The 72,089-nt window shown below is 48.6% G+C and overlaps 2 protein-coding genes across 2 annotated transcripts in view; one reads left to right on the top strand and one right to left on the bottom strand.

Annotated features, from left to right (window-relative positions):
* The window catches only part of LOC115466594 (uroplakin-2-like), a 4,775-nt gene extending 4,721 nt beyond the window's left edge, over window positions 1-54 (top strand). Inside the window, exon 5 of the mRNA XM_030197939.1 lies at window positions 1-54. This exon is cut by the window's left edge and continues 249 nt beyond it. The gene's annotated coding sequence lies outside the window, so the exon portion shown is untranslated.
* Window positions 55-22,345: 22,291 nt separating this feature from the next.
* Window positions 22,346-46,286, bottom strand: SLC17A7 (solute carrier family 17 member 7). Its single transcript, XM_030197921.1, has 12 exons — window positions 46,225-46,286; window positions 37,718-37,970; window positions 33,545-33,663; window positions 31,290-31,404; window positions 30,205-30,292; window positions 28,822-28,908; window positions 28,444-28,586; window positions 27,272-27,421; window positions 26,288-26,420; window positions 25,370-25,480; window positions 23,825-23,952; window positions 22,346-22,708 (listed from the first exon to the last, which is right to left on the bottom strand). The coding sequence occupies exons 1-12, from the start codon at window positions 46,284-46,286 to the stop codon at window positions 22,346-22,348; spliced, it is 1,752 nt and encodes a 583-aa protein (XP_030053781.1).
* Between the last annotated feature and the right edge of the window lie 25,803 nt (window positions 46,287-72,089).

Genomic DNA, 72,089 nt, shown 5'->3' with positions numbered 1-72,089 from the left:
ACTATTTGACCTAGCTTCAAAGGGGGAATGGACACTGCAGTCAATGAATCTATAATCAGTGCTTTGGGGGGGGGGGGGGGGGGAGGGGAGGGGATGAGGGCTCTAACTAATGACTTTGGTACTATTGGATCACTAAATAAAAGACGTTTCCTTAAGATTGTGTTCAACATTCATTGTATTTCTTGAGTTAACAAACTTCAATCTGGGTTTAATGCAGGTTCAGTTGTGTTCCCATCAGTTAACCCTGTCCACAGGTCTATGCTAACACCTTCCCTTGCTGTGAGTAGATGTGTGGTTACAATCTCTCTGCAGCAAATGGAAGACAGCACTGAGGTTAGGCAGAGGGTGCTCTGAGGCTTCTCTGGGCTGCTGAGGTCTGGCACACAGGGTGCTTGAGTTTGAGCTGATTCCATACAGCTGTGTGGGAGCTGCACATTCAAATTAAATGTCAAACAAACATGCAAATATTCCCTATGAAGGAAGATGCTGTCTGGGATGTAGGGCAACCAATCCAGGCAGGACCCCAAAAGCTGAGTAGACAAAATCTTTAGTGCCAATGACAAGATAAACTCGACAGTTCTGTGTTTCAGTAAAATGATCTGCCTGTCTTACTGTGGAGCCGGGCCCCACTCGACCCCCATCCACCCTCCCCAAGCCCCCTGTAATAACTCTCTGGATAACCATTATGGTGTAACATAGGCCGCAGCTTACTTTATTAAACAATCAACTCCAATGTACTTAACCCAGCACTTTGTCCCGAGCTACACATGTCCAAGTTTAATGCCAACTGTGGGTCCCCCCCTTCTCCACCGTTCAGCAAAATGGCCATCATCCAGGCTCCACCTTGGCAGCAAGAACCCTTCACCGTGTGGACCTCCACACGTCTCCTGGGTCACCTGACCTGCTGTTCAAGCCTTGGCTGGGCCCCCCCCCCCCCCCCCCCCCCCCCCCCCCCCCGTGAGCCATGCCTCCTGTAGCTTGGGTTTGCTGTGTTCTTTTTGCCACAGGGGGGAGGCCATGTGCCTATGAGGCCCCCCCCCCTAGACAGGTGCACCCTGTCCTTTGCAAAAAGTCCCGCACATAGTGTATCCACCCATTCGTACTTGACTTGAATTCCCCGGCCAAAACCCATACGCCCACCTGCCTGTTTATCTTATGCAGTCTCCGCCACCACTTGCGGGCCGGGAGGCAGGCAGGCCTGGGAATAATATCCGACCATACCACCCTTGTAGCCGGATACTAGGCCATTATCAATCATAAGTCATCTTTCACATTATTGATCAGCCTCTTTCCTGTCCAATCGTCCACATCATTACCCCCCAAATGCAGCAACAACAACTGAGGGTGGTGATGTCCACTCCGCAGCCGATACAACAGGGGCGTCAGCTGGCTCTACCGCATGCCTCGCTGGCCCCACCAAGATATTCTGATCCCCGTTGGGCCAATCCCAGGTGTATCCCTCCAGCCCTCCGTGCTGCCCAGACACATGCCCAGTCTACAAAGGAATGCCCAATGATCCACACCGAACAGGCAGCACCATCTGCACCTGCAAAGGGAAGGCCAACTGACACTCGCAAACAAACAAGCCAATTGGCACCCAAACACCTCCCCTGACCATCCCCCCTCCCCCAAATGTCTCCCAACAGTGTCTCCCAACAGTATCTGTTCACCCCCTTGCCCCCCCCCCCCCACTGGGGCCTGATATACCCCCGATACACCACGGATGCCCATCATCCAATACCTCTAATGGCATCTGGTCCCAGCCTCACCTGACTAGCACTGGTCGCCGCCCCAATTCAGAAGGAATGTGTGCCGAATTGACCAGGCTGTTCCCCGGCCTCGCCAAGACACCTGCGTAACACTGCCGCGAATTGATATCTCGTCTAGGCCGTACTGTCCGAGTGCACCAGCAAGGGCAGGGGACACATGGGCCGGACCCCCAAGTAGGCCTCCAACAGGGTGACTGGACAATAGTCCATGCCCCGTACCCCGTTCAATACGATCGTGCTGCCCACCCCCGTTGGTCTGTTTTTGACCGCAGCAACTTGATACGGAGGACCCCCCCCCCCATATGTCCACGTTCGCGCGCAACAAACCTGAACACTCCACTGCCGCTCTGCGGTGCTCCACCAGCTCGCCTACCCGAAAAGCCCCATAGAATGCTAGTGCGAATGCCGCTTTAAATAGCTTCGCTTCGAAGTCCAACCGAGTCACCCGCTCGGTCGCCTGTAGCAATCGCACCAGCAAGTCATGAGTGATAGGACGACGCACATCTACCCCCGGTGGAGCCGTCCTACCCCATCCTTTCAATGCACACCCCACCAAAAAACGGGAATCCGGCTGCCCCCACCCAAATGCCTTGCAAAAGAACATGAAACCCGCTAGGTGCCACCGCACTGCGCGAGCTCCCCCGCGCCTTCACATCTGCTATATAAGCAGCTAAGAGCTCATCGGACACCTGTCCTTCGGACCAGCTCTCGGCCCTGAGGAAGCCCGCCACTCTATCATAAACTGCTACATAGGCTATCCACGTGGCAGGCGCCACCGAGGCCTTCAGCATCTGCCACACCCCTGGTCTCCGAGTCGCCAAAGCTGCTCCGCCGTCCGGGTCCGCCTCTGGCGCCAAGGCCCGGAAAGTCTGAAATTGAAGGCGAGAGAGCGCATCAACTACTACTACTTATTTCTATAGCGCTACCGGACATATGCAGCGCTTCACACTTGAACATGGGGAGACAGTCCCTGCTCGATAGAGCTTACAATCTAATTATGACAGACAGACAGGACAAGTAAGGGATAAAGGTTAGGACAGACAGGACATATCAGGGATAGGGGACAGTTGAAGGGTTAGGTTTAGGAGTTAAAAGCAGCATCGACGAGGTGGGTTTTTAGCTTAGATTTGAAGACGGCCAGAGATGAGGCTTGGCGTACCGGCTCAGGAAGTTTATTCCTGGCATACAGCTATCCAATTCTCCAGCCCCGGCACGTGTCGCGCCCGCAGATGCATATTCAGACGCAAACAATGCGCCACCAATTCACGCAGCAGAGATTTCACCAACAAACAATGCGCTGTCTGTTTATTCACCACCTCCACCACTCCTAGGTTATCGCACCATACTAGAATATTCTTATCCCGCAGCCAACTAGGCCATAACTCACAGGCCACCACAAAAGGGAACAACTCCAAGAAGGTGATATTTTTTGTGAGTCCCATCTGGCCATGGAGCTGCACAAAAAACAACAAAGAAAGCGAGAGAAAAACCAAAATAGACCAGATAGAGCACCAGGCGCCCGCAAAGTAGACACCAACACCGGAGCTCCCCGCCGCATCAGTAAAAAGTTCAAGGCCAATGTTAGGCACCACTTCACTCTGAAGCGCTAGCGTGCCATTAAATGTCGCTAAGAATTCCAGCCACATCCGTAAATCACTACGCACCCCCGCCGATAAACGGACATGGCGATGCGGCTGCGATACCCTGGACGTGGCCGCCACCAAGCGCCTGGAAAAAACCCGCCCCATCGGGATCACCCGGCATGCAAAATTCAAACTGCCAACTAATGCTTGAATTTCCACCAGCTTGGACTTGCGCGCCTGCAGCACCCCCACAATCTGCCCCTCCAGCTGCATCACCTTCTCCCACGGCAATCGGATCACCATCTGCTCTGCGTCAATCTCGATTCCTAAAATGTCAGGACCGACACAGAGCCCTCCGTTTTGTCCAATGCCAATGGTATGCCAAAGTCCTCTGCCACTTCCATAAACACATCCAGCAACCGGCCACAGACCCCTGTCTCCCATGCCCCAATAAACAAGAAATCATCCAAATAATGCACTACAGTGTCCATTCCCGCCCTCTGAATGGTCACCCAGTGCACGAAGGAGCTGAAGCTCTCAAAATAGGCATAGGAAACCGAACACCCCATCGGCATGCTTTGGTCGAAGTAAAAGGCCCCGTCGAAATGGAAGCCTAGCAGTGAAAAGGCAGACGGATGTACCGGAAGCGGCTGGAAGGTCGCCTCAATATCCACCTTCGCCAGCTGCGCCCCTACTCCACATTGACGCACCAGCTGCACCGCATAGTCAAAAGACGTATACTGCACTGAGCAGCAGCCTTTTGGTATGCCCGCATTCACCGAACTGCCCTCTGGGTATGATAAATTGTGTATCAGTCGAAACTTCTCCGGTGCTTTCTTAGGTATCACCGCCAACGGGGATAGCTTGAATGGGCAAAAGGGGGGATCTACAAAAGGACCGGCTATTCTACCCAACCGTAACTCTTCATTTAACTTACTCCGCACCACCTCTCTCTCCCTCTTGACTGACGCCGAGTTCCGAACCCAGGTCGTCACTACCTGCCCCTGGTAGGGAATGAGAAACCCCTCTCTAAAACCGCATTCGATCGTTTCCACTGCCCTCCTCTCCAGATATTGGTGGAGCCATGGCAGCATCGCTTCGACATTCACTGGCATGGGGGCGCAATCCCAACAACAACTACTACTTAGCGAGGGGTATGCCCCCTGTTCCCTTCTTGGGGCACTTAACCGCCATGTGCCGTTGCCTGCACGTGGAACAGGCGTGCCGGAATTTGCAGTCGGGGAACAGGCAGGCTGCCCAGTTGAATTGCCAACAGACCTACACCGACATCCCGGGTCCGCCCCCTGCAGCCCCCGCCTCCCCCTCCCCGCTCCTCGAAAGGGCCGGCTCCCCGGCGCCTGAATAACCCCCCCTTCTTCCTTGTCCCCCCACCCCCGCAGGTCGAGGGGCCATGTGGACCAACCACAAGTTGGTGTCCTGCATCCCCCACGTCAGATGCATGTTCTCTTCCATCTTATCCCTGAACGCCTCATCATAGTTCAGCCACGCCCAGCCCCCGAAGCGCTGAAATGCGTCTAAGACGGAGTCCGCATATGCCAACAGCGGGTCATACTGCCCCTGATCCCTCTGCCCCCAGATGCTAGCCAAACACAGGAAAGACCGCATCCAATTGACCACTGTTTTGGCCACCTTATGCTCCTTAGCTCCCTCCGCTTGCTTCTTGTCCTTCCGCTTACCCCTCCTATGCACCTTACCCTCCAGCAAATGGAAGATATCTATACATTTCCGTTGCCTGATCCGCCTCCACAACCCACGCGGTACCTGCTCCCACAGTTCCGACAAGGCCACTAACGCGGGTGGCCCTCTGGCCCCCTCCCCTATGGCCGCCGCTACGTCCCCTCCCCCCCATTGTCGCCCGCGGATGACGAAGCGGACGAGGAAGTATCAGATGACAAGGACCCTGACGAAGAGGAAGATGCCCTACCCCGCCGTCCCCTTTTCCTCCGCTTGCGCTTCCCCCCGCCCCTGCCCCTTTTGGGAATTCCCCTTATTACCAACTCCGGTGTCTCCAGCACCTTCGGCCGCCGTCCCCGCCACTGCCGCAGGGCCACCTCTCTCTGATCCATCCGGCTGCACCACGCTGTCAGCCTGCAGCAAGGCCCGCTCCGGACCCGCCATTCCTCTGCTCCCGGCGCCACCTGCCGCTGATGTCCCGGGCCGCTCATACTCCTCCGCCTACTGTCCAACTGCCCGTGCTCCTCCTCTACTCACTTCGCTGCTCACCTGCGAAGATAAAGGGAAAGGCGTGCCAGGACCAGCCCACCATGAGCCCCACCCCATGTCCTGAAGGCCCAAGCCCCCCCCCCACCCATGGGGCCGCCCACTGCCTCGCTGCCTGTGGTGCCCACGGGGGCATCCCAAACGGGGTCCAAGGGCTCCACTGGTATGGGCTCCATCCCCCCATGGCTCCCTCGCCCATGAGCAACCCGTCTCCTGCGCCTCCTGTCGCCGACACTGCTGGTCTCTCGGGGCCGACGCCCCCTCCACCCTCCCCTCTGTAAGTGCCCTCTGGCTGCCTCTGCTGCTTCCCTTTCTGAGGTGCCCCCCCCTTGGCTGACACTAACGTGATGTGTCTTTTTCCTTTTTTTTTTTTTTTGCTTGTTTCTGCCACTGCCTCGGCCGCAATGGTGGACCGGACTATCTCCTTTGACTTCCACGGAGCTGCTGCAGCTGCCCCCCAACCCCCGCACCCACCAGCTCCGGGCTCGCTCCCAGCGAATCGCTCGCACAAAACGAGACTTCCAGCCCCAAGGCCTCCTCTACCAGCTCCCTAGCTTCAGCCATGCTGGAAAAGACTTCCAAACACCACCGCGGTTCTCAGGAGTGCCTTCCCAGTGTCACCACGTCCTCCTCACACTCTCTCCTTGCTCCGCCCCCCTCTTCCCTTTCCACCAATCAGCATCCCCTGTCCTCTGCCTTTTACAAATCCCCTAATCCCGAGCCAGCATGTCTCTCCTCCATTCTCATGCACGTCTGCTCCGCCCCTCCTCCCCCCGACTTCCTGCTGCCTCGAGGCTCACGCTCGCCGGCCCGACCCACGCTTAAACGGCCCCCATCGAGACAAGCTCTCGGGCCGCCATTCAGTTGTGCAATCTTGTAGCTGGGAAGCTACCTTTCCTAAATAGTCCAGTGTTCAACCTTCTGCCCCCCCCCCCCCCACACACACATACTCACCCTTAGTGCTTTGAGGAGGTGATTTAGTCAGTGGCGTAGCCACAGGTGGGCCTGGGTGGGCCAGGGCCCAACCACTTGGGGCTCAGGCCCACCCAACAGTAGCACATATTTAATGGTAGCTGGTGGGGATCCCAAGCTCCGCCAGCTGAAGGCTTCCCCCTGATGGTAACGAAAACGCTACTCTCCACGATACCGGTACCTGCACATGGTGGAAAGAAGCATTTTCTCACCAGCTGAGATTTTTTTTTGGTGGTGGGGGTGGGGGAGAACACTTGGTGCCCACCTAGTTCTTGCCTAGGTCCACCCAAAATCTGTTTTCTGGCTACACCCCTGGATTTAGTTACAAAATTGCACAACTGAAAATATATCCACAATTGACAGATACATTGTCTCCTGAGGCAGGGCATGCAACTCACCAAAACAAGGAACCAGGTTGAGTCTGGTCATCGGCAATAAAGATTTTATCTACTTGGCTTTTGGTGTCCTGTCTAGATTAGTTGTCTCTCATCCCAACTCCTTGGACAGAGGTTAGAATTAAAGACAGAGAGGGTATCCTTCCCTTGTCATAGAATTAGCACCTGTGGTGAATAAAATGCCAGCTTCTGTGCCTGACCCTGGGTTGCAAGAGAGTCAACGTCACTGTTGAGTTGAAAGATGCTCAAAACTCTAGCCTGACCCAGGAGGCAGCTGCTTCCACCTCTGCGTGAACTTGTCCCTTTCTGCCCTGGATGCTGGGGCTGCTGTGTGATGGCCGATGCTGCAAAGAGGCTTCTGCAACATCTGTCTATGGGGTGATGCAAATGGACTGCTGTACTGCACAGTAGGGAAGTTGTACCTTCCTCTGATACTCTTGTGGTCCAGCAAAGTGTGCAAGCTGAGCCATGGCAGGATGTATAATGTCCCCCTCCATGTAAAATCTTAATATGTGACACTAGTAATGTCAAGGAGTCAACCCTTTCCAATGAGCTGCAACTAGGAGTCAACAGATGAGATTGCAGTAACGTTAAATAATAAACCAAGCAAAAAATGGAAGAAAGTCAATTGGTGTGAGGGGTAAATCTGGGATAAACACAGTTTATCGATTTTAAGTTACTACCTCTTTCAAAGCACAAATTGAGGTGGTTTTAAATATAACTCTTCAGGTACTTGCACTGACCCTGATGGGCTCAGAATCTAAATATATTGTACCTGGGCCAATGGAGGACTAAGTGACTTGCCCAGGGTCACATGGAGCTGCAGCAGGAATCCAACTCAATGCCACAGGTCTGCAATCGGCTGTGCTAGGCCACTCCTCCAACTCTTAAGAGCCTTAGGTGTGAGGGGTAAAAGTCAGGAGTGGAGGGGTCATCAGTGTCAGGCCATAGGCAGGAGGTGGAGCTGGCTCTGCTGCCAGGGAAGTGGTGTGGGCTTGATCCTAGTTTGTGGAATCTGCAGCTCAGGTATGAGGTGCTGATGCTGCTGGAAATGATTAAGTCAGCTTCGCAGCTGGCTAGCAACCTTGTTGGCTACCAAGGGACTAAGAGGGTGGGGAGCTTTCTTTCCACTGTGTGCAAACTCTGTGTAAATACTGTGGTGCCGCAGTAAGTCACACCTCCAGCAGGCCATGGGTTTCTCCCTATGGACACTGGCAGCACTTTCCCTGGGGTGTTACCTACCAACCTTGTTGTCACTGCACTTGCCCTAGGGCCCCCCCCTCTATGTGAGGAGCGGAGACCTCATTCTCACTGTAGCACAGCTGGGTGTGGCTGGCTTTAGGTTGGGGCTGCAGTTGCTTGGTTTCTCAAGGCTGACTTGGATCCATCTCCTTGATCTGGAAGATGTGGTTTGTACGCTTGGCCTGTTAAAGTGAAGTACTGGTGGGATCCAGAGTAAGGGGTGAAATCTCTGAGCTTCATCTGGGGCTGCAGGTGCTGTGAGATGCAATCGGGACAGCTCCTGCCCTGCCTCCTTCTCTACCTGCACATCTGCAATGGAGCATTGGCTTCTCCAGAGTTGTCTACCCTCCTTCCCTCGTCCCTTCCTGAAGCTTCCATCCTCCCAGAGGGCCTGGATGGTGCAGGAGCAGCAGCTGTCTCCACATCGGTCCTGCTAGAACCTCCTGCCTCCACCACCTCCAGAGAAGAGGGCTTGGAAGTTTTGGAGAACGACACCTCAATTCTGAGCCTCAATGAGACCTTGGTCAGTACCACCCCACTGGAGCTGCCAGCAGACAATGGTGCCTTCAACCATACAGGGAGCATCAACGCCAGCAGCGAGACTGGGGCAAATGGCACGGAGAGCTCACCCCCCACTTTCAGCAAATCTTTCCACAAGACAGCCCAAGGGAACCACCTGGCAGGTGCCATTGCAGGTTTCAGTGCACCGAAGACCACAACAAGAAGTGCCATGGAGGAGGTGAAAGTCTCGGGTGCCCGAGCTGAACAGAGAGGTATGGGGTCCAGTGGGGAGGATCTTAGCAAAGTGAATAGTCTAACATGGTCAGCCTCCAGTTCTACCCACAGAGGGGTAAATCTGGCCAGTGCACGCGAAGGGTTGTGTGCTCAATGATGAAAGAATTTAAGGATGTTCAGGAAATGAGTAATTTTGAATTTTGGATAAATAAAAAAGAAAATATAACTGATACGGAGGTTTTTTGAGCTGCTGATTGAATACAGCCGAGCAGAGAACGCTTTAATATGCAGTTAAGGTTTCAGCAACAACTGAGGCTCTATTAATTCCGTTAATGAAAAAGAATTAAGAATTGTTGATAAAGATTTACTGAACAGATAAGTGTGTTGGGAATGATAACCATTTATTGATTTTTGATTAGATGCGTGTACAAAACCATGAATGCCCAAATCCCCCACCCTTCCCACCCCTGTTCTGTAAGTACACGTGTACCTCAGCTAGTGTGGATTTTACAGTGAGGCATCCACACAGGTGAGATTCAGGCACCCAGGTGACACAGAAACATTGATAGTAGATGACGGCTGATAAAGACCTGTACGGCCCATCCAGTCTGCCCAACAAACTCATTTTACATGGCATGTGCTACTTTATACCCGAGTTTGACTTGTCCTTGCATGCAAACCCTTAAGCAGCTCCCTCCTAAATTACCAGGGTTTATTTCACCTGTAACCTTGGAACATAGAGGAGACACGGGTAAGGCTGCCATCTAGATTTGCAAGACAAGGTTGATCTAGTCCTGAGTTTACCCTGTTGCATGCAGGGACTTGTAGTATTGCTTGTCTTAGGGAATGCAATGGGGAAAAATCAGAACTACAGTGTCCCAACAAGCACTGGGATAAAACCAGGACTGGATTCGGTTGGCAGCCATACACACGGGCACCTTCTGAGCACATGTTTAGAGTTAACCCCCGAAAGCTCAGGCTTGTGCATCTGGTTTCCCTAAGCAAGGCAGGAACTAGATGTGAAAGCTGTTATCTCTCCCATATAGTAAACCTGAAAGTAGAGATCCCAGCTTGCAACGGGAAGGGATTGGATTTATAAACCAGGACCACATCAACCAGAGCCTGCTGGCACAGTCTGTGCTGGAACAATTCAACCCTGCTTACTCAGGGGTTGCAGCTCAGTGCATTCCGGGAACAGCAGCCCTGCTCAGGGCGTTTGTGGCCCTGGGCAGTCTAGCACTGATGTTTGAACCCAGAGCTCTGCAAGGCAGGGCATGCAAGGTATCCCTGGGTATAATAAACATAATTTGGACATTTATAGTTCACTTAATCATTACCGTAGAAGATGTAGCCTGGCCTGATACAATTAAGAGTCAAAGACCCCCACAGCCATACATTACCCCAGAGTTCCCACCCTTTCTTTGCAATACTTCTCTGTTAAGGTTGTTAATATATTTAATACATTAGTCTAACAAAATTCATTACCCTTAATAATTGCCAAATGAAAAATACCTCTGAAATAACCAGGTTTTTAATTGGTGAAGAAAAGTTAGATAATCAATCATCATTACCTAATCAAGTCTTACCTAACTGTGCCAATGCGCTTTTATAGATCTTTTCTTTGTGGTAAGTACCTTAGTTGGAAGGGGCAATTTGATTTCTTGAGCTGATCGCAAAGACATTAATAGGGCAGACAGTGGTAAGACTAGAAAGATATTCTGGAGTTACCCCATGTAATACATTGTGTTAAAAGCAGTTAGCTTAGCAGGGTTTAAAAAAAGGTTTAGATAACGTCCTGAAAGAAAAGTCCATAAACCGTTATTAAGATGGACTTGGGAAAATCCACTGCCTATTTCTAGGATCAGCAGCATAAAATCAGTTTTAGTGTTCTGGGATCTTGTCAGGTACTTGTGACCCAGCTTGGCCAGTGTTGGAAACAGGATACTGGCTTGATGGACCTTCGGTCAGTCCCACTATGGCAACACTTATGTACTTAACAAATCCTTTTTACAGAATTTAATCATTTCTGTTTTGAATTTTGCATTTTAAATATGTTCGTTTGCCATATTTTATGTATTTTACCATGTGTGTGTGTGTTGTTGTTTTTTATTGTTCCTTGCCTAGTTAATCAGTGGGTTATAAATTATATGTGAAATTTTAAATTCAGCCTTATCCCTTTATATATGACATGTTCTCCTCTTTCTTTTTCACAGACTCAGCTATGGGCCAGCAGCCAGGAGTCACGGGGAAGGCTCTGGCTCTTTTCCTGGGGGCGGCCGGGGTGCTGGTCTGTCTCTTGATTCTCATATATTGCTTCTACAGTAGGACCCGCAGGAAGGAGATGTTCTCCCATCGCCGCCTGTATGAGGGAGGCTTTGAGGATCCTGGTAAGTCTGAGTTGTTAAGCTGCTTTACTCTGTGTTTCTTTCCTATTCATTTTGTATTTCAGATTTGACAGTTTTTCTATATTAGTATTTTAAATGTTTTCATTATTGTACACTGCTTTGATCCTTTCATTTGAAAAGTTAAGCAGTATAATCAAATATAATATGCTGCAGTTGTGTGGGGGACGGTAGCAGTCTCGGTGGGGGGGGGGTCTCAGTGGTGGCTATGTGGGGGGAGGGGGTCTCAACAGCTGTGTATGTGTGTGGGGGAGAGTGGGTCTTGGTGATGGCTATATGTGGAGGGAGGGGGTCAGTGGTGGCTCTGTGTGTGTGTGGGGGGGAGGGTTGAAGGTTCTACAATTTACCTGTTGCTTTTTCCTCTGTCTAGTTTTGCATCTAGATACCCCCATGGACCACTACGACTTTTTCTCCTTGAATGACCCAGACAGACGGCCTGTGCCAGCCTCTCGCCCACAGGAGCAGGGGCCACAGGAGGCAGCCCCGCCCCAGGAGAAGCCTAGACCCCCCCAGGAGCTGATTGGCTTGGAATCCCTACCCACATTGGACCCCGCCAAGACCTGCATTTAAAGAGACAAGAAGGTGAGAGGCAGCTCGTCCCTAGACACAACCCAGGCTGGACTTCTTTTCACTTTGCATGAAACAGCAGCTGCTATGAAACCTGCTTTAACCGCAACATCCAGAGAATGAAATGTTTTCCCTTCTCCTGCCCCAGCCTCCCCCCCCCCCCCCCACCCTTAGTAAAGAGAAGGTGATATCCCAGAAATCCACTCCCCCTCACCTTCTGGGAATATTGCCTACCACCTCCAAGTGAGGGGACGGTCCAGTTGCCCGTCTTCATCCTTTCAATAGGACATAGGCAGAGGAATGTGGTGGGCACTGCGGCCAGACCCCACCAAAAGGTCGATGCACTGTCCCTGACAAAAGCTGCCATGTAGAAGAAACGGAGTTCATGAAGAGTGGAAAGAGAAACCCTGTTAATGCCAGGACCGGGACATCTCCTCACAGTGTGGATGGGAGCTACTGGACAGACTGGAGAATCCCATTTGTGGGTTTCTGCTGTACTAGGAAGCTGGACAAATTTAATGAAATGAGCTGCTGTCCACTTTCACGTCCTGCTAAACTTTCCACTGCCCCTCCCCCCCAATTCTTCACAGAGCGCAGGTAGCTGATTGGGGTGGAGGGGTTAAAATAGCATATTTCCTGTCTACTTTTCTCTTTAATGTGTAATAAAGTGACAGCTCCTAATCTTGAATGATGCTGTCTCTTCTGTACAACCTGTGCTCCTGGACCTGTGGCAGCTTTACATGTTATCCTTCACAAGGCCACAAGAGGGTGGTGCTGCACCTCTGATGAAGCCTGAAAGCCACAGTCAAAGGCTTTGCCCATAGCAGCCACTTTGGCTACCATCTCTGCTGGGTGCCCAGTAGGCAGAGGGTATGAGAGCAAGATGGAAGGACTCTGACCTCTATCTACCTCCTTCCAGGTACAGCCCTGGAGCCCAGATAAAAAGGGGAAGATCCCAGGTGGCAGAGCGGTTAAGAAAAGAAAGGAATTCAATATTGACAAGAAAAACATTCACATCAGATCGGAGGAGACACAGATCACACAGTAGGGAGAATAAAATAAACCACCTCAAGCTGGAGAGTTCCCTCGGGCTGTCTCGTCAAAAGCCAGTTTTCGGGTTTGATTTGAAACTCTTTAAGGACAGCTCACCACGAAGGGAAGGGGTAAACTGTACCAAGTGTGGGGAGATAGAAAGAAGAAAGCATGGTGTTGAGCGTGTTTAGGGCTTGGGAGAACTAGTCCATGATCATTTATTGAACAAAGGACTCTGGAGGGAGAGTAAGGAACAGTGAAACGGGCAAGATATTCTGGGGCACCGATTCTAAGGGCTTTGCAACTATGATGTGGATTCTTCTTCCCAATGTGCATCACTTTGCATTTGTCCACATTAAATTTCATCTGCCATTTGGATGCCCAGTCTTCCAATTTCCTAAGGTCTTCCTGCAATTTTTCACAATCCGCATGTGTTTCGACAACCTTGAATAGTTTTGTGTCATCTGCAAATTTAATCACCTCAGTCGTTGTTCCAATTTCCAGGTCATTTATAAATATGTTAAATAGCATTGGTCCCAGTACAGATCCCTGTGGCACTCTGCTATTCACCCTCCTCCATTGAGAAAAATAGCCATTTAATCCTGCCCTCTGTTTTCTGTCAAATAACCAATTCCTAATACACACCAGAACCTTGCCTCCTATCCCATGACTCTTTAATTTTCTCAGGAGTCTCTCATGAGGAACTTTGTCAAAAGCTTTCTGAAAATCCAGATACGCCACATCAACTGGCTCACCTTTATCCACGTGATTATTCATGCCTCTTTGATGAAGCAAATAGATGAGACCAGACTTCCCTTGGCTGAACCCATGCTGACTCTGTCCCATTAAACCATATTTGTCTGTGTTCAGTGATTTTATTCTTTATAATAGTTTCCACTATTTTGCTTTGAACTGAAGTCAGACTTACCAGTCTGCAATTTCCTGGATCATCCCTGGAACCCTTAAAAAAAAATTGGCATTACATTGGCCACCCTCCAATCTTCAGGAACTACAAATGATTTTAACCACAGGTTACAGATCACTAACAGCAGATCAGTTATTCATGTTTGAGTTATTTCAGTACCCTGGGGTGCATGCCATCTGGACCAGGTGATTTGCTACTCTTTAATTTGTTGATTTTGCTCACTATGTCTTCCAGGTTCACTGAGATTTCTTTCAATTCCTCATATGGACTCTTTCCATATCCTTCCCCATCTGGTTCTTATCACAGTGTCATCTAGCATGTCCTCATTCCATACCCCTCCCTATCTCTGGTTTCAAGGTATCATCCCAAATAGCCTCTTTCCCTGCCCTTCCCTGCTGGTCTCCACTTGCCTCTCTCTATCTAGCTGTCAGAAGGGGCTAATCCCATATAGCATCCCTTCAGAGACCTTTCAACCTGGATCTCATCGGGGATTCATCATTCTCAGTTGCCCTGGTCCAGTTAGCACAGAAGATGGTCTGATGAAAGAAAGCCCACACCAGTGAACCAGGAGCTCAGCTATATTGACCCCCTGCTGCTAACTCAGTGGCAGGGCCAGTCCAGGGATCCTTAATTTACCAGGATCTTTTAATCACCGGTTGTGGCCTGGATCCCGTTCTAGATTCTGGGCTCATGATGGGATAGGCCCCAGTTCAGCCATGTTACTAGAGAACAGAACTCACTGGTCCTTTCCTCCCCTTGTACTTTGGGAACGTACAATCACTTCGCTGAGTCCAGTCTTTGTCTCTACCCTTCACTCACCCTGCACTGATGATCTTCTGTGCCCATCCCAAGTTTTACCCCTCATACCCCACCACTGCAGATCCTCTGTGTCCATCCCAGGCTTTACCCAGAGGTGCAGCTGGGTGGGGGTGCAAAGGGAGCCCGCTCCCCCAAATGGATTTTGAATAAAGTAGCACCTACGTGGATCAGCCCTTCAACTTCACACTGAGGCCTATTTTACAAAGGTCTGTTCCCCCTGACATCAAAACCTGGCTCCGCTTCTGGCTTTACACCTCACTTCCCCACCACTGAAAACCCTCTGCCCCTCCCTTGCCTTTGTGAGTTCTCAAAATTGGAAGTAAACAAGGCAGGGAGCAGAGAATTATAATGTCTGTGGGAGATTAAATGCATCTTTTCTTATCCCTATAGCCCAGCTCCTGGGATTCCCTATGGTGAGAGAAACTGAGAGATCAGCAATATCTCTGAAATGAATGACATGTTCCCACCACACAAAGTCAGCACTGCTGGTCCTGTATGCTGGGCTTGTCCTCCCCAGGCTCTCTCCACCCACCTCTGAGCTTCTATAATCCCCAGTGCTATTTTGGGCAAGGCTTAATCCTGCCACAGCTGTCAGCCCTGGAGCATTGGTCTTGCTCCTGTGGTCCATTTCCTCCATCAGATCTCTGTCCTTTAAGCCCCTTTGCACAGACACTTTCCAGAGCTGCAACTGATTGGGGGGAGGGAGGTGCTTTTTGAAATAAGAGGTCACCAAACTCATCTAAAAAACTACATATAACATTTTTCCCAGTATAGAAGGGTAACTGCCGAGTAAAAGGACTAGTTATAAGGAATGAGGTATTACAACGCTGAATCCAACCTGGAAGACATACTGAGCCAAATCAACAAATTAAAGAGTAGGAAATCACCTAGTCTGGATGGCATATGGGCAAAGAGTCTCTGCCCACTCCACCCGCTACGTCAAAAATAAAAAAGAGAACCTGAATTTAAATGACATAATTTAGTGCTAAAGGATTTCTCCCCGATCCTAGCACTACAAATCCCATAATGCACTGTGCTACTGTGAGGACCAAGGGGAGGAGACTGTGCCAGGTCCAGGATTAGAGAAGATGAGCACTGCTTCGCTCCTGGGCCACCAGATGGGCAGGAAAAGAACAGAGGAATTCATAGAGCATTGCCGGGGTCACCAGAAGGGATAGAAATGCTTGGGGATGGTCTTTATTCCCTGCACTGTGTGATACAGTGAAACAGAAGGGATAGAAATGCTTGGGGATGGTCTTTATTCCCTGCACCGTGTGATACAGTGAAACAGAAGGGATAGAAATACCTGGGGATGGTCTTTATTCTCTGCACCATGTGATACAGTGAAACAGAAGGGATAGAAATGCTTGGGGATGGTCTTTATTCCCTGCACCGTGTGATACAGTGAAACAGAAAGGATAGAAATGCCTGGGGATGGTCTTTATTCCCTGCAGAGAGTGATAAAGTGAGATATAGGGATAAAAATGCCTGGGAATAGTCTTTTTTTTCCCTTCCGGTACAGCTTTCTTTTCATCAGTCATTCAGAAATGCTCACTCACACCACAGAGCTTTTCATCATGTCCCAGGGGCTCCTGCCCTCCAGCCTTATTGATTTATTCTGGTACCAGCTGCATTTTTCAGCAGGCCCTGCTTCCTGATGGATGGGCAGAGCTGGATCGAGTGCTGAGAATGGCTGCCCCAGTCTCTGAGGGGATCACTGAGCACTTAACCAGGCATCCGGCTCCTCATCCTCTCCAGAGATCCCAGGAGTACAGAGATGGCTTTATTCCTGTCCAAGCTATCCCCCCCCCCCCCCCCGGAAAAAACCAAGGTAGACAGTTTGGCAGAGATGCCCCGCATCACAGGGAGCAACCTGGGTGAGCCAGTGATTCTCTCAGCTGGAATTCGGGTTTCTCTATTTTGCCTTATATTGAAGTCTGTTTCTCTTTCTCTCTGCTGTAGCATATTAATTTATGAGCAGCTCCTCGGAGTTCATCTTCTGTCCATAGAAAAGACATTACTGTACTTAGTCTTAAAGGCATTACACGTCTAAGGGTGAGGAGAGGAGGGGACAAGAGAGGCTTTGAGAAATGCAGCTGAGGAGAGGATGTGAGGCAGATGACAAACAGCACAGTGACAGCACCAGGGGCTAGTTAAGCAATGACTGAGAGGCTGGGGGGGGGGGCAGAGGGGATCACAGATGAGCTTTTACTAAGTGCTTAATTATGAAGGAATGAATGGACCTGTGGGCTGCAGCATTTTGGGAGTGAGGCAGGTCACTGGCTGCTCACACTTGTATTGCCAGAAATCACCACTCCATATATACATAGTGTGAAATGCTAAGTTCAATATGTGTTTCTGTTATCTTCCAGTTCTAAATAAACTTTTCAGTAATGATCAACGTGTTTGACTGCTCTGTGACTCCCAGCTGATGCCTCCAGCTTTTCATGACTAGTTACTGTGTGTGTGTGTCTCTCTCCTTCCTTTCCCCAGGTGACTGTAATGGGGATGATCTCGGCGGCTCTCTTTCCCCATTTTTAATGCTGCTGCTCTGTTTCAGCTGACTCTTATATGTAGTCTGGGGAAACTTTCTGCTGTTTGGGGCTGAGACATCCAGCAAGCCGCAGCAGTCTAAAGTCAGCAAAAGAAAAGAGGGATTTTACAAGCAGTCACACAAGCCAAGTGATGAGCTGATGGTCTGAAGCGCAGGGCATCACTCCCTTTCAGAGAGAGACTTTCTGCTAATTTAACAGTCTATAAAAATCAATGTTCTCTCGCACAGTACAGGACCCCCACCCCAAATATCCCAGACAGTTCTTATCTTGAAGATGCTGTGGGTGACCTTAGGTGACTTCCTCTCTTGCCCCTCCATTAATGGCCAGGACAGGGAGATAGTCTGCAAAATGTAGCCTTGAATCTTGATGTTTCCTGTCAGCAGGGGTGGATGGGAGACTTGAAATACCACAAAATCTAATAATCCATCACATATAGATCTGACCTAGTGTGGCTATTATCAGCTTTGACAAAAAATCTCATATTGTATTGCTTGTAAGCCTTTAACTGACTTGAAGAGATGATATTTATCAGCAGTTTCTCAAATTTTATCTTCAGCAGGGTTTTTTTTTCCATGGTAGGATTGCTGTTTTATATCTGTTAAAATGTTGCAACACTGAATGTATTATTTGAATTGGAAACTGTAACCAGCATTTTTGAACTGCAATCTATAACATAAACACCTGCATCATGAATGTTTTATTTTCCTGGTCTGTGTGTCCCTGACCAGAGGTCTCCAAGTCACCTCAAATCATTTAGTAGAGAAAGATGGGGCAGGGAGGGACCTCAGGAGATCACCTAGAGTCAGAGAAAGATGGAGCTGGGAGGGACCTCAGAAGATCTAGAGTCAGAGAAAGATGGGGCAGGGAGGGACCTCAGGAGATCACCTAGAGTCAGAGAAAGATGGAGCTGGGAGGGACCTCAGAAGATCTAGAGTCAGAGAAAGATGGGGCTGGGAGGAACCTCTGGAGATCATCTAGAATCAGAGAAATATGGAGCTGGTTGGGACCTCAGGAGATCACCTAGAGTCAGAGAAAGATGGAACTGGGAGAGACCTCAGGAGATCATATAGAATCAGAGAAAGATGGGGTTGGGAGGGACCTCAAGGATATCATTTAGAATCAGCAAAATATGGTGCTGGGAAGGGCTTCACTTGATCATCTATAATAAAAAAAAATTCTGCAGGGAGGGAGGGACATTAGGAGATCATCTAGAATCAGAAAAAAGATGGGGCTGGGAGGGACTTCAAAAGATAATCTAGAATTAGAGACAGATGGTGCTGGGAAGGATCTCAGGAGATCATCTAGAATCAGAGAAAGAACTGGGCTAGGATCTCGGGGCATCACCTAGAATTAGAACAAGATGGTGCTAGAAAAGAGCCCAGGATATCATCTAGAATCATAGAAAAATGGGGCAGGAGAGTGCTCAGGAGATCATCCAGAATCAGAGAGAGATGGGACTGGGAAGACCTTCAGGAGGTAATCTGGAATCAATGAAAGGAGCTGGGAGGGAGCTCAGGAGATCAAGAATCAAAGAAAGGTGAGACTGGGAGGGAACTCCAGGAGATCATCTAGAATCAGAGACATTTGGGACTGGGAGGGTGCTCTGGAGATGTTAAGAGAAAGATGGGGCTTGGAAGGACCTCAGCAGATCTAACTAATAAGTCAATCAGACCTCTGTCTAATCTTTCTTGAGGATCCATTGATGGAGATCTCCCTCCCTTTCTAGCTAATTTGTTCCATTCTGTCAGTTTCTCCCACAGTAGACAATTCTTTAATTACACACATAGTAGATGAAGGCAGATAAAAACCAATCAGCTCTTCCAGTCTATAAAGTTATTCCTGTTTGTACTGCAAGGATATGTCCCAGCTGCCAGCCATTAAGGAGATGTCTTTCTCCATTCTCCTCACCCTATTCAATTGGCTTTTCCTTAGATTGTATTTCGTTATATTTAATATATTTCATATTTGCTTCTCTTTCTCTGCTCTTGCACTGCAGACACTCTGACATTTCAGGGTTTCCAGCTCACTTTCTGTCTGCAGGTTTCTGTTTCTAATTTGTGGTCTCTTATTCCATGTTTCTCTCTCTTCTCTTTGGGAAATGTGTCTCTGATCTCTTTGGATCTTGCTCAGTACAGGAGGAAATGCATTTCTGCTTCTCGGGTTTCCATCTCAGTTTGTGTCTGCAGGTTTCTATTTCTAATTTCTGGTCTCTTATTCTTTGTTTTTTTTCTCTCTTCTCTTTGGGAAATGTGTATCTTCTCTCTTTGGATTTTTCTCAGTACAGGAGGAAATGCATTTTTGCTTCTCTTTCTTTGTTCCTGCACTGCAGACAGTCTACCTCAGCTCAGGATTCCCAGCTCAGTTTGTGTCTGCACATTTTGGTTTCTAATTTCTGGTCTCGAATTTTGCTCGGTACCGGAGGAAATGAATTCCAGCTTCTCTTTCTCTGGTATCTCAGGGTTTGTGTCTGCACATTTCTATTTCTAATTTGTGGTCTCTTATTCTCTGTTTGATGAGGCTCTGTCTTTATGTTTGGTGCCCTCTTTCTAACTATGGGGTGCTCTTCCTGCTTAATTTTCTCTCCAGCCACCCTCACCCCAGTAAACATACACTGGTCGTGTTTTGCCCTCTCCTAAGTCCCCACCCTAGGAAGGATCTGACAGGGCACAGTAGCTTCACACTCTGACTCAGAAAACACTTTTATTCGTATGTACATCAGCCCTCTTGGATGGCTTTATTCCTAAAGATTTAATTTCTCCCTTGTGCTTTTCTTATAATATCTCCAGAATGCCCCGCAATGATAGCACCCCAGGGCTTTCCAATGCTCAAAGGAGCCCCCACAGACCCCCCCAGACTCATCCTGCAATGATGGGTGTGTGTGATGCCTGTGATGAACAGGAGATAAAAGAAGCTGGTACCCATCTGAAGAACCCACCACCCTGCCCCCATATCAGAATCTGCCAGGGATAGGCACATTTAACATCTTCAGGAGTCCACCATGGCCACCCCTCGTGCCACCTATGAGGCACAAGCCCACGGATATAGCAACCACAAATTAAAATTCAGCACGGAAAGCCACAATGCACTCCACAGAGATGAATGAAATATAGGCAGCCCCCAACCCTGAAACTCAGCTACACAGTCCCCACACACCCACATCTCACACCTGCATGTCTCCCTGTCCCTCCCTCCCTTCCACACAGATGCAAAATGTGTCAAGCTGGGTTGAACCAGAGATCCCTCAAGCTCTAACTCCCTGTCTTAAAATGATACCACTGCAGATCATACAAACCCAGCAGATTCCAAAGCCCCACATCCACTCCTTGTTGCTAATAATGCTTTCTGGATTTTTCCTCAGGAACTTGTCCACCTCCTTTCTGAACATAATTCTTACACCCCCTAAACACATACGTTTCTCCCTGTACACCTAGACTACCACACCCCACATACACACACACATATCCACACCCTCAAACCTCCACCTCCCCCCCCCCCAACACTCAGCTGCCACCCAGAAAAATATTGCCCCTAATAGATGCACATTGGAGAGAGGTCACCAGATTTTAGGCATTAAAAACTCTCCACTTGCTCCCAGGGTGATACAAGGAATAGATCAGCGTACCAACCCTTCCTGTATCCCTCCTTTTTAAACCCCCGGTAAGCTAACTGCTTTTACTACATTCTCTGGCAACAAATTCCAGAGTTTAATTACACGTTGAGTGAAGAAATATTTTCTCTGATTTGCTTCCTCCACTCCAGACTGTATCCCTCCGTTCCTCCCCTTTCTCAGGCAAGATTCTGCTGCCCTGCTTGGAGAAGAGCATCAAATACTGAATGGACAGGATGGGGAGGAGGTTTCTCATGTGCAACCAGTCTCTTTAGGAGTAGCTAAAAAGAGAGTTCTATCCCTACCCACCCTACCCTGCCCTCACCCAATGGAATAGGCTGAAGTGGGGTGTTGGGGAGACAATGACACCTCATTCCCAGGCCCCTCATTTCAGAGCCAGGCTTCCCCCACCCCACATTTTTTAACCAGTACACCCCTAAATTCCCTTCTCTGCCCCAATTTTGCAAGGACTATGATGTCTTTAGGGAGATAGAAAAAAACATTTAGGGACAAACCCTCAAACCCTACAGTAGAAAGATGTATCAGAGTTCAGTCTGCACTGTCTCCAAGTGACTGCCATCTTCACTGCGAATGGAGGAAGGGGCACAGAAGTCTGACACCTCCAGTGAGAGGATGGGGCATTAGAACACAGTGTTCATAGTGCTACACAGTGAGGAAGGGGGATGGGGTAAATGGAGCTACGCTATAACATCCCGGACTCACACATACTCACAGCTGACCTTCATGCCCCTCCCTGGCCTTTCCACAATGCTCCACTCCCCCCCCCCCATCAGTGGGTCCAGGCTGAGTGTTGTTGTCCAGTGACCCCTACAGCTGACCCTCAGGGACACTGAATTTTAGGCACAGGAGGGGGGATGGGTTGGCCTCTCTTCAATCAACAAAAAGCAAATAGTGACATCCAGGTAATAATGGAGTGTATAAGTAGGTGGGTGTGTTTGTGATTTGGGAAGGTGGGTAGGTGTGAATTTGGGAGCTATATGCCTGGATGTGTGTCTGTGTGCATGTGTGAGCATATTGGGAGGGGGTGTATGTTCAAGTGTGTGGGTGTGATTGTATATGGGCATCGGGATGTGTAGGTGTAGGTGTAGGTTTAGTTTGTATGCATGTGTGGGTGTATTGAGTGTGGTGTATGTGAGTAAAAATGTCTGAATGTGTGTGAGTGTATATGTCTGTGGGGATGTGTCGGAGTGTGTGAGGATTTGTGAGTGCATGTGTAGGTGTATTAGGTGTGAGTTTATGTTGGTGTAGATGTGTGGGCGTGTGTGATATATTGGGTGTGTGGTATAGGGCTGTGGGGATGTGAGGGAGTGTGTGGTATATTAGGTGTGGGGATGTGTGGGAGTGTGTGTGGGTTTAATGGGTGTGGTGATTGAGTGAGTGGGGTGTGGGTGGGTAAGTGTGTTTCAGGAGACACTGTGGCAGCAGTCAATCTGCAGATATCCTGACATGTGACATGGCTTGCACTCCATTCTCTTCTCTCTCAGGACAGGTCCCGCTCACCGGCTGTGCCATACAAATAGGGCTTATTACCCTGATCTTGAACAAATTCCTCTTTCCAGTCCCAATCAGCTTTCCAGCCCCCGTTATGAAAGCCACCACCACCACCACCACCACCACCGTCACTGCTGCTGATGGCACCGTATGTGCCACGACTTGCCACCGGTTCATCCTCCATCTCCTCAGCCAGCTCATCTTCGTGTATAAATCCACATTTCTCCTCACTGACCTCCTCGGGCTCAGCCCAAGGCTGCTTCTCCCCTGAGGCGAATATGCCGTAAAAGATGACCCCTCCATAGTGCACCAGCGCAGCGATCAGGAAGACGTACTGCCACTCTTCACGGGTCTATAGGGTGGAGAGAGGGAGAGAGGCTGTAACATTGGACTGAGAGAAGAGACTCTCACTTTTCTGTGCTAGCCAGATCAGCAGTCAGCAGTCAATAATGTGCTTATACTTCACTAGTTAAATTTCTGCTCCATGCTTAAAATTTGTTCCAAAGCAGTATGTCAAAGGATCCTCTGCAGGGCTGTGCCAAGGGTCTGTGGCGCCCCCCTGCAGATGATCAGTTGGTGCCCCCCTGCAGATGATCAGTTGCCCTCCCGCTCCCTGGGCCATGTCCCAATTGCCCACCCTCTTCTCCCCCCCCCCCCCCCCAAGATCCCTTTTAAATTTACCTCCGGCAGCGAACGAAGGTGCAGCGCCAGTGAAGGAGGCGGCGCTCCCGACGTCTCTAGTCTTCCCTTCGCTCTATGTCCCGCCTTCTTCTGACGTCATTTCCTTGACGTCAGAAGAAGGCGGAACACTGAGCGAAGGGAAGACTAGTAGAGACGTCAGGAGCGCCGCCTCCTTTACGGACGCTGCGCCTTTGTTCGCTGCCGGAGGTAAATTTAAAAGGGATCTTGGGGGGGGGGGGGAGAAGAGGGTGGGCAGTTGGGACATGGGAGAGGGTGAGGTAAGCATGGCGCGGCAGGGCGCCCCCCAGAGGACGGCGCCCTCCTGCCATGCTTACCTAGCTTACTGTGTTGGCACGGCCCTGATCCTCTGCATCTCCCACTAATGAATCAACCCATTCTGAAGAGCCTGTATGCTCCCTCACCCCCCCCCCCCCTTACACTCCCTTCTCTGGTCCCATGTGCCCCTTTTCTGTCCCAGCACATCCCTCTGTACCCCCACACTCCCTTCTCTGTCCAGCACATTCTCTCTCTCTCTAACTCCGCACATGGCATTCCCCTCTCTGCTCCAATGCTCTCTCTGTCCCAGCACTATCTCTCTATTTCCACACCCCCTGCTGTGATCCAGCACTCTCTCTCTCTACCTCTACCTCCACACTCCCCTGTCGGTCACCACTCTCCTCCCTCATGCCTTCCTCTCTGCCCCTTCTCTCCTCTCTCTCTCTCTCTGGCCTGGTACTTCTCCCTCCCTGACTCCACTCTCCCCCTTCTCTGTCTTGCGGCCCTTTACCTTGTGTTTGGTCATTGCTCCGACGATCAGAGGACATACCATGCCAGAGAGTGTGCCCACACCATTAGAAATCCCCATCAGGATACTGGCATAACGTGGGGCAATGTCTAGGTGATTCACATTAAATCCTAATAGTCAGGGGAGGAAAATAGATATTCTCAAAATCAGGCTATAGAGGGCACCAAATCGCTGTAATATGTGCCACAGGGGGAGGAGAGGGCTCCTGGGATAGGATATTGGGGGGGGAGGGGGCTGCAGTTCATGGCAGTAGCAGCCACATCCAAGAGCAGAGATACCCTCCAAAATGAACCCAACGGTCAACCTAACTTTGGGAGTCTTTAAGCAACGCTGGTGTGGGGGGCAGCCGTATTTCAGCAATAGGAAATATAGGGATGGCCAAAGGCAATCTGCTGCTTGAAGCAAGGGATGAGATGGTGCCCCTGGTTCCCTGGCATCCCCCCCCCCCCCCAACTCGATCCTCAGAGCTACAATCAGGGAGTAAGCAGGTTGGGAGTGATAGAAAAGTACAAACTGACAGGAGCCAAGCAGTTAAGTGTATTACAAAACCATGAAAATACATAAACCATATATATTTATACATTATATGCACAAAACTCAGGGCTTTTTTTGAGAGGGTACTTGGGGGTACTGAGTACCGGCACCTTTTCCATTGTCTGCTAAAATTGACCCATGGACCCCAAGTTTTAATGAAAGAGCTGAGGCTTTGCACACCAATTCTGCCTTGTCATAGATTCTGTGACTGGTTGCAGGGGGCCTGGCTATTGTGGGGTGGGTCCTTCAGTCATCACCCCACCCCTGAAGGGTGACCTAGAATTTGAGTACCGGCACCTTTTTTACCCCCAAAAAAATGCACTGACAAAACTCCAAAGTGAGTCAAACCACACACAAACAGAAAAATGTCCCATTCATTCCACTAGGGTTGAACTCTTCGGTGCTGGCGTCCACCAGGTCCTAACTTCACACCTTGGAGGCCTGGGGTGAGGTGAGGAGCACAAGTTACATCAGAGAGATCGGCGCTGGCGGCAGGGAAGCATATGGGAATCATTGCTACCACTGCTGATACCACTGACCTTTGGAAAACAAAAAAGAGAGACTCTGGGAAGGGGGTTGAGGAAGGAAAGGGGGAGGATGCCAGCCTGTGATTGGGGGGGGGGGGGGGAGTGGAGGGAAGGAGAGATGCCGGCCCAGGAGGAAAGAGATGAAAGGAGGGATGCAACCACTAGGCTGACAGCAGTAAGATGCCGCTCCTTGAAAAGTGCCACCTAGGGGCTGCCCCTGCCTGGAATAATATCTCAACCACACACTGGCATCTGATTGGTTTGTTTAAAATCCACATCGATGCCAGAATGGTTGGGGCAATGTTTTGGATAGTGCCCTGTTCTGCTCTTCTGGGGAGGGGGTGATCATATTAACCAGGTTGACGATGGTGAGATGTACAGTGTGAACAACCCTGGTATCAGAAGCGGTAAACTCCGCCGTCAGTGGCCTGCTCTTTGGCTCCATATCTGACGAAAGCGAACCCACCTGAGATGGCGAAGCCGCTGAAGCCCACGGCCAGCACCAGGAAAGAAATGGCAACCCCTCTGGAGTGCGAATATCCCACCACAAGAAGGAGCGTCGCCTCCATGCCGAAGCCTCGGGAAACACAAAAAGGAACAGAGGGACTTTTAGCGTGGTTCAAGGCTAGAAAGTCAGCCTGTAGCCCTTCTTGGTCTTATCCCTGTCTGTTTTAGTATTTTTATAACTTTCAATAAACTACATTGATCAAGGGAGAAAACGTGTCTTATGTTTTTCAAACTTTCCCTCAGCAGGGTAAAATTTACACCTTTCCTCATGATCACAGGCCTTGAACTGTCTCCCCTCTCCTAAACTGCTCTTCAGCTGTCTGTGCTGTTTTCATGCTTTACAAGTGTCAGTGAAATATCTGTGTAGGATTCTTATAAAGATCTGCTCTTCAGTTGTCCGTGCTGTATTTGTGCTTTATACCCTAAGGATCTCGGGGGCAGAGCCGCGGAGAGACACAGCTGGGCCCGGGGCAGAACCGGACAGCCGTGCGCTGCCCCCTCCCGACTCGCATCGCCGCTCCCTCCCGCCTGCCCCTTACCTTTCTGTCTCTGCCACCAAGGGAGGGTCCAGGCTCAGCAAGCCAACAAGTTTCTTCCTGCCTGTTTGTCCTCTCCTGCTCCTGCTCCTGTCCATGCCGAGAGTCGGGACCCGGATGATTGCAATAACACGATATCGTAGTAATGCAATCATCCAGAACCTGGGCGGCACGCAGGCAGGAAGAAGCTTGCCAGGCCCAGACCCGGGCCCCCCCCCCCTTGGAGGCTGGGCCCAGGGAATTTTGCCCCTCCTCCTACCTCTCTTGGTGGCCCTGCTCAGGTGTCTGTCTCCTGACTGTGTTCAGGGTCTAAGGGTGGCGCTTTTAGCTAGATCACTTACCACCACAATTCATCATTTTCCGGACGTTGGTGGTGGACATAATCTTTTTGCTACGTAGAAAGTCAGCAATCTGACCTCCGATGGGCACGATGATAGTCATTACCAGGTGGGGGAGAGCAGAAAGGAGACCAACCTATATGTGAAATACCAAAACACGTGACAGGTGAGGCACACGGATGGAGGGGGGATGATGGCATATGTGTGAGATACACAAAGACACATGAGAGGAGACCACGACATGTGTGTGAGATACAGAAAAATACATGGGAAGAGGCCACAACATGTGTGAGATACACAAAGACACATGAGAAGAAGCCACAGCATGTGTGTGAGAGATACACAAAGACACATGAAAAGAGGCCATGACACGTGTGTGAGATATACAAAAACACATGAGAAGAGGCCACGACATGTGTGTGACATACACAAAGACACATGAGATGAAACCACAGCATATACACAAAGACACATGGGAAGAGGCCACAGCATATATGAGAGATACACAAAGACACATGAGAAGAGGCCACGACATGTGTGTGACATACACAAAGACACATGAGATGAAACCACAGCATATACACAAAGACACATGGGAGGAGGCCACAGCATATATGAGAGATACACAAAGACACATGAGAAAAGGCCACAATATGTGTGGGAAATACACAGACCCACATGGGAGGAGGCCAAGACATATGTGAGAAATATACAGAGACATGTGAGAGGAGGCCATGGAATGTGTGTGAGAAACACAGACGCACACAGGAGGAGGCCATGGGATGTATATGAGAAACACGGACACACATGGGAGAAGGCCATGGTATGTGTGTGAGAGACACAGAGACATGTGGGACGAGGCCATGGGAAGTGTGTGAGAAATAGGTACACATGGAAGGAGGCCATGAGATGTATCTGAGAAACACAGACACCTGTGGGAAGGGAAGTCTGTGGTTTATGTCTCAGGAGGTCCCTTTCTTCACTCACCTTGCTGATTGCGAATCCAAAGACCTCCTCGAAATAGGCGGGCTGGCTGATGAGCAGAAGGTAGAAGGTCCAGCTGCGACAGAAGTTGGCGATGATGATGGCGTAGACGGGCATGGACGTGAAGAACTTACGCCAGGGAGCCTTGAATTTCTGTGGCAGGAGAGATGAAGAGGGTGGATATATTGGCGTGAGCCTGACACTGTGTATAGTGACAGTTTCTGATCAGTGTGTGTGTGACTGTGTGTGCGGGGTGTATTTACGTGTCTGAAATATGTGTGTTTTGGTGTATTTGCATGGTTGCTTATCAGTGGAAGGTGACAGATATGATGTGGGAAGAAACTGGGAAAACCTGAATATGTATAGAGGAGAGAGAGGAGGGACAGGGGAGATATGATAGAGACATTTAAATACTTGAAAGGTATTAATATAGAAACAAATATTTTCCAGAGAAGGGAAATGGTAAAACTAGAGGGCATGAATTGAGGTTGCAGGGTGGTAGACATAGGAGTAATGTCAGAAAATTCCTTTTTCACGGAGAGGGTGGTTGATGCCTGGAATGCCCTGCTGAAGGAGGTAGAGGAGAAAAAAACAGTGATGTAATTCAAAATGGGATGAACACAGAGGATCTCTAATTAGAAAATGAATGGAATAAAAAGCAAAACTTAAATGGTTGGATGTGCCGTTTGCAGGTCGAGTGGTGCGTTAGATGGTGACTCTGGCTGTGAAGAACTCAGGGTGGTGCTGGGCAGGTTTGTATGGTCAGAGTCCTGTATATGATGGCAGTATGGCTTAGGCTGAGCTGAAGAAGGCTTTGATGGAAACTCCAGTAATTGGAAGGTGAGGACAGTGCAGGGCAGATTTTTACGGTCTGTGTCCCGCAATTGACAAGACAGATTTAGATAGGCTGGAGTGGGCTTCGATGGCAACTTCAGTAGTTGGAACCTAAGTTCTACGGTCTATGTCCCAGAAATGCCACACAGAGACAATGATCAAGTATTTTACATCACATTCATATAACTTGATAATGAATGTGACTGTTGGGCAGACTGGATGGACCGTTCAGGTCTTTATCTGCCATCACTTACTATATTACTGTGTGTGTGTGTTTCTGAATTCAGCCTTTTCTGCAGTTAGGAGAGAGTGAGGGGCTGGTCTCTCTCTCTCTGACTCACCGCCAATGGGTTCATGAAGCTGGTGCTCTCTCCAATGCTTTCCTCGATGTACTTTCGCTCCTCCTCAGAGATGGTCGGATGCTGGGCTGGGCTCTCGTAGGATACCAGGATCCAGAACATGTACCAGACGATGCCGAAGCTCCCTGTGGGGAGAGAGAATGAGGTGTGACACGAACTCTTGGAGTGAATGCTACGGCCTGACACGGTTTCTCAGGCTTCTACAATTTCTCGGGGTTGGGGGAGCGAAGTTTAGACAATCATATTCTGAGAACATAATGCAAGAACTTTCCACCCTCCCTCTCTGTCTGTTTCTCTCTTTCCCTCTCCCATGCTCGGCCCCTTTTCTGTGCCCATCACATGCGAGGCCTTGTTCCTTACCATACACATAAAACACAGAGCTCCACCCAGAATACTGGACCAGCACCCCTGCCAGGGGCATTGCTACCACTGCTCCAGCATAGGACCCTGCAGGGGCAGAACAAGAGACACCGTTTCACTCATCAGATATCACATCAGTTACCTCTCACTCACTTATCATGTCATATCACTTATTACATGCTCACTTAATATATTCCCACACTCACATATATCACATATTAAATGCTCACTTATCATATCACTTATCTCACACTCACTTATCACGTGTGATAAGTGAGTTGGGGTAAGTGATGTAACATCTGATAATGAGCATGTAATAAGTGATATGATGTGATAAGTAAGTGTAGGATAAGTGATGTGAATTGTGTTAAGTGAGCATGTAATAAGAGATACGGCATGTGATTGCATAGTTGCTCACTTATCACACATCACATCACTTATCCCAAACTCACTTATCATATGTCATATCATTTATTATATGCTGACTTATCACATCACTTATCCCATGCTCTCTTATCATCTATCACCTACTACATGCTCACTTATCAAACATTACATAACATATCCCATACCCACTTATCAGATGCCATATCACTTATTACATGCTCACTTATCACATGTCATACACTTATCCCATGCTCTCTTATCATATCACTTACTACATACTCATTTATCCTACATCACATAATATATCCCATACCCACTTATGTGCCATATTACATGCTCATGTGTTACAATCCACATCACTTATTCCACACTCACATGTATCATTTGTTACATGCTCACTTATCACATCACTTATCCCACACTCACTTATCATACGTGATAAGTGAGTTAGGTAAGTGATGTAACATGTGATAAGTGAGCATGTGATAAGTGATGTGACATATGTGCTCACTTATCACATCATTTCACTTATCACACGTTACATCACTTACCTAACTCACTTATCACATATGATAAGTGAATGTGGGATAAGTGATGTGACGTATGTGCTCACTTATCACATGTGGGATAAGTGATGATTATGTATTAACTGATGTGATATGTGATAGGTTGTGAGAAGATCATAAGTGATGTAATATATGATAAGTGAGCATAGGAAAAGTGATATGTCCTATCATTTATTAAATGTTTGCATGTCATATCACTTTTCCTACGCTCACTTATCATAAACCACATCACTTATGATCTGCTCACAACTTATGACATATCACATCAGTTAACACATAACCAGTGATACATGCTTACTTAGCACATGATTAATTCCATAATTGACATTTATCATGCCATATTACTTATTAGACTCCTGAGACCTGTGTTGGCATCACCCACATTCTGTACTATGTCAGGCAGAAGCTGTAAACATGGCTGACACCTTACCACAGAAAGCAGTGGTTGCAAGCCTGCTGCGCTCCAGTGGTGGAGCCCATTTACTCCAAATCCCGTGGCAGGCCGGGTACGTGACCCCCTACACCAGGACAAGGACACCGGGGGGGGGGGGGGGGGGAGGGGGAGACAGAGATGAAAGAAACAGAGAGATAGAATAGAGCATGAAAAGGGAGAATGATTTCTGCAAGTCAGTGTAAAGTAACAATGGAACATTTTTTAAAATACAGGTAGAGGCATGGAATTCCTTCTCTCGATCAGGGGTCACAGTCGGTACACGTCAGCCCTGGCATTGCATGTGGAGAACAGAGAAGCATCTTACCTCCACCAAAGGCAGCCTGCCAGTACTTTGTCCTGGAAAACAAACCATCCCTGGGTCCCACTTTAATGGGAATTAAATGAGGTAATGGGGTGTGGAGGAAAGGAGAGGGAAGGGTGTTACCTGGGGAAAAGCACAAAACCCAGAGCACCAGCTTCTCAGCACAGCAGTAAGTGTGGTTAAGAGATGCTGGTGCTGAAAAACTAGGGGTAGGGGACCAAGGATAGAAAACAGAAAGCCATAATGGAGAAAAAAAATGGATGAAAATTTGAGGGAGTGGGTTAAGAGGGAAGTGAGGCAGGGCCGCCGAGAGGGGGGCCGGGGGGGGGGGCAAAATTCAGTAGTCCCGGTCTCCAAGGGGGGGCCAGCACCATCAAGCTTCTTCCTGCTTGCCTGCTTCTGGGTCTGTCTCTATCCTGCTTCTGTGCCAGGAGGTCCCGGATGATTGTATTAACGCAATAACCCGGGACCCGAGTTATGGTGTTAATGCCTGGATCCCGGCACACAGGAGCAGGAGCCTACAGACAGAGGGAGGAGCAGTTAGACACAGGAAGGTAAGGGGTTGGGTGGGGGCCTGAGTGTGTGTGTGTGGGGGTCACGGTGCAGTGGGCGACTGTGTCTCTCGGCGGCCCTGAAGTGAGGTGCTGGGATTCATGCAGGGGTAGATAGGAGCAGGAATAGCAGTGATCTTGGGACAGCTGAGCTGCGAGGATAAAGATGAGACCCAAGACAGACTTGCCAGAAAAGGGTGAAGACTTACCTCCACCAGCCCCTGCATGATCCGAACAAAGATCACACATCCGTAATGGACCTGGGCTGCTGATGGGATGAGCATGTTCAGTGTGGAGGTGGCGATGATGGCAAAACCAAACACCCTGCCAAAGAACGATGGTTAGAGAAAGTTAGTGACCACCTGGAGTACCACATCAACCCCATGTAACACTGTACAGACCAGGGAAAGTCAATGACCACATGGGGTGCCACATTATCACCACATAATAATGTACAGACCAGGGAACGTCAATGACCACTTGGGGTACCACATTTTCCCCATATAATACTGTACAGACCAGGGAAGGTCAGTGACCACCTGGGGTGCCACATTAGCCCCACATAATAGTGTACAGACCAGGGAAAGTCAATTGCCACATGGGGTGCCACATTATCACCACGTAATAGTGTACAGACCAGGGAAAGTCAATGACCACGTGGGGTACCACATTTTCCCCATATAATACTGTACAGACCAGGGAAGGTCAGTGACCACCTGGGGTACCACATTTTCCCCATATAATACTGTACAGACCAGGGAAGGTCAGTGACCACATGGGGTGCCACATTAGCCCCACATAATAGTGTACAGACCAGGGAAAGTCAATTGCCACATGGGGTGCCACATTATCACCATGTAATAGTGTACAGACCAGGGAAAGTCAATGACCACGTGGGGTACCACATTTTCCCCATATAATACTGTACAGACCAGGGAAGGTCAGTGATCACATGGGGTGCCACATTAGCCCCACATAATAGTGTACAGACCAGGGAAAGTCAATGACCACGTGGGGTACCACATTTTCCCCATATAATACTGTACAGACCAGGGAAGGTCAGTGACCACCTGGGGTACCACATTTTCCCCATATAATACTGTTCAGACCAGGGAAGGTCAGTGATCACATGGGGTGCCACATTAGCCCCACATAATAGTGTACAGACCAGGGAAAGTCAATTGCCACATGGGGTGCCACATTATCACCACGTAATAGTGTATAGACCAGGGAAAGTCAATGACCACGTGGGGTACCACATTTTCCCCATATAATACTGTACAGACCAGGGAAGGTCAGTGACCACCTGGGGTACCACATTTTCCCCATATAATACTGTACAGACCAGGGAAGGTCAGTGACCACATGGGGTGCCACATTAGCCCCACATAATAGTGTACAGACCAGGGAAAGTCAATTGCCACATGGGGTGCCACATTATCACCACGTAATAGTGTACAGACCAGGGAAAGTCAATGACCACGTGGGGTACCACATTTTCCCCATATAATACTGTACAGACCAGGGAAGGTCAGTGACCACATGGGGTACCACATTTTCCCCATATAATACTGTACAGACCAGAGAAAGTCAATGACCACATGGGGTGCCACATTATCCCCACGTAATAGTGTACAGACCAGAGAAAGTCAATGACCACATGGGGTGCCACATTATCACCACATAATAGTGTACAGACCAGGGAAAGTCAATGACCACATGGGGTACCACATTTTCCCCATATAATACTATACAGACCAGAGAAAGTCAATGACCACATGGGGTGCCACATTATCACCACATAATAGTGTACAGACCAGGGAAAGTCAATGACCACATGGGGTACCACATTTTCCCCATATAATACTGTACAGACCAGAGAAAGTCAATGACCACATGGGGTACCACATTATCCCCACGTAATAGTGTACAGACCAGAGAAAGTCAATGACCACATGGGGTGCCACATTATCACCACATAATAGTGTACAGACCAGGGAAAGTCAATGACCACATGGGGTACCACATTTTCCCCATATAATACTGTACAAACCAGGGAAGGTCAGTGACCACCATTCCGGTCTCCCTCCCACCAGCCCACCCACCTCAAAAATTCATAAAAGCTACCCCCAGCCTGCAATCCCCCACCATTCCCTCCATTTCCCCTTAAACCAGTGCCTCTCCACCCCCCACCCCACATGCACACTGCTCATTTTAAGGATAGCAAACCTTCTCCATTCCTATAGTGTTCCCATCATGCCCTGCTCCCTCTCCTGCCAGACTCTCTCCAGTGGTCTCCCAGAACCCCCTATCACTACTATCCACAAATACCCCCCCCCCCCCAACACACACACCATTCCCCTACTGCTCAGTTCTCCATCGTACCCTACAGCTCCCCCCACACCCACCCAGACTTCCACCATCACTTCCTACAGTAGCATCAGTGGCTGCTCCCTGTTCCCACCTGTTAGCAGCAAATTTCTGGGCGATGAAACCTCCCGGGATTTGAGTGACAATGTAGCCCCAGAAAAAAGAGCCATGGATCATCCCTACGGTTTCAGGGTCCCAGGTGAATTTGGCTTTCTGCAATACAAAAATACAGATATGGGTTAGAAGGAAGGAGGAAATGGAAGAGAAGAAAATGAAGAGAATGGGTCAGGGAAATACCTGACTGCAGCAATTATCACTGCACTGCCAGCAATGTCTCTTAAAGTTATAAGAGGATGTTAATTTATTTACCTCGCTTCTTTTCCCCAGGTCAGTTACAGGACATCTTTTCCTGTCCCCAGAGGTTTCCAGTATGTAACCTGAGGAAATGGAGGGTGACTGATTTGCCCAAAATCACAAGGAGCGGGGGGGGGGGGGGGATTTGAACCCAGGTTTGTGGGTTTTTAGACCATTGCTCTAACCATTAAGCTAAGCCTGCACTTTGTTTTATACCTCTTCAGAATTGTGAGAATGTCTCTAGTGCTGTATAGGAGACGTTAACAGGTGCTGGGAGTGATGTTTCTCATGATTTATGTTAGTCTCTTTAACTGCTGTCTCTTATAGTGTTCATTACAGCTTCTCATTTTTGGTTGTAATAGGAACATGTCTAACACCCCTGTACAATGGACCTTGGTACCAATATCATAAGAACATAGGCATTGTTATACTGGGACAGACCAAAGGTCCATCAAGCCCAGTATCCAGTTTCCAACAGTGGCTGATCCAGGTCACAAGTACCTGGCAAGATTCCAGAACAGTAAAACAGAGTTTATGCTGCTTATCCTAGAAATAAGCAGTGGATTTTTCCAAGTCCTTGAATGACATTGCTGTCTGGATGTCTCAACGCCACCTGAAATTAAACATGACCAAAACCGAGCTTCTCATTTTTCCCCCCAAACCCACCTCCCCGCTCCCCCCGTTTTCTGTTTATGTTGATGGCTCTCTCATTCTCTCTGTCTCTTCAGCTCATAACCTTAGGGTCATCTTTGACTCCTCTCTCTCCTTCTCTACTCATATCCAGCAGATCACCAAGACCTGTCCTTTCTTTCTTTACAACATCCGTAAAATCCGCCCCTTTCTTTCCGAGCACTCTATCAAAACCCTCATCCACACCCTTGTCACCTCTCGTTTAGACTACTGCAATCTGCTTCTTGCTGGCCTCCCACTTAGTCACCTGTCCCCTCTCCAATCAGTTCAAAACTCTGCTGCCCGTCTCGTCTTCCACCAGGGTCGCTTTACTCATACTACCCCTCTCCTCAGGCCGCTTCACTGGCTTCATATCCGTTTTCGTATCCTGTTCAAACTTCTTCTACTAACCTATAAATGTACTCACTCTGCTGCTCTCCAATATCTCTCCACACTCGTCCTTCCCTACACCCTTTCACATGCACTCCGTTCCATGGATAAATCCTTCTTATTTGTTCCCTTATCCACTACTGCCAACTCCAGACTTCGCTCCTTCTGTCTCGCTGCACCCTACACCTGGAATAGACTTCCTGAGCCCCTACGTCTTGCCCCATCCTTGACCATCTTTAAATCTAGATTGAAAGCCCACCTCTTTAACATTGCTTTTGACTTGTAACCACTTGTAACCACTCACCTCCACCTACCCTCCTCTCCTCTTTCCTCCACACATTAATTGATTTGCTTGCTTTATTTTTTGTCTATTAGATTATAAGCTCTTTGAGCAGGGACTGTCTTTCTTCTATGTTTCTGCAGCGCTGCGTACGCTTTGTAGCGCTATAAAAATGCTAAATAGTAGTAGTAGTAGTAGTAGTAATAATGGCTTATGGACTTTTCTTTTAGGAAATTATCCAAACCTTTTTTAAACCTTGCTAAGCTAACTGCTTTTACCACATTCTCTGGCAACAAATTCCAGAGTTTAAATACACGTTGATTGAAGAAATATTATCTCTGGTTTGTTTTAAATGTACTGCTTAGTCACTTCATTTCGTGCCCCTCTTGCGTGTCCTAGTATATTTGGAAAGGGTAAATAATCAGCAATGCCAAGTTACCCAGTTCCAGGCTGGAGATTTTGGCCAGTCCTGGATTTATGAGCACCCCATTCTGATGCATTATGGAATTTGCAGCACTGATTTCAATGGGGAGGATCAGGCACTACAAATCCCACAGTGCTTTGGGATGTATGTTGAAAACCAGGACTAGCCAAAAAGTGTCCCCACCATTCCACCCATTTCTCTTATACCAGTGCCCCCACCACTACCACTGCTCATTTCAAGGATAGCAAACCTTCTCCATTCCTATAGCACCCCATGACCACTGCTCCTCATCATTCCCTACTCCCTCTGGAGAACTTGGTGTCTCTGAGTGATTCAAGTCTACCAGTTCCAATCCACTCAGGATTTTATATCTACCATTTATATCTACCAAGTCCTGAGCAATTTAACCTGATTTTGAACACAGGGGCCTCAAGATGTGCAAACTGCTGAGGTGTGAGCCTGCTGGGGCTCCACAGACACAGTGGTTTCAGCAGTGGAGTGGTGGAGTGAGGGGTCTGTGTTTCTCTCACTGTTCCAGGAGGTGAAGAGAGGGAGAGTAGGTTAGTACTATGGATATGCTGGGAGGGGTTCAGAGTGCTGGGGGATATGATGCCAAAGAGACAGAGCATTGGGGCTGTAAAGGGAGAGAGGGAGGGGGTCTCAGCTCTGAGCCTATGCTGGGAAGTGGTCTCAGTTCTGGAGGTGTATTGGGAAGGGTGTTGGAAGGAGGGTCAGAAAGCTGGGGCAGTGCTGGGAGGGAGTGTATTAGGGTTGTGTTCAGGCTGTGCTACCAGGGCCATATAAGTACTGGGCTGTACTGGGAGAGGGAACTGAGTACTGGGGAAGTGCTGGTGGGAGCTGAGGCTCTGGGGCAGTATTGAGATGGAATTCAGAGTCCTAGGGCTAAAACTGGCTCTGAAAATGCTGCTAATCGTGGATTTTATTATCCCACAAAGCAACCACATTTCCTGAAAATGACCCCCTCACTCCCACTGGATGAGGACGAGCCAAGGAGGTTTGATAACAGGAGACGGCATGACATCACAAGACTGAAGCCGGTCTCCACCCAAGGAGGTTTTTAATTCTCCCCAATGCAGCCACTGCCATCTTGGTACACCCAAAACAAAGATAGGGCAACAAGCTTCATCTACTGGCTTCAGCCCACATAATGGGCCAGATAGACTCATGCCATTTCCTGTTATCAAACCTCCTTGGGACAAGCGCTGAGAATGAAATGCCTTATGTGTATTAGAGGTGCTTTCAGTAATGTCTTTTATGGTATTTAATGGGGTTTTGCCACCAGTGTCTCTTGTGCTGCTGGTAATGTCTCTTATGGGTGTAAGCAGTGGTGTGCTGGAGCAGGCTCTCACAGGCTCGCAAGAGCCGGTTGTTAAGTTTTTAAGAATTTTGGGAGCCGGTTGTTAAAGTAGGGCCCTCCATGGCTACTTTAACAACTGGCTCCCAAAATGTGGGCTTGGGCCCCCTGCTGAATTATCCTTTACTTTGCTGGTGAATAGACTACTGCTGCTCCCCGCTCCTTATTTCCAGCTCTGGGCAGCAGGCTGGGACTTCTCGAGCATGTGAGAGAAGTTCCAGCATGCTGCTCAGAGCAAGACTGTTGGGAGTGGTGGCAGTCCATTTATTGGCTGCCAGCAAAGGTATGCCAAGTGTTGCTCCCCCCTCACCCGGCCACCCCTGGCCCTTCCAACTGCAGAGCTGGCTATGTCCGAAGAAAGAGCCTGTTGTTAAAAATTTACCAGCACACCCCTGGGTGTAAGAGATGCTGGTAAAGTATCTTCTGGGTGTGAGAGATACTGTTGATAATGTCTCTTATGGTATTTAATGGGGTTTTGCCAGCAATGCTTCTTGTGCTGCTGGTAGTGTCTCTTATGGATGTCAGAGCTGCTGGTAATGTCTCTTATGGATGTGAGAGATGCTGGTCATGTCTGTTATGGGTGGGGCATTGGTAAAGTTGCTTATGGTAACATAAATCTAATTTTACTCAGTTGAACCTGCTTTGGGATTTGCTGTCCATGTCCTACTGTCCTCCCCCACCTTAAAAGAAAATAAGTTGTGAACTTACTCTCATGCATAAGGCAGAGGTCTGAAACAAACAGAGAGGTGCAGGCTGAGGGAGGGAGGAGACTTACCTCCACAATGACTTTGTTCCCCTTGTAGATGGTGTTATTGTTCACCATGCTGACGATGGCGACACCCAAATTGCAGCGGATCCCAAAGGAGATGCAGAAGCCCAGACCACTCATGATGGCGATGATGTAACGGCGGGGAAGCCCAAAGCAGGTGCAGTCGACCATAGGCTGTCTCTTCTGGGCTGCTGTCACTGGACGCCCCTGGTCCGTCAGCTCAATGGTCTCTCCAGTGGTCTGCCTTTTCTCCAGGATCCTGCAGGGGGTACCAAAGAACATGTGAGGGGTGGTGCCTGCATTCTGCTCTTCCTCAAACAAGAGGTAAGACAGGGAATCTCTTCTGAGAGCAAAAAAAAGAGGTGGGGGAGCAGCAGTGGAGGAGAAGAGATGGGTTCAGTGCTGGAATAAAAGCCTGCACTACAGGGCAGGAACAAGGTGTGTAAGAGTCTCAGTACTGGAATAGCAGAGCAGGAGTGAGGTGCATCGGTAGAGCTGACTGTGGGGGTCTTGAAAGGCAGGAGTGAGGTGCATCGGTGGAGGTCTCAATACTGGAATACAAGGGGGTCCTGCAGGGCAGGAATGAGGGGCATTGGCAGAACTGTGTATGGGGATCTCAGTCCTGGAATAGCAGAGGGTGCTACAGACATTGGCAGAGCTGGGTATAGCAGTGGTGGTATGAGGGAGCTTTTGATTGAATTTTATCACAAGACACTAAAGTAATAAACTTCACTTTTCCTTCACCATCTATTCTGGGCTCAGCAGAGCATTAATTAACAGCTGTGACTAGTGTTGTTTTCATCCTGCTGAGAGCTGAACGTGAGAAATTGGGAAGGTGTTGCCACCTCTCCCGATTAAAGTGTGTGTGAAAACTGCTCAGACAGAAACTCCAGATGGGGAAAAATCTTCCCTGGCTTGTGCAGGTTGCCAAACTGTCCACATGGTTAGAAAATCGATGGATAATGAGTGTTGGGCCTTGAGCTAAAGCTGGCTGCCCACTTTGCATCAGATCTTTGGTGCAGAGGTGTGAAATAGGCACAACCCAGGAGGGGGATTTTCAAAAATACTTCTTTTGATGAAAGAAAAATGAAACACAGAGGAAAATTGTTTTTACAAACAAGGGATGACCACAGCAAATTAAACTCAGAGGATGTAAAAATATTATTCTATATCTATACTATACTGGAAGGGTCAATTCTGGGGTTCTAGTGCCCATTCAGATTGTCCTGTTTGCAGCCAGGTGGCTGCACATCACCAATTCTGTGGTTCTGGCTGCTCTATATCAACTTTCCCCCCAGGATTAGATCCATTTTTCCTGTTCATTCTTTGATTTTCTCTCTCTGGAGTTTGCTCAGTACAGGAGGAAATGCATTTCTGCTTCTCTTTCTCTGCTCTTGCACTGAAGACAGACTCTGGCCTCTCAGGGTTTCCAGCTCAGTTTGTGTCTGTAGGTTTCCGTTTCTAATCTGTGGTCTCTTATTCTCTGTTTTTCTCTCTGCTCTTTGGGAAATGTGTCTCTTCTTTCTTTGGATTTTGTTCCTTACAGGAGGAAATACATTTCTGCTTCTCTTTTTCTGTTCTTGCACTGCAGACAGACTCTGATATCTCAGGGTTTTTGTCTCTAATTTGTGGTCTCTTATTCTCTGTTTCTCTCTCCTCTCTTTGGGAAATGTGTCTCTAATCTCTTTGGATTTTGCTCAGTACAGAAGGAAATGCATTTCTGCTTCTCTTTCTCTGCTCTTGCACTGCAGACAGACTCTGACATCCCAGGGTTTCCAGCTCAGTTTGTGTCTTTTCATGTTGTTGCAGTGTGAGTCATGGAGGATGGTGGTGTTATGGTGTGATGAATTTCTTCTAAAGGTGCTGGATTGTATTTGGCCTCACAAAATGAAGATAGTTTGTGTTGCTGTTACTGAAATGACACCAAAATTTGAATATATTTTGTGGTATTTTGTCACACTGTTGAGTAGTAAAGGAGAAGCATCGCAGATCAGTTTTACATTCATTGGGGGGGGGGGGGGGAGCTGAATGGATGCCAAGAGTAGACTTCTAAAACTGGGAATGTGATGGGAGCGCTCAGATTCCATTATCGAATCAGCGCAGGTGTGTATGTGTGGTGGGCATGTATGCAATTCACAGTAGCATGGGTAAGAGCTCCACATGTGACCTCCTCCTTCTCTGCTCATGTGTCCCCGTCCTTGCATTTGTTCACCATCTCCTGAATTCTGATCCTTTTGATTCTATTCCAACACGAGCCTTGCTCTCTCCTTTTCTCTGCTTCCTCCCCCACTTTTCCCTCCCTTCTATCCCTTCCCCCCCCCCCCTTTTTCTTCCCCTTCATCAGCAGTGCCAGAATTTTTCTTTTAATTATTGTTGTAAGCCGCTTAGTCACCTGTCAAGGATCAATTTGCGGTATATCAAGTGTTCAAATAAATAGGTCACTCAAGGTTTGACGTGGATAACAGCTTCATGCCTAAATGAATCAATCAGGTGATAATCAATTATTGGCATTAATTAGGATTTTGGCACGGGTCTGCCCTATCCCTTATTCTAGAACTTCACGCCTAAATTTCATAGGGTACAACTCAAAAGGGGTGGTGGGCATGGGAAGGGCATGGGTGGATTCAAGGGATGTCTCCAGAATTACTCTCACTTCTGCCCCCATCATAAACTAGGTGCCAACATTTGGCCAGAGGAAATGCAAGTGCCGACAGTTAGGCATGAAATGTGCTCTAAGCTAGTATTCTTTAAAGGATGCACCATGCCTAGCAAACAGGATGCTAGGAATTATTAGGAAAGGGATGGTGAATAAGACCGAAAATACTATAATGCCTTTGTATTGCTCCATGGTGCGACCGCACCTTGAGTATTGCATTCAGTTCTGGTCGCCGTATCTCGAAAAAGATAGAGCGGAATCAGAAAAGGTTCAAAGAAGACCAACCAAAATGATAGAGAGGATGGAACTGCTCCCATATGAGGAAAGGCTAAAGAGGTTAGGGCACTCCAGCTTGGAAAAGAGATGGATAAGGGGAGATATGGTTGAGGTCTACAAAATTCTGAGTGATGTAGAACGAGTAGAAGTATATCGATTTTCTACATGTTCTAAAAGTACAAAGACTAGGGGGACACTTGAGGGAGTTACATGGAAATACTTTTAAAACAAATAGGAGGAAATATTTTTCACTCGATGAATAGTTAAGCTCTGGAACTCTTTGCTGGAGGATGTGGTAACAGTGGTTAGCATATCTGGGTTTAAAAACGGTTTGGACAAATTCCTGGAGGAAAAGTCCATAGTCTGCTATTGAGACAGACTTGGGGAAGCAACTGCTTGTAGTATGGAGTGTTGCCATGATTTGGGTTTCTGCCAGGTATGGAGGGGACAGGAAGGAGCCTAGAGTGTTAGGACTGTGGCACTTCCAGCTCCCAAACCTTTGTGCCCTTCGCTGCAGCATGAAGAATTTTAGGATACATTTGAGGAAGATTTGCAGGAGCGGATATGTGAAAAGCCCTTCCCCTCATGACACCCTTCCAATTACCCACCTACCTAGGCAAAAGTCTATTCAGCTAATAACCTTAACCAGATCCAGCAGAGAAGTCCCTGGTGCTTGAGAAGGGTAGTGAAAAATCTTGTGTCAGCTGCCAGACATGTCTCCACTTTGCTTTAAATAGAGCCTGTGCATAAAGCAGGATGTGGTATGTTGACATCTGTGTCAGCAGATCTCATCTCAGGTTGGAGGCAGTTATTGGAAAAGAGACATTCGTAATAAGAATCGAGTTAAAAATCTCTTGTGCAGCTGATGGATCTCATTCTCCAGCTCTCGGTGCTGGAGAGATTTTTCCAGAGGGGATTACTTCAGTCAGAAGGACTCTAATCTCTACATAAAGAGAGGGGAAGATCTCAAATGCAGGTCACAAACTGTGTCTGCCTCCCCCCCCCCCCCCCCCAGAGTGTTGGGAACAAGGGACAAGACTCTCTTTTGGAGAGCTAGCCCAGGTCCTGTCAGTATCTCTCCCTCCCCCTTTGGGAATATTCTTTACAGGATGACTTCCTTCCCATGACTCAGTTCTGCAGCCCTTGATTAAGCTGGGTATCTCTTCTCTCCCCCTTCCAGTACAATTTTTCAGGGTGACTTTCCATCCTTTGCAGTGAAATTCCTTCAGTAGGACAGAGAAGACCTGGTTGACCTTCAGAGAAGATCAATCCACCAGACAGGGACTGTTGAACTCCTCTAGAAACGTATTGGAAGGATTTAAAGAAGGAACCCCCTGTCCCCGTCCCCCCCCCCCCCCCACCACCTCAGATATTCCCTATGATGAATCAGCTCTGTCAACCTGGTATTAAAAACATGTACAGCCTCCTAATGTAGACACCAAAAAGTGCCTTCATCCCTTCAAAGGCAATCTAAAACTGGGAACGGTGGGAAAAGTTGAATCAACATATTTCACCATTGGATCTCTTCATGTACATCTAGTTAGGTCTGATTGGATTTCTGAGATTTCCTTTTAAGTTCTTTTTTTTGGGGGGGTGGGGTGGGGAGAAGATCTCTGCTTTTGTACAAAGGGTAACAGAATTTAAGCAAAACCAGGGGACAGACATACTGATACCAATAAATTATCATCTTATTTAGGAGTAGGGGCTAATTGATCATACACCCCCCCTAGTCATTAACGCCTGACACCGCATTTTCACGTTTGAAGAGATTTATAATCAAGGTTGTGAACAGAAAATCAATTTTATTTAACGTTGCCATAGGTTCGCCTACACTAAAAATATTTTTATAGCACATCGGTGATTATGACGGATAGAAATTTATTTAAAGCCAGACACTGGGGCAATTTATCTCAAATATATAGTGGCCAAGAATGTTGTGGCTTAAATAGACCATCAGTTCATCCTCTGGTTATTGAAAGGGGTAGATACAGAGAGAATTTTCTTTGTTAGGCGGATTTGGGGGTCTGCCTCCTCGGCAAACTCTTAAACGTTTATCCTTCATTTCAGCAGTATCTCCAGGACATCTGAAAATACAGGAAAAGGACCGTTTCTGCAAAGTGGAAACTTGTTTTCAAAGTGTCTCCGAGCCCCTCTTAAAAGACTAAACTTCGCAGAAATTCTCCCCCCTCTGGAGGTAACAATTTCTCTCACTCTAGCATAGAGGGAGGGGGGCACCAAAAAAAAAATCCTAAAGCACTGACCTGACTCTTTTGCTGACTTTAAATTCGATTCAGGAAAACATATATTTTATGTTGAAATAATTTAGAATAACCAAATAGGAAAACAAAAAAAAAATCATCCAATTTAAAATAAGTTATTTGTTTATTTGTAATGATCAAGCGCTGAATAAAATCCGGACAACCCGTGTCCTATTTGAGATCATTTTCTCCGTTTTACCCATTCCTGGGTGATGTCCAGTGGAATTAGAAGATGAGGGATGCTGGTTGATTGATTTGGGGGGGGGGCCTTGGGGGTCGCAGACGGATTTGGGGTTGTCAAGGATGTGTTTGCCACTGCACTAAAACATTTTTTTTTTAGGAGCAAATAAGAACTAGAAATAGACACGTCCAACCCTCTAGGCTGGTTCTGTGGTAAACTCAAGAGTCAACATCTCCAAAGGTCCACAATCTGAAACATACATCCCAAAATTCGGAGTTCACGAGATACAGAAATGCATTCTGTAGAGGTAGATTTCATATCTGAAGGAAATAAACGTATATAATTTTAAAACTATCTAACGTGGCATCGCGATTCTCTGCTCAAATGTGGCTACAGAAAGATAGAAAATTATGTTGCTGATGAAATTATATAAATGAAAGAGAGAGAGAGAGAGGGGGGGGGGGTTTATTTGTCCATTTCCTTCAGGTTTTACGTTTCGTTTGGCTGAGGAAAGCTTTCGTATCGTAGAGCGTTTGCTGGTTTTTTTCTCATTGTGCAAAAGGATTATGAGTTTTCGAAAATATTACAGACATAAATACGTAGAAAAGGTTTCCTTCCGACCGTGAAAACAGCTAGAGATTCCCCCCCAAAAAGAATAACTTTAATTTGTCTACCGAATATCAGTATGGGAATTTTCGTTATTGTCAAATGTTTTGCAACGTCCGAATCGAGTATTTCTAGAGGAAATGTTATGTTTCTAAACGAATTTCTCGTTATATTCAGGAGCTTCATGTTCTTATATGAAATCGCTTTAATTTTTTGCCTTAAAGCAGGAGAAAAGAGAGGATTTTTTTTTTCCAAAGACCGATTTTAGGAATTAGGAATTTTTTCTCCACTCACTACTTAAGGTTTTTCTTATTTACTGTATGTGACTGAAGGAAGGAAGCTGAGGATAAAGAAAGATCTTTCTTTTCAAAGACTTAAGACTCCACTTTTCTATAGGTTTTTATTATTTATGTATTTCATTTTCTCTCCCTCCTCCCCCCCTCTTATTGCTAACTGTATCCATTTATTCTGGAAGATCTGAGGCAGTGCACATGATGGCAAATTATTTAGGGGTTCAGAAATTTTGTGGGGGGGAGGGGACCGGGCCAGACTGGTGAGGAGCCTCTCCTGCTCTCTTTGGGGAGTGTCTGCAGAGGCCTTGGCCTGCGGTTGGCGCACATTGGAGGCCTTTGCTCAAGGTGACTTTGAGCGGTGGGATAGTTGGTGTGGGTGGGGGGAGGGACTGCAGCGGGAGCAGCAACCTGCTCTGATGTGGATCCTGACGGGTACATGTAATGCACTCTGCCGAGAGTCAGCCTCTTCCCCAATCCATTCACTCTTCTAAGAGACAACCTCTCCTCTCCCTCATTCTGTTCACTTTTCCAAGAGACAGCCTTTCCTTTCTCATTCCTTCACCCTTTCCAAGAGACAACCCTCCATTGCCCCATGTAAGCCGCATTGAGCCTGCCATGAGTGGGAAAGCGCGGGGTACAAATGTAAGAAAAAAAATCCTCTCCTCTTCCCTATCCCAAGCCACTTCCCAGTGACAGCCTTTCCTCTCTCTCTCTCTCTCTCTCTCTCTCTCTCTCTCTCTCTCTCTCTCTCTCTCTCTCTCTCTCTCTCATTCATTCACTCTTCCAAGAGACAGCCTTTCCTCTCTCTCATTCCATCACTCTTCCAAGAGACAGCCTTTCTTCTCTCTCTCATTCCTTCACTCTTCCAAGAGACAGCCTTTCCTCTCTCTCTCTCTCTCATTCCTTCACTCTTCCAAGAGACAGCCTTTCCTTTCTCATTCCTTCACCCTTTCCAAGAGAAAACCTCTCCTCTTCCCTATCCCAAGCCACTTTCAAGAAACAGCCTCTCATCTCTCCTATTCCTTCACTCTTCCAAAAGACAGCCTTTCCTCCCTCTCTCTCTCTCTCTCTCTCTCTCTCTCTCATTCCTTCACTCATCCAAGAGACAGCCTTTCCTCTCTCTTTCTCTCTCATTCCTTCACTCTTTCCAAGAGACAGCCTCTCCCTTCTCTCCTTCAGTTTCCGTTTCCAAGAGACAGCCTCTCTTGACCTGTTCTCCCTCTGCCTCCCCCTCCCCTTTCCAGGACAGGGCCTTTCCTTTCTCCACAAACTGGACAGAGCCCAAAGTCCTTGAACTTTACAATCAGGATTATTTACCAGTTTTAACTCCTTTGTGTCCCTAACACTGACCTTCAAAACGACATAAAACATTCGTTGGCCCTCAATTAAACGAAAACCCCGTGAACAAAGACTTTGATGGCTTCTAGTACATTCGTGGGATGAAGCTTATCCTGTCTCTCTCCTACTGTGCTTGTTTTCCGCTTTTCTTGCATAAAATGTTGGTTCCAATTTTAGATTTAAATATATTCCCCCCACCCCAATCAAATAATCCTCAACTGCATGGGAGGATTACAAGATAATATATTTTGTGAACACTGCAATATCTGTTCTCACCCATAAAGCGTGTTAACACCCCGACGACCACGCCCACCACGGCAAACTAAGCTGCTTAAACAACTCTCTCGGGATTTGTATTTTAAGGAAATGAACGAGTTACAAATACAAGAAACCATACGTCTTCACTTGGCCCTTAGAGGGCCGACTTAACATAACCCCCTCCCCATAAAGAAAGGAAGGGCATGGTATTTAAAGGAAATGCATGGGTGGGGGGGGGGGTGAAGGAGTGATGAAAGATTTCTTGATTAAATTTGGAGTGACACAGATGAATTAAAGACTCTTTAAGCCCAAAGAAAGGGGGGGGGTACTCCTGGGTTTTCAAGGTCCCATGGTTTGTCTTTTTACCTAGATGGGAGGGGGCACAGAGGGGTGGAGGGGAGAGGTGAGATGCCAGGCTTTGAAGAGGGAGAGAGAGAGCAGGTCACAGGATTGATGGGCAGACAGTAGATGTGTCCCGTTGAGCTTTTGTTAAAGGCTCTGCTAATGACATCCTCCCTCCATCCCCTGAGGAGAGGGAAAAGGTACCTACCCCAAAGACCCTCCCAGACCAGAGCAGGCATGTCTAAGCAGCCACCGAGCTTCAAGTTCAAATCCTTCTGCTAACACAAAGCCAGAGAGGCACTTACCTGTGCAGATGTCCCAAAGCACTGCCAGCCAGTTTCTTGAATTCTTCTTTCTTAAACTCCATGATGCTCCTCTTAGGATATTCTGCCCGAGGTTATCTTTTTGCTTTCTTTCACCCCCCCCCCCCCTTTTTTTTTTTTTTTTTAAAAAACAAATTACAAAGTTCTCCTTAATCTCATCACCACGGGGAAAGGGCTTAAGCTCGTCTCATTGCTATAGGAGCTGTGACCCCAGACTGAATCCCTGCAGGAGAGCAGCACATGTCAACATAAAAAGGATCTTCATTTCGGGAGAAGAGAGGGAATAGGGTAAAACATGACTGAGGTCAGCTTAAAGTCAACTTACACTGAACTGGGCCATAAGAGGTGCAAATCAAATGGTCTCTGAGTTTCTCCCCCATCAAACAAAGGCCGGAGGAGAGAAAAGAAAGTCCAGCCCGAGTCCCGGGATAACAGGTCACCTTGATCCGACTGATATGCAGTTCCCAGGACTGGAGGCGGGGGAGCAGGGGCAGCCCGTGCCAACTTTCAGCCCTGGGGCTCCCGATCCGCTGTTCCCTCGGGTCCCAGTCTTTGGAGAGGGTTTTACTGGCCACATTCAGCACCGGGGACAGCTCCTACCTTCCCCGATTCCCGTCACTGCCCCTCCACTCCCCTCCGCTTCAGCACCGCGAACAGCTCCCATCCCCGTGACGTCAATGCCTCCCTCTCCCCGCCCACAGCACCACTTGCACCAGACCAGCAGCTGCTCCCAGTTCTGGTTCTGCCGGACCGATCCCTGCCACTTGCAACCTAAAGAAACACCAACTTCGGAACCAAGTGCAACTCCCGACCCACCCTAGTTCTGTGGCTTGATCCCCACCGAACCTGGGCTGTTTGTCCACCCTCTCCGGGTCCCTATCTGCTGACCCTCTGGTCCCTGCAGCACCATGGACAGCTGCAACTAATACTGGGTTTTGGCTACGGAATAGGGTGGTAACCCCAGCTTGGGGTGGGGCAGGGAAGAAGAGAGAGGTTGTACCTAAAAAGCTTTAGCTGCTCTTATAATCAGAGACAGGAGTAGGGTGGAGTAAGGGGAGAGGGGGGTCTGCCATCAGACACCCAACCTGCTTAATGTGCTGAGGCTCTTTTTCACTGTGCTGATTAAAATTTAATTGGACTTCCAGACTTCTGATCCGCCACAGACGGTGCAAGTGGATTCTGGGACTTCCTAGGCAATCAGGGCCGGGGCTGAGCAGCTCATGAGAAATTAATGCCTGGCTGCATTCCGGGAGGGAAGGATGAAAGCGAGGAAAGAGCACAGGAGGGCAGGGGGAGGCAGTAGGCAGGAAACTGTGGACTAAGGGACTCAGAAATGCAAGCAAAGGGGCTGAATCCCCAGAAACTCATCGATCAAAGAATTAGGCACCAGCTCATTTCTCTATTAAAGCAACACCCGTCCTGTTTCTCTCTTTGGCTCTCATTTATTGGCACATCCCAATCGTTGTAATCCCATTCACCTCATGGGTGCAGGTTCTGTGGGTGTAGTATATGCTTCAACCCTAACCCCCCCCCCCCCCCCCCCCCCCCAGTATTGAGCAAACAAATGTGTCCAGGAAAGGTTAGCTTAAGTAGAGGTTAGTACCCCCTAACCATTTTGAAAAAATTCCCTCATCTACCCTCAAGACTTATGTAATCTTCTATGATTTCTCTCTCCCCCCTCCCACCTCCCTGTTAACTTTAAAGCATCCACCCGAAGTTCTTTCAGTTTTCAGGTCTTACCCTTAGAGTCTTTACCAAAAAAAAAAAAGGATATGATAAACCTCTTTCTAAGTCCTGGTATCTTTTCATGTGTCTCTTCTCCTGAAACCTGCACACAGTATTGTGTAATCCAAAGAAATCATATCATTTTGCCCACCATCCCTGGCATCCCAGCAGAATGGGGTCAGATCTGAGATGGTGGCTGAACATCTGTCCCCTCTAGCCCTGGCAGCACCCAATGTGGGGTTATTCCAGCCAAGATTATGCTGTTTAAATGCCATCCCTTCCTGAGGGAGCTGTGGTCCCAAAGCCCTGGGGCTGGAGCACTTGCTGGACTAAAGCCCCTCCCCCCAATGGGTATTTTAATGACTTGAAACATACATCAGATTAGTCTAGTTTACAAACTATTATTTCTTTCTCTGTCTGCATGATCTGATAAATAAAAAACTTGGTGACTATTTCACCTCATTAGAATATAAGTGTTGCCATACTGGAACAGACCAAAGGTCCATCAAGCCTAGTATCCTGTTTCCAACAGTGGCCAATCCAGGTCACAAGTACCTGGCAAGATCCCAAAAGAGTAAAATAGATTTTATGCTGCTTATCCTAGAAATAATTTTCATGTCCACCTTAATAATGGTTTATGAATGTTTCTTTTAGGAACGTGTCCAAACCTTTTTTAAACCCTGCTAAGCTAACTGCTTTTACCACATTCTATGATAACATATTAGAGTTTAATTACACCTCCTAGCTCATACCATCACTCTTTACAGCTTTATTTGCCCCCCCCCTTGATTTACTCATTTTTGCAGATTAATGTGTTGTATTTATTTATTAGGATTTATATACCACCTTTTTGAAAAAAAAAATCACCTAAGACGGTGTATATGCAGAATAAATTGAATATAGACAACAACCAATTATGCCCTCTCAGTTCTCCAATTTTTCTTTTAAATCTTTATTTCTTTGTCAGAGCAAATACAGAAAGTTTTAAGCATTGACTATATCTAATTTGCGTTTACAAAATGTATGAGGAGAGACTTGCGGACCTGAACATGTATACCCTGGAGGAAAGGAGAAACAGGGGTGATATGATACAGACGTTCAAATATTTGAAAGGTATTAATCCACAAATGAACCTTTTCCGTAAATGGGAAGGTAGTAGAACGAGAGGACATGAAATGAGATTGAAGGGGGGCAGACTCAAGAAAAATGTCAGGAAGTATTTTTTCACGGAGAGAGTAGTGGATACTTGGAATGCCCTCCCGCGGGAGGTGGTGGAGATGAAAACAGTAACGGAATTCAAACATACGTGGGATAAACATAAAGGAATCCTGTTCAGAAGGAATGGATCCTCAGAAGCTTAGTCGAGATTGGGTAGCAGAGCCGGTGGTGGGAGGCGGGGCTAGTGCTGGGCAGACTTCTACGGTCTGTGCCCTGAAAATGGCAGTTACAAATCAAGGTAAAGTATACACAAAAAAGTAGCACAAATGAGTTTATCTTGTTGGGCAGACTGGATGGACCGTGCAGGTCTTTTTCTGCCGTCATCTACTATGATTCCATGCAGTTGTTTTAATGTGGCATGAATTCACTTCCTCTTCATGGAAATCTGGAGCACTTCTGACTAGATTCATGGTATTTTGAGGAGGGATTTTAGGTTCTGGTCCCTTTTACCTGGTTTAGCTTGTTGGATTCTCTTTGTGTGAGGGACAGTCGGATCAAAATTTATAATTTTCTTGATGTCATTCTCTTACTGTATTGCTTCAGGGTGCATGTAAGCTCTTTCTGAATGTAGAAGTCTATTATTGTAATCTGTTTTGCAATTTACATTAAAGGCAGAATAATAAATACAATAAGTACATAAGTATTGCCATACTGGGACAGACCAAATGTCCATTAAGTCCACCCTGTTTCCAACAGTGGCCAATCCAGGTCAAAAATACCTGGCAAGATCCCAAAAAAGTACAAAACATTTTATACTGCTTATCCCAGAAATAGTGGATTTTCCCCAAGTCCAATTTAATAATGTTCTATGACTTTTCCTTTAGGAAGCCGTCCAAACCTTTTTAAAACTCTGTTAAGCTAACCACCTTTACCACATTCTCTGGCAATGAATTTCAGAGTTTAATTACACGTTGAGTGAAGAAACATTTTCTGTGATTTGTTTTAAATTTACTACATTGTAGCTTCATCGCATGCCCCCTAGTCCTAGTATTTTTGGAAAGCGATTTACGTCTACCCATTCCACTCCACTCATTATTTTATAGACCTCTATCATATCTCCCCTCAGTTGCCTTTTCTCCAAGCTGAAGAGCCCTAGATGCTTTAGCCTTTCCTCATAGGAAGATTTCTTGGTTTGGTAAACCTGGGCATTAAGGTAAAGTAGTTTTATAAATTCAGGCAAGAGTCCCTGTTGCTACAAGATTTTAATCAGAAGAACTTTTCCCATGGGAGAAGGAATCTGATTTTCCACAGACCCATGATCAGACATGCAGACACCCTAATTTTCATTCCTATCTCCCTGCCTTCCATCTGTCATCCATCTTCAGACTTCCAGTTTACCTCTGATGAATGAATTCCTGAAGGGCACATCGCGGGATGGGGGGGGGGTGGATTTACAGTTTCAGTCCAGCCCTTGCCCATCACAAAACCATTCACATCAGCATCATCTGGCAGCCTATTCCTTTTCTACACATGTTAAAAGTAAGCAGGGTGTGCGGGGCAGGAAGTGCAGAATCTGGTCCAAGGATAGTTAAGGTTAAATACCTGCTGGGCTGGTACGAAAGTATTAGGTACTCTTGGCCAGCCTTCAGCTTGTGCAACTCCCCCTTTGAGATTTTGATAATTTTGACTCATCTGAACACCAGCTTTCCCAGTTAACCAGAGAGTGCATTAGAAAAGTCATCAATGACTAATCAGATCTCTGGGGTTCCTGCAGGAGACAATTGTCCTCCATGGTGTCTCTTGCAGGTTTTTGGGAGTTCCTGCATGGTCTCACTGCACATTAATATCATCCACAGTGCGGTGACTTCTGCATGTGTCTTGCTGCAGGTAAGCATAAATCAGTCTACATAAAGCACTTCCCCCTCCCAGGTATGTGCCTGCCACAGAATGAAACTTTAGGGGAGTTTTCCTCCAGAGGGATTTGTTTTAGGAGGGAAAAAGTCCTGCAAAGAGGTCATGGAAGGCAGCAAATGATAAAGTGAGGGATCCTGTCAAGGGCAGGGGAAGAGGTGATGTGCAATCCAAGCCCAGAAATACTGTACTGCGACCCAGAGCGCTTTTCTGTATTCGCTAATCAGGAGTGCTGAGCAATCTGTATTGCAGCGACTGTAGAGATGCTGCCTCAGACTGTTTAAGGAAGACATTCCACCCCACCCCATTTGCCAGGACAATACCAACAGCACACAAAAGGCTTGTTGGCTTCTTCAAAGTGAAGAACATTTTCTCATATCACTATATGGTAGGCTGATGGTTCTTAAATGTACATATTTCACGTCAAAGAGAAGCCCATGACCTTCCTCTGACTGAAAAAGGATCCCTGTCATGCTTGGTTGCATTTACATGAAAGTTGGCCAAATACATAGAGACCAAACAAACTTTTGAAAAAAAAAACATGCACATGCATGTGCACACACACACATACATTCACACTCGTGCATTCACGCAAACATACACATGCACACTCAAACATGCATTCACACACGCATACTCACACAGGGACACTTAAACATGAATTCACACTCATGCACACTCACATGCACACTCATACACATTCACACATATGTACACTCACACATGCACAGTCATGGATGCATTCACACAAACACACTCATACACGCATTCACACACACACGCACACAGGGACGCTAGACACATGCATTCACACAATGCACACTCACACATACACACATTCACACATACACGCATTCATACTCCTATGCACACTCACATGCATTCACAAACGCACATACACTCATACACACATGCATGTACACTCTCACACACACACACACACACACACATACACATTCATGCACACACATACATGCATTCATAAAAAGATTCACACACATGAACCCATACATGCATTCACTCACATGCATATTCACACACACAAACCCATGCACACACATGTGCAAAGAAACACAAACTCCTAAAGAGACTGCTTTTTACTAATAATAGGTAACATTTTATTGGAGGTGATGTGATATTATTTTGGAGATCAGGAAAGCATGAAAACACATGAGAAATGCATTTTTTTAAAAACGTCTAAAATTTAGATTCAACCAACCCCCATTTCCTTCCATCTTATTCTACGCTGTTTCATTTTCTTGGTGCAGCATTGTGAACAGTTTTTAACTGGCAGTAAAAAAAAAAAAAATAGGTGAGAACCATCAAAATAAATAAACGAACAGCTAGATCGTTAACAAGAGACACAAAACGAAGAAGAACAAATTAGAGAAGAACAGAGAATCAGACAGGGAGAAGGATTTTGTGCAATTATGCAGGGTCAGAGAAGGACCTGTACAAGGGTGACCAGGATCTTCTCTAATCACTGGCAGCCAAAGCTGACCGCTCCCATGAAGAGTGTTTGACAAATTGTCAGGCCATGTAAACTGTCGAAAGGCAAATTAACAAAGTCTCTATAATGAAGGATGGATGGAGGCGGAAAGCTGCACAGGGGACCTGCCAAGCAGCATAACAGATGGGACTCCTCATGGCAGTGTGGAGACAGCAAGGACCCCCTTCTTCTGTAGACTCCCCTGAGAGAGGAAAGGATGTGTCCTCAGGTTCTCATAATTCATTATGATCCAGCAGGGCCCTGAGTCCAAAAAATGTCTTTTAGTGAGACCCTACATATATACATCCAGGAGGGGGGAGATACAGTGGGGACGAGAGAGACAGTCAAACACCTGAAAGGTGTCCACAAAAAGCAGAACTTCCCAGAAAAGGGTCTGAAACTTCCAGGGAGAAGAGAGAAAATTTCCCCCCCCAGGAAAGGGAGGAGAGGATTTAAGAAAGCCTGTTAGAAGCCCAGAAGATCTTCAGTCATGAAGGAGAATTCAGACCCAAATGGGAAGAGAACAGGAATAAAATTGGACCCTATTGTCTTTCTCTAATCAGTTTCTGTGGTTCCGTTTGACCTACAGGATAACCGCAAAGGTTACTCAGACCCCTCTGCTGACCTGGTGTAAAAGCTGACACCTAAACTGTGCCTGGAGGAACGGGCACATTCTATAACCGTGCGCATAAATTCTAGGAACACCCATGGCCACACCCACTTTTCAGATCCGCATCTCACAACTTACGCTTGGACAGTTGCGTGCATAAATTCTAATTAATGCCAATTAGTGACAATAATTGCTTAAGTTCATTTACCTGCACCAATTGGCTCATTAAGCTAATTAAGTTGCACGCACAAATCCAGAAAATGACCAGATTGGTGTGCGCAACTCAAGTCATACCATACAGAATCCGGGGATTATGCGCCTAACTGGGCAGCAGTCGTGAGCGCCCACAGCAGCCTTGTTGAGCTTGCACTTGAAGTTATGTGCTTAATTGAGATCTTACGCTCGCATTCTGTCCTGGCAATTCATGCATAATCGCTGATATAGAATTTTCACTTCCATCCCCCTATAGAGATTTACCTGCTATGGGTTTAATGCTCATAACACTGAGTTGTTTTGGGTTGGCGGAGGTAGGGCAATGAGTAGCAAATGGTAGATTTGCATGGGGGAAGCGTTACGGTTCAGAAGGGAGCAGGAGATTTGGGTTGGCTTGGGATTGGCGGATCTTGAAGAGGTCCAAGGTGCCTGGATTGTAAGGTGGTGTTTTTCAAGCTGAGGACTTTACCCCGGTTGAGATCTTTTCAGCACGCTGACTTAGCTGGTTCAGTTTGCTGTACTTCCAATTTTGGACTACTGCAACGGATTGTATATCGGTTGCTCAGAACAGTTACCCCTCTGCCTTCAAGTAATGCAATGCAGCACAGCTGACTTTTTCCACCCATAAGTGGGCATCGGCTTGTCTATTGTTGAATGCTCTTCATCGGATTCGGTCCAGAGGGTGGCTACGAAATTAGTAAATGGTCTTGAATGCAAACATTATAGGGACAGGCTTATGAACCTCAACATGTATACGCTGGAAGAGAGGAGACATGATAGAAACGTTTAAATATCTCAAATGAAGGAGAGCTCTGGAATGAGGGGGCATATGACAAAGATAAGAGGGAATAGGCTTAGGAGTAACCTAAGGAAGTATTATTTTACAGAAAGGGTGATGGAGGCGTGGAATGGCCTCCCGGTGGAGGTGGTGGAGTCGAGGACTGTTCCAAAATTTAAAAAGGCATGGGATAAGCATGTGGGATCGCTTAGGAACAGGAAGAATTAGGGGTTACAGAGGATGGGCAGACTGGATGGGTCATATGGCCTTTATCTGCCGTCATGTTTCTATCAGTTATCTGTCCAAGCTCATACTAAGTTTAAGGTGCTTTGACTGGCATTTTGGGATCTGTAAGCTGAGGGTCTGGTGTGTTTGTCAAGAAAGCTGGTCCCTTACAGTCCTAGATGTTTCCTGATTCTAGCCAGCCTGCATTTTTGCAGATTCTCTCAGTAAAATACATGTGTTTGAAGAAGAGAAGGAGGGTTAGACCAGGAGCTGTGGACAAGTTGCCTGAGAATGTGAGGAAGGAAGTGAATTTGGGCAATTCTAGAAGAGGAGTGTGGTAGCCGTGTTAGTCCACTCTTAAGGTTATCAATAGAAATCAAACAAAATATAACATGGAAAAGAAAATAAGATGATACCTTTTTTATTGGACATAACTTAATACATTTCTTGATTAGCTTTCGAAGGTTGCCCTTCTTCCTCAGATCGGAAATAAGCAAATGTGCTAGCTGACAGTGTATATAAGTGAAAACATTCAAGCATTACTATGACAGTCTGACAGGGTGGGAGGAGGGGGGTGGATAGGAAGTATGCATTGGGACATCAAAGCATATCATTGATATTCTAACAGGGTGGGTGTGGATAGGTGAGGGGAGGGTGATCAACAGAGACATACAGCTTTATGGTTTATAATGGGCTAGGAACCCCAGATCCTTGTTAAGTCCTTTCTGTTGGGTGTTAAAATATTCAATCATTCTGACTTCAAAGGTCTTACATTCTTGTATGGTTTTAAAGTTACCTTTGATGATTCTCACTGTGAAATCACTGGTACAGTGTCCTGGTCCTGTAAAATGTTGACCAACAGGCGTGGGAACCCTGCTGGCACCAGTATTGTTCATATGATGTCTATGTAAATTGAATCTTGTCTTAAGCATCTGGCCTGTTTCTCCAATATAGCATCCTTCGTTACATTTTTTACACTGAATGATCCCCTCACCTATCCACACCCACCCTGTTAGAATATCAATGATATGCTTTGATGTCCCAATGCATACTTCCTACCCACCCCCCTCCTCCCACCCTGTCAGACTGTCATAATAATGCTTGAATGTTTTCACTTATATACACTGTCAACTAGCACATTTGCTTATTTCCGATCTGAGGAAGAAGGGCAACCTCGAAAGGCAATTCTAGAAAAATCCAGCGATTTCCTAGACCACTGCTGTGTTCTGATAGAAGGGATGTAAGGATAGATAGCTTTGGGAGAGGTTGGATTGAAGATGTACATTTGAATATGTTTCATTTTTTGAATTTAGCTTGGATGGTCTTGCATACCGTCTCAAGACTTTTTGTCTTGCAAACCCTCTCCCACCCCCCAAAAATAAAACCCAACGCTGAAATAAAATGAAGACAGAGAGCTCTGAATGGATCCGGTTTCCAAGGGTTAACAAAAGCATCGGTTCCAAGAAAATGTTCAAGCATCTGTTCCTGAGTAATTTGCAAAGGCAGAAGGAACAGTTCACAATTTCCTCATCGGGACGTGGGATGGGGCTGGGAGAATCCATGTGTTTGTTCCTCTCTGCCAGGGTGCATCTGCTTCCTCTTTCTGTCCCCTCTTTCTGACCGAGGTATGAAAAGCCTCCCTGGTGTGTAAGGACAGATATACGTCTTCTATTTTTTCACTCATTCGGAAGGGAAGTGATCCCCCTTGACCGGGGTCTGGTGGGGCTGTAAGAAGACCCCACCCCTGGCACTCTCTTTTTCAACCAGTGGGATGAGTCTCTCCAGCGCCAAGATACCTGGGTGGAAGCCAAATTCCTGAGTGTCTCGGCGGATAATCAGAAGAGGAGCAGACTGTCACCCACACCTTCTCAGTCATGCCTCTCATCTCCCCACAAGAGATGGTCATCCTTCCAGTGAAGGGTGATATAGGTAGAACCCATTGTTCCCCAAGCAATGTGGACAAATTCTGGCTCTTTTCGGGTGGCAGAATTGACTGATTCAATGCAGATCAATCCTTCTCCCCCCCCTCCCCCCCCCCCCCCCCCCCCCGCCCCCCCCCCCCCCCCCCCACCCCCCCCCCCCCCCCCCCCCCCCCCCCCCCCCCCCCCCCCATACCCCCCCCCCCCCCCCAACACACACACCACCATATAGGATCCAGAAAGGGAAAATCCACTGCCTGCTAGGGATGCATGTGATCCATAAAAAGTTAATCTCCTTTCTGGATTTCCCAAAATGTTTCATGTGTTTTTCTTCAGGTTTTTCACACATTAAAAAAACAAACAAACATTCCTTCTAGAAGCTCTTGCGTGCAGAAAACGACAGTGCATGCATTCATTCCTATGTTGTTGTTTTTTTTGTTTTATTTTGTATATCACTTTATTATTATTTTCAACATATCCCAACAAATGAGATAATACAGTAATAGGAAATATAATATCCCTTAATATAGTACTTTGGAAACCAAAGAAAAGAGAAAAATAATACACTTTCATCCACTATAAATGCAATGTGATCCAAGAATTATAAATTAATAAAATTAACAAAATATTCTTAGAAAAATAATCCCAAGACTATCATATACCCATAAGGCTCTCCCCAGCGCAGTGGAGTACCTAGGGTAGTTGACACCCGGGGCCGGTCATTTTTTAACACCCCCCTCCAAACTCCAGTACTAGGCATACCAAGAATACAAAACACTCAGGACCTATAGAGCAATTCTACCATACCATAAGCAGTCATTTCTATGAGTCACACATGGAAAAAGAAATCTTAAACACTACAGTGAGCACTAGAACATCAATTCACCTATCGTAAAACGAAACCAGACAGATAGTACAGATCGTCAATCCTGCACAGTCAATGCCAACTGAAAGTCAAGTCTTTTTCACAAACACAGATACACCCTAATCCACTATAGAACAAGTAATCATAAACTTTCCATTTAGGCAAAATTAAACTGAACCCCCAAGATGCCAGACTCTGCATACAATGCCACACCACAGAAACAGAAAATGTCCCCTAGTACTGTGCAAATATAAAGGCAGCAGATGTAAATTTGGAAAAAAAAACTAACAAATACCAATCACCACTTTACAAATTAACAAATAGAAATAAAACAAAAATAGAAAATAAAATACCATTTTATTGGACTAATACATTTAGCTGTCAGAAGCCAAAACCTTCTTCCTCAGGTCAATACAGTATAGTGTGTTACAGTGTCCTAACCTGACCTGAGGAAGGGGATTTTGTTCTCCAAAAGTTAGTCAAAATGTATTAAAATTAGTCCAATAAAAAGATTACCTTATTTACATGTTCTATTATAAACATTTATTAACACAGCTACAATACTACTTTATCCTAAAGCAAAAAAAACAAAAATATATATTTTATTTACAGTTTGTTGTCTCTGGTTTCTGCTTTCCTCATCTTCTTTTCAGTCTTCCTTCCATCCAGCATCTGTCTTCGTTCTTTCTCTGCCATCCAGTGTCTGCCCTCTCTGCTGTCCCCTCCATCCAATGTCTGCCCTCTCTCCCTGCCCCTTCCATTCACTGTCTGCCCTCTCTCTCCCCCTTCCATTCACTTTCTGCCCTCCCTCTCTCCCCCCCATCCATCCAAGGTCTGCCCTCCCTCACCCCCCATCCATTAAGGGTCTGCCCTCCCCTCTCCCCCCATCCACCCAGGGTCTGCCCTCCCTCTCTCCCCCATCCATCCATCCATCGTCTGTCCCCTCTCTCTCTCTCTCTGCCCCTTTTTTCAGTCCCCTGTTCCAGCCCTCTATCCCACCTGCCCCTAGTTCTAGCCCCAGCCCACATCTCCCACTTGCTCCCCCTTTTCAGCCCCACTATCCCACCAGTTCGCAGTTTCAGCCCCAGACCTTTTCTCTCACCAGTCCCGAGCTTCAGCCCCAGCCACTTCTCCCTGTCCCCCTTTCAGCCCCCAGTCCCCCCCAGCTTCCGCCTCTGCCCCTTTTCAGCCCCCAGTTCCAGTACTAGCCCCCTTATCCCACCTACCCTCCTTTTCAGCCCCCAGTTCCAGCCTCCTTCATCCACATGCCTTGCATTAGGGACCCCTTTTCTGCTCCAGACCTATTTTTCCACCAGCCCCAGGCATGGCTCCCATTTTCTCGCATGGCCCCTTCCCCACCCCCCTTCTCCCCACCCGTCCCCTTCTCCCCTCTTCTCCCATCTGAGATCCCCCTCCCCACCCCAGTCCCCTTCTCCCCTCTTCTCCCATGAGACTCCCTCCCCACCCCAGTCCCCTTCTCCATCTGAGACCCCCCTCCCCATTGTCCCCTTCTCCCATCTGAGACCCCCACCCCCTTCTCCCCAGCCCAGTCCCCTTCTCTCCTCTTCTCCCATGAGACCCCCCTCCCCACCCAGTCCCCTCCCATTGAGACCCCCCTCCCCATTTTTGTCCCCTTCTCCCATCTGAGATCCCCCCTCCCCACCCCAGTCCCCTTCTCCCCTCTTCTCCCATCTGATGACCCCCACCCCCTTCTCCCCAGCCCAGTCCCTTCTCTCCTCTTCTCCCATGAGACCCCCTCCCCACCCCACGTCCCCTTCTCCCATCTGAGACCCCCCCCCCCTTCTCCCCAGCCCAGTCCCCCTTCTCCCATCTTCTCCCATCTGAGACCCCCTCCCCACGTCCCCTTCTCCCATCTGAGACGCCCAGTCCCCTTCTCCCCTCTTCTCCCCTCTCTCCCATCTGAGACCCCCCTCCCCACATCTCCTTCTCCCATCTGAGACCCCACCCCCCTTCTCCCCAGCCCAGGCCCCTTCACCCCTCTTCTCCCATCTGAGACCCCCCTCCCCCCATCTCCTTCTCCCATCTGAGACCCCCACCCCCCTTCTCCCCAGCCCAGGCCCCTTCTCCCCTCTTCTCCCATCTGAGACCCCCCTCCCCCACATCTCCTTCTCCCATCTGAGACCCCCCCCCCCCTTCTCCCCAGCCCAGGCCCCTTCTCCCCTCTTCTCCCATCTGAGACCCCCCTCCCCACATCTCCTTCTCCCATCTGAGACCCCCACCCCCCTTCTCCCCAGCCCAGGCCCCTTCTCCCCTCTTCTCCCATCTGAGAAACCCCTCCCCACGTCCTCTTCTCCCATCTGAGACCCCCCACCCCCTTCTCCCCAGCCCAGTCCCCTTCTCCCCTCTTCTCCCATCTGAGACCCCCCTCCCCAAGTCCCCTTCTCCCATCTGAGGCCCCCCTCTCAAGTCCCCTTCTCCCATCTGAAACCCTCCTCGCCCATCTAAGCCCCCCCCCCCAACTCGACCCACCTACCACCTTTGACGACAGCCCTCGTCTCCTGCCTCCATCCGGGGCTTTTAAAATAATCTGAAAAGCAGCATGGCAGACAGTGCTTCGTGTCTGCCCTGCCTGCTTGTAAAAGAAAGCGGCAAATCTCCTCGTCGACGTCGCAACGTCGCAACGTCGCGTTGGGTATTCCCTCACTGGGTCCCGCCCCCCGCGAGGGCGGGACCCAGTGAGGGAAGACCCGACGCGACGTCGTGATGTCGACGAGGTTTGCCGGCGCTTTCTTTTACAAGCAGGCAGGGCAGACGCGAAGCGCTGCCTGCCATGCTGCTTTTCAGATTATTTTAAAGGCACAGGATGGAGAGGAGATGAGGGCTGACTGCAGTCAGCAACGGAGCACCCCCCACCCACTGACACCCGGGGCGGACCGCCCCCACCGCCCCCCCCCCTTGGTACGCCACTGCCCCAGCGTGCCCTTAACAGCGTGCGATATGAGTCTATGCAATGACTTTTATTTCCTCTTTAGCCACAAGAAATTCTTCCAATGTTTAGGTTCAAAAAATTGAAATTGTTTACCCTAAAATATCACAAAGCATAGACAAGGAATTTTAAACACAAAGTTGGTTTCTAAAGCCAATACTCTCGGCCGAATAAGAGGCTGGAGAGCTTCTCGACGGGCCCAGTTAAACTAGGGCTGGACCCGTTGGAGCGGGTCTCAAGGCAAGCAGAGGAGGCAAGGGGGGGGGGGAGATTGGGTCCAAGTGGACACGTCAGTGCCAACCCGTTGTGTGATTGGCGAACTCAAAGTAAGGGGCTGGCAAAAGGGGAAGGGCAGGAAGACTATTAGAAGAAAAGCAGTTGGGGGGGGTGTGGAGCTAAGAAGAAAAATAAAGCTGGGGGATTATAACGAGGTGAGGACGTTCCTAAGATCCTCAGAGGCGTTTGCAGATGGCGGCTAGAGCAGGAGAGGAGGCCTTGGGTGCTGAAATTTCATTTTATGCAAGCGACTCGTTGGAGGGGAGCCCGGAGCCAGTGAGTTCGGTAGGAGGGGGGGGGGGGGGGTAAAACCGATGGGCCCTCGGAGGTCCAAGGAACGAGCGCGGGCTGCCATTGCAGTCAAGGCAGGAGAGGGGGCAAGGAAAAAGAAGACCAGAAAGAACGGCCACATTAGTGGCAGGCAGGGAAACGGGTGCCCGCAAGGGGCAGGGCAGGGGGCGGATGGGACACGAGAGAGTGAGCAGGCCATGCAGAGGGGAGAGGGGACAATGTTGGTTGGCCTCATGGACACAGACAGCCATGGGGCTGAGGTTTTTCCCTCTCCAGGGGCAGCGGGTGAAAGAGATGAGTCAGGGGGGAGGCGAGCTCCTTGGGCGGGGGCGCAGCATTTGCCTAGAGAGATGGGGGGTAATGGTGGGTTGATGAGCGGCTGCCGGCCCCTCTTGGGCAGCTGTGCCACGGTCCGGAGGTTACGGGGAGGGGTTTCCCCAGGGCGCAGACAGCGCAATGATGGGATGGGGGCCTTATCAGTGGGGTTCGTGGCCTCCTTTTGGGATGCCCCGTGGGCAGTGCAGGCCGCATACCAGTGGGCTGCCCCATGGGTAGGTGCGCCAGCGGTGGCAGACAGATTAGGGTGGGGCACACGGTGGGCTGGTCCTGCTGCTTCCCCCCTTTTGTCTTCACAGGTGAGAAGTGAGGCGGAAGGAGGCGGATCACGTCCGGCAGGTCGGCCGGAGTGGGAGTGCAATCAGACTGCGGCACCGGTGGCAGGTGGCTCGAGGTGCAGAGAGGCGGTGGGTCAGGAGCGGACCTTGCTGGGCGTGGAGAGCGCGGCACAGCCGGCCGGAGCAGAGGGAAGTGCCCCTGTGGTTGCCACGGAGACGGTGACATCAGGTGCTGGAGCGTCTGGAGATGGTAGCAGTGGGAATTCTAACAAGGGGCAGGGTAGCAGGGGGCGGAGTAAGCAGAAGCGAAAGGGGAGGAGGGGAAGGGAGTCTTCTTCCTCTTCAGCATCCTCATCCTTGGATGATTCGTCATCCTCTTCTTCTTCTCGGGATGCGGGAAGGGAGCCGCAGGGGGACACGGCAGTGGCCTCGGGGGAGGGTGTCAGGGGGCCGCCGGCATTAGTGGCTTTGTTGGAACTCTGGGAACAGGTACCAAGAGCTTTGCAGAGGCGGATTAGGCGGCAGACGTGCATAGATATTTTTCGGTTGTTAGAAGGCAGGAGGCGTCAGAAGGGTAAGAAGGGCGACAAAAAACAGGTGGAGGGAGAGAAGGAGTGCAAAGTGGCCAAGACAGTGGTCAACTGGATGCGGTCCTTTTTATGCCTTGCAAGTGTCTGGGGCAGGCGCGATCAGGGGCAGTATGGCATGTTGCTGGCATACGCGGATTCGGTCTTAGATGCGTTCCAGCGTTTCAGAGGTTGGGCGTGGTTGAATTATGACGAAGCCTTTTGGGACAAGATGGAGAAGAATCTGCACATGACTTAGGGGACGCAGGATATCAATCTGTGGTTGGTCCACATGGCCCCCCGATCCGGCGGGCAATTGGGCCGGGAAGAGGGAGGCTCACTCAAGCACCGGGGATAAGTCCTTTCGAGCCGCAAGCAGAGGGGAGGGCAGTGCTGTGGGGGCTGCGCCCGGTGTATCCATGGAAGTCTGTTGGCGATTTAACTGAGCAGTCTGTCTTTTCCCGGACTGTAAATTTCGGCACGCTTGTTCCGCGTGTGGTCAAGGACACGCTGTGGTTAAATGTTCAAGGAAGGGAGCGGGGGGTACCTCCCTCGCTAAGCAGTAAATGGCACGAATTAGCGCCCACGCCAGTGCAGATTGATGCGATGCTGTCATGGCTCCATCGATACCCTGCACGGGGAGCAGCTGGAATGATCAAGCGGGGATTTAGGGAGGGGTTCATTATTCCTTATAAGGGGCGGGTGGTGAGCAAGTGGGTGCGGAATTCGGTGTCAGTCTTGAGGATGTGCGAGGTGGTGCGGGACAAATTAGATGAGGAGCTGAGGCTGGGCAGGATTGCTGGTCCTTTTGTTGCTCCCCCATTTTGCCCCTTTATGCTCTCCCCATTGGCGGTGATACCAAAGAAAGCGCCGAGGAAATTCTGCCTCATACACAATCTCTCCTACCCGGAGGGCAGTTCGGTAAATGCGGGCATTCCAAAAGACTGCTGTTTGGTGCAGTACACCTCGTTCGACTGCGTGGTGCGGTTGGTGCAACGGTGTGGTGTGGGAGCGCAGCTGGCGAAAATGGATATTGAGGCCGCCTTTAGGCTGCTTCCGGTCCACCCGTCCGCTTTTCCACTGCTGGGTTTCCATTTTACATAGTAACATAGTAACATAGTAGATGACGGCAGATAAAGACCTGCATGGTCCATCCAGTCTGCCCATGACAAACTCATATGTGTATACCTTACCTTGAATTTGTACCTGTCTTTTTCAGGGCACAGACCATATAAGTCTGCCCAGCAGTATTTCCCACCTCCCAACCACCAGTCCCGCCTCCCATCACCGGCTCTGGTACAGACCGTATAAGTCTGCCCTCCCCTATCCTCGCCTCCCAACCACCACCCCCTCTTCCCCCCAACTGCTCCGCCACCCAATTTCAGCTAAGCTTCTGAGGATTCATTCCTTCTGCACAGGATTCCTCTATGCATATCCCACGCATGTTTGAACTCCGTTACCGTTTTCATCTCCACCACCTCCCGCGGGAGGGCATTCCAAGCGTCCACCACCCTCTCCGTGAAGAAATACTTCCTGACATCTTTCCTGAGTCTGCCCCCCTTCAATCTCATTTCATGTCCTCTCGTTCTACCGCCTTCCCATCTCCGGAAAAGATTCGTTTGCGGATTAATACCTTTCAAATATTTGAACGTCTGTATCATATCACCCCTGTTCCTCCTTTCCTCCAGGGTGTACATGTTCAGGTCAGCAAGCCTCTCTTCATACGTCTTGGAACGTAAATCCCATACCATCCTCGTAGCTTTTCTTTGCACCGCTTCCATTTTTTTAACATCCTTCGCAAGATACGGCCTCCAAAACTGAACACAATACTCCAGGTGGGGCCTCACCAATGTCTTATACAGGGGCAATAAAACCTCCTTTCTTCTGCTGGTCACTCCTCTCTCTATACAGCCTAGCAATCTTCTAGCTACTGCCACCGCCTTGTCGCACTGTTTCGTCGCCTTCAGGTCCTCAGATACTTTCACCCCAAGATCCCTCTCCCCGTCCGTGCCTATCAGACTCTCCCCGCCTAACACATACGTCTCCCTTGGATTTCTACTCCCTAAGTGCATCACTTTGCATTTCTTCGCATTGAATTTTAATTGCCAAATGTTAGACCATTCTTCTAGCTTCTTCAGATCTTTTTTCATGTTTTCCACACCCTCCGGGGTGTCCACTCTGTTGGAAATCTTGGTGTCATCTGCAAAAAGGCAAACTTTACCTTGTAACCCTTCGGCAATGTCACTCACAAATATAGTGAACAGAATGGGCCCCAGCACCGATCCCTGAGGCACTCCACTACTCACCTTTCCTTCCTCCAAGCGAACTCCATTCACCACCACTCTCTGGCCACCCATTTTGATGGTGCCTTTTATTTTGACCGATGTTTGCCGATGGGGTATTCGGTGTCATGTGCCTATTTTGAGTGATTTAGCTCCTTTGTGCACTGGGTGACCGTTCAGAGGGCGGGGGTGGATACGTTGGTGCATTATCTGGATGATTTCTTGTTTATCGGACCCCCACAAACGGGAGAGTGTGGTAGGTTGATGGAAGTATTTATGGCAGTGGTGGCGGAGTTTGGCATCCCATTAGCTTCGGACAAGACGGAGGGGTCCGTGTCAGTCTTGACGTTCTTTGGCATTGAGATTGACGCGGAGCTGATGGTGACCCGGTTGCCACAAGAGAAGGTGGGCCAGTTGGTGGAGCAGATTGTGGGGGTGCTGCAGGCAAAAAAAAGTCTACAATGGCGGCTATTCAGTCCTTGTTGGGCAACTTAAATTTCGCTTGCAGGGTGCTCCCGATGGGACGGGCATTTTCTCGACGCATGGCAGCGGCAACTTTGAGAGTCTCACAGCCTCATCACCATGTCCGCCTATCCGCAGGGGTGCGTACTGATCTACGGATGTGGCTAGCATTTTTGTCCGCGTTTAACAGCACGCTAGCAATTCAGAGCGAGAGGGTGTCTAACGTTGAGCTGTTTACGGATGCGGCGGGGGGTTCGGGCTTTGGGGTGTACTGCGCGGGGGCCTGGTGTGCAGCTCCATGACCGGACAGCTGGGTGACGTCGGGGCTTACAAAAAATATTTATTTATTTATTTATTTATTGCAGTTGTATCCCACATTTTCCCACCTCTTTGCAGGCTCAATGTGGTTTACAATACATCATGAATGGTGGAAATATATTAGAAAATAGACATTTAGTATTACAGAAGGATCTTGGGCAACATGATAATATTATTTTTCTGGAGCTGTTTCCATTCGTGGTGGCCTGCGAGTTGTGGCCCAGTCTGCTACGGAATAAGAATATCTTGGTCTGGTGTGACAATCAAGGGGTGGTGGAGGTGGTGAACAGGCAGTCTGCGCATTGTTTGCGGGTACACTCCCTGGTTCGAGAATTGGTGCTGCGTTGTTGCTTGCAACATGTGCCAGGGCTGAATAATCGCATAGCTGATGCATTGTCTCGTTTTCAATTTCAGACGTTCCGAGCCCTAGTGCCAGGGGCGGACCAGGAGGGGCATCAGATGCTGGACCAGCTTTGGTGACTCAGAGACCAGAGGTGTGAAAGATGTTGCAAGCCTCGGTAGCGCCGGCCACGTGGACAGCCTATCGCGGTGGATATGACAGAGTATCGGGTTTCCTGCAGAGAGAGGGTTGGGCTGAGGGGCGAGCTTCCGATGAGCTGCTGGCAGCATATGTCGCGGACGCTAGGTTGCAAGGGTGCTTGCGCAGTGTGGTTCAGCGGCATCTGGCGGGTTTTATGTTCTTCAGCAAGGCCTTTGGATGGGGTCCGCCGAGCTCCCGTTTTCTGGTAGGGAGTGCGCTGAAGGGTTGGTGTAGGGCTGTTCCCCCAGCAAAGGACGCGTGCCGGCCTATCACGCACAGTCTGTTAGTGCGATTGTTACAGGCGGTTGAAGGGGTGACATGATCGGAATTCGAAGCAAAGCTCTTTCGCATAGCCTTTGCATTGGCCTTCTATGGAACTTTTAGGGTGGGGGAGCTGGTGGAGCGACACAGGTCAGTTAAAGTGAGTTCAGGATTGTTGCGTGAGAATGTCAGCATACAAGGCGGGGTGTTACGCATCAGGTTGTTGTGCTCTAAAATAGACCAAAGGGGGGTAGGCAGCATGATAGTGTTGAAAGGGGTTCCGGGAATGGACTACTCTCCAGTCTCATTGTTGGAGGCTTACTTGGAGGTCCATCCCGTGGGTCCACTACCCCTACTAGTGCATCTGGACGGGGCGGTACTCACGAGATACCAATTTGCGGCCGTATTGCAGTAGTGTCTCGTGGGAGCGGGGGAGAACCCGTGTCATTACGGCACACACTCTTTCTGGATTGGAGCAGCGACCAGCGCGAGTCAAGCAGGCCTGGAAGCGAATGCCATCCGAAGTATCGGGAGGTGGGCATCCAGGGCGTACCGGGGATATATCAGGCCCTAGTGCAGAAAAGGGGCGCAAGAGAGGTCGGGGTCTTGTTGGGGCTAGTGGGGTTTGGGGTGGGGGAATAGCATGGACATGTTGGGGGGGGGGAGGTTTCGGGCATGGCTGTGTGTCAATCCTGTTTAGCGTATTGCTGGTTGGCTTTGCACGGGACCGGGTGCACCTGTCCGCGGTGGGATTGGATTTGTGGTTGTTAGATATTCAGGAATGTTTGGAGCTAAATTGTTTAGGGGGGTCAGGGTAGGCCACAGCTTCCTGTGGAGGGGGGGGGGGGGGTAGAGAGTCCTTGTGGAACAAGGCCCTCCCCCTGTGGCAAAAAAAGAAAACAACAAACCCGAAATACAGGAGAGATTGCTCATGGGGACCGAGCCAAGGCAGAAAAGGCGGGTCGGGCGACCTGGGCTATATGTGTGGAGGTCCACATGGAGTAGGGTTCTTGCTGCTGTGGCGGAGCCCGGCAGATGGAGACCGGAAGCGGAAGTGGCCGTTTCGCTGATATGGCGAACGGCGGATGGGAAGGAGGAGCCATTGCTGATGTATGCCTGGACTCATGTAGCTCGGAAAGGGGGGGGCCTATATTGTTCATGTTAATTAAAGTTGAACTGTAATAAAGTAAGCTGCAGCCTATGTTACCCAAAATTGGTTCTTAAAGGAGTTATTTGAAAGGGGGGGAGGGGTGGGATAGGGGTTAGCTTGGGTCGAACGGGGTCCCGGCTCCAAGGTTTATAAGAGGCCTGAGAGCTTGTCTCGACGGGCCCAGTTAAACGAGGGCTGGGCCCGTTCGAGCAGGTCTCAAGGCAGGCAGAGGAAGCAAGGGGGAGGGGGGAGATTGGGTCCATGTGGACACGTCAGTGCCAACCCGTCGTGTGATTGGCGAACTCAAAGTAAGGAGCTGGCAAAAGGGGAAGGGCAGGAAGACTATTAGAAGAAAAGCGGTCAGGGGTGGAGCTAAGAAGAAAAATAAAGCTGAGGGATTGTGACGAGGTGAGGGCATTCCTAAGATCCTCGGAGATGTTTGCCCACCCGCCCACCCTTGCAAGGGGGCAGGAGGAGTAGGGGTGTCAGGGCAACGGAGTTTTTGTTTGTGTCTTTCAGGTGAATATCAGGAGCTGTCGCAGCGGCAAAAAAAGAACACAACAAACCCAAGCTACAGGGGAGATGGCTCATGGGGGCTGAGCCAAAGCAGAAAAGGCGGGTCGGGCGACCCGGGCTATATATGTGGAGGTCCACATGGAGTACGGTTCTTGCTGCTGTGGCAAAAAGATGTTCCACTCAATGTGGAAATTAAAAAGAGTAAGACCTTTCTTCCCAAGGACCGTCTTCCGTAATCTGGTACAATCATTAGTACTCAGTCATCTAGACTACTGCAACTCACTCTACGCTGGCTGCAAAGAGCAAATACTTAAAAAACTCCAAACAGCCCAGAACACGGCAGCCAGACTCATATTTGGAAAATCAAGATACGAAAGTGCAAAACCCCTACGAGAGAAGTTACACTGGCTCCCACTCAAAGAACGCATCACGTTTAAAGTATGTACCCTAGTTCACAAAATCATCCACGGCGATGCCCCAGCTTATATGTCAGACCTGATAGACCTACCATCCAGGAATGCTAAAAAATCATCTCGCACATTCCTTAATCTTCATTTCCCCAACTGTAAAGGTCTAAAATACAAATTAATGCACGCATCAACCTTTTCCTATATGAGTACGCAATTCTGGAACGCGTTTCCAAGCAACCTAAAAGCGATCTATGAACTGACCAACTTGCGCAAACTACTGAAGACCCATCTCTTTGACAAGATATACCACAAAGATCAACACATGTAAAACTCCACACATATATCCAGAAATGTTTAATAATGCCTTCTGTTATATTACTATCTTGTATTCTATTACCATGTAACCCAAAATCCTTCTGTAACACCAAATGTCTATTCTCTTCTTATTTCCACTATCCACAATGTATTGTAAGCCACATTGAGCCTGCAAAGAGGTGGGAAAATGTGGGGTACAAATGCAATAAAGAAATAAATAAGTGGCTGTTTTGCTGATATGGCGGATGGGGGGGGGAGGCGGGAGCCATTGCTGATGTATGCCTGGACTCATGTAGCTCGGAAGGGGGGGGGCCTATATTGTTCATGTTAATTAAAAGTTGAACTGTAATAAAGTAAGCTGCAGCCTATAAAACATGGAAAAGAAAATAAGATGATACCTTTTTTATTGGACATAGCTTAATACATTTCTTAATTAGCTTTCGAAGGTTGCCCTTCTTTGTCAGATCGGAAATAAGCAAATGTGGTAGCAGATAGTATATATAAGAGATAGCGAATGATAAATACCTGTAGCAGGTGTTCTCCGAGGACAGCAGGCTGATTGTTCTCACGACTGGGTTGACGTCCACGGCAGCCCTCACCAACCGGAACAAACCTTTGCGGGCGGTCCCGCACGCAGGGTACGCACACCGCGCATGCGCGGCCGTCTTCCCGCCCGTGCGCGACCGTTCCCGCTCAGTTGAATGACAAGCAAAAATGAGTAAAAACGCAACTCCAAAGGGGAGGAGGGAGGGTAGGTGAGAACAATCAGCCTGCTGTCCTCGGAGAACACCTGCTACAGGTATGTATCATTTGCTTTCTCCAAGGACAAGCAGGCTGCTTGTTCTCATGACTGGGGTATCCCTAGCTCTCAGGCTCACTCAAAACAAGAACCCAGGTCAATTGAACCTCGCAACGGCGAGGGCATAAAAGAAATTGACCTACGAAGAACAACTAACTGAGAGTGCAGCCTGACCAGAATAAATTCGGGTCCTGGAGGGTGGAGTTGGATTTAAACCCCAAACAGATTCTGCAGCACCGACTGCCCGAACCGACTGTCGCGTCGGGTATCCTGCTGGAGGCAGTAATGTGATGTGAATGTGTGGACAGAAGACCACGTCGCAGCCTTGCAAATCTCTTCAATAGTGGCTGACTTCAAGTGAGCCACCGACGCTGCCATGGCTCTGACACTATGAGCCGTGACACGACCCTCAAGAGTCAGCCCAGCCTGGGCATAAGTGAAGGAAATGCAATCTGCTAGCCAATTGGCGATGGTGCGTTTCCCGACAGCGACCCCTTTCCTATTGGGGTCGAAAGAAACAAACAACTGGGCGGACTGTCTGTGGGGCTGTGTCCGCTCCAAATAGAAGGCCAACGCTCGCTTGCAGTCCAATGTGTGCAACTGACATTCAGCAGGGCGGGTATGCGGTCTGGGAAAGAATGTTGGCAAGACAATTGACTGGTTAAGATGGAACTCCGACACCACCTTTGGCAGGAACTTAGGGTGAGTGCGGAGCACTACTCTGTTGTGATGAAATTTAGTATACGGAGCATGAGCTACCAGGGCTTGAAGCTCACTGACCCTACAAGCTGAAGTAACTGCCACCAAGAAAATGACCTTCCAGGTCAAGTACTTCAGATGGCATGAATTCAGTGGCTCAAAAGGAGGTTTCATCAGCTGGGTGAGGACGACGTTGAGATCCCATGACACTGCAGGAGGCTTGACAGGGGGCTTTGACAAAAGCAAGCCTCTCATGAATCGAACGACTAAAGGCTCTCCAGAGATGGCTTTACCCTCTACACGAAGATGGTAAGCACTAATCGCACTAAGGTGATTCCTTACTGAGTTGGTCTTGAGGCCAGACTCTGATAAGTGCAGAAGGTATTCAAGCAGGTTCTGTGCAGGACAAGAACGAGGTTCTAGGGCCTTGCTCTCACACCAAACGACAAACCTCCTCCACTTGAAAAAGTAACTCTTTTTAGTGGAATCCTTTCTAGAAGCAAGCAAGACACGGGAGACACCCTCAGACAGACCCAACAAAGCAAAGTCTACGCCCTCAACATCCAGGCCGTGAGAGCCAGAGACTGAAGGTTGGGGTGCAGAAGCGCTCCGTCGTTCTGCGAAATGAGAGTCGGAAAACACTCCAATCTCCACGGTTCTTCGGAGGACAACTCCAGAAGAAGAGGGAACCAGATCTGGTGGGGCCAAAAAGGCGCTATCAGAATCATGGTGCCGTGGTCTTGCTTGAGCTTCAGTAAGGTCTTCCCCACCAAAGGTATGGGAGGATAAGCATACAGGAGGCCGGTCCCCCAATGGAGGAGAAAGGCATCCGACGCTAGTCTGCCGTGTGCCTGGAGTCTGGAACAGAACAGAGGCAGCTTGTGGTTGGTCTGAGAGGCGAAAAGGTCCACCGAGGGGGTGCCCCACTCTCGGAAGATCTTGCGTACCACTCTGGAATGGAGCGACCACTCATGCGGTTGCATGACTCTGCTCAGCCTGTCGGCCAGACTGTTGTTTACGCCTGCCAGGTATGTGGCTTGGAGAAGCATGCCAAACTGGCAAGCCCAACGCCACATCCCGACGGCTTCCTGGCACAGCGGGCGAGATCCGGTGCCCCCCTGCTTGTTGATGTAATACATTGCAACCTGATTGTCTGTCCGAATTTGGATAATTTGACAGGACAGCCGATCTCTGAAAGCCTTCAGTACGTTCCAGACCGCTCGGAGCTCCAGGAGATTGATCTGAAGATCTTTTTCCTGGAGGGACCACAGTCCCTGGGTGTGAAGCCCATCAACATGAGCTCCCCACCCCAGGTGAGATGCATCCGTCGTTAGCACTTTCGTGGGCTGTGGAATTTGGAATGGGCATCCCAGGGTCAAATTGGTCCGAATGGTCCACCAGTGCAGTGAAGTGCGGCAACTGATGGAGAGGCGGATGACATCTTCTAGATTCCCGGTGGCCTGGCACCACTGGGAAGCTAGGGTCCATTGAGCAGATCTCATGTGAAGACGAGCCATGGGAGTCACATGAACTGTAGAGGCCATCAAGCTCATTTTCAAAGCACTTAGCCTCCCAAAGTTCCATAGAAACCTATGGAAGTTAGCCTCCCAAAGTGCTTTGAAAATATGCCTGCATATGACCTAGGAGTCTCAACATCTGCCGAGCTGTGACCTGCTGAGACGCTCTGGTCTGGGAAGCGAGGGACAGGAGGTTGTAGGCCCTCGCTTCGGGAAGAAAGGCCTGAGCCGTCTGAGAATTCAGCAGAGCTCCTATGAATTCCAGAGATTGGACTGGCTGGAGATGGGACTTCGGGTAATTTATCACAAACCCCAGCAGCTCCAGGAGGTGAATAGTGCACTGCATGGACCGGAGAGCTCCTGCCTCCGAGGTGTTCTTGACCAGCCAATCGTCGAGATATGGGAACACGTGCACTCCCAGCTTGCATAGATACGCCGCGACCACCACGAGACACTTCGTGAACACCCGTGGGGCAGAGGCGAGCCCAAAGGGCAGCACACAATACTGAAAGTGCCGTGTCCCCAGGCGGAATCTGAGATACTGTCTGTGAGCTGGCAGTATCGGGATGTGAGTGTATGCGTCCTTTAAATCCAGGGAACATAGCCAATCGTTTTTCTGAATCATTGGCAGAAGGGTGCCCAAGGAAAGCATTCTGAACTTCTCTTTGACCAGATATTTGTTCAGGCCTCTCAGGTCTAGGATGGGGCGCATCCCCCCTGTTTTCTTTTCCACAAGGAAGTACCTGGAATAGAATCCCTGCCCTTCCTGCCCGGGTGGCACGGGCTCGACCGCATTGGCGCTGAGAAGGGCGGAGAGTTCCTCTGCAAGTACCTTCTTGTGCTGGGAGCTGAAGGATTGGGCTCCCGGAGGACAATTTGGTGGAGGGGAGGCCAAATTCAGGGTGTATCCGCACCGCACTATTTGGAGAACCCACTGGTCGGAGGTTATTAGAGACCACCTTTGGTGAAAAAGTTTTAACCTCCCCCCGA

The sequence above is a fragment of the Microcaecilia unicolor genome, chromosome 3 (genome assembly GCF_901765095.1).
Source record: "Microcaecilia unicolor chromosome 3, aMicUni1.1, whole genome shotgun sequence".
Lineage (NCBI taxonomy): Eukaryota > Metazoa > Chordata > Amphibia > Gymnophiona > Siphonopidae > Microcaecilia > Microcaecilia unicolor.
This window is presented reverse-complemented; position numbering and strand designations above follow the sequence as displayed.

Excerpts from the sequence above, each read along its gene's own strand:
- SLC17A7 (XM_030197921.1), bottom strand. The coding sequence starts at position 46,286 with ATGGAGTTTAAGAAAGAAGAATTCAAGAAACTGGCTGGCAGTGCTTTG. Across the intron at positions 27,422-28,443 it reads GCTTCATGAACCCATTGGCG|AAATTCAAGGCTCCCTGGCG; the intron begins GTGAGTCAGAGA and ends CTCCTGCCACAG. Across the intron at positions 25,481-26,287 it reads GAAAATGATGAATTGTGGTG|GCTTCGGCATGGAGGCGACG; the intron begins GTAAGTGATCTA and ends GTGTTTCCCGAG.